The 69,117-nt window shown below is 42.9% G+C and overlaps 1 protein-coding gene across 2 annotated transcripts; it reads right to left on the reverse strand.

Annotated features, from left to right (window-relative positions):
• Positions 1–4,127: 4,127 nt before the first annotated feature.
• ANXA13 (annexin A13) lies at positions 4,128–56,825 on the reverse strand. 2 transcript variants are annotated; one of them, XM_004469463.5, is made up of 12 exons: positions 56,737–56,811; positions 55,435–55,557; positions 35,257–35,332; positions 21,932–22,026; positions 19,642–19,812; positions 17,291–17,324; positions 17,106–17,185; positions 15,501–15,569; positions 14,988–15,089; positions 10,632–10,707; positions 8,456–8,568; positions 4,128–4,767 (listed from the first exon to the last, which is right to left on the reverse strand). In XM_004469463.5, the coding sequence occupies exons 1-12, from the start codon at positions 56,749–56,751 to the stop codon at positions 4,648–4,650; spliced, it is 1,074 nt and encodes a 357-aa protein (XP_004469520.2). In that variant the 5' UTR covers positions 56,752–56,811; the 3' UTR covers positions 4,128–4,647. The 2 variants fall into 2 exon arrangements, with proteins under 2 accessions (XP_004469520.2, XP_004469521.2); XM_004469464.4 differs by lacking the exon at positions 55,435–55,557 and having other exon boundaries at positions 56,737–56,825.
• Between the last annotated feature and the right edge of the window lie 12,292 nt (positions 56,826–69,117).

Consider the following 69,117-nt stretch of genomic DNA (forward strand, 5'->3'; position numbering starts at 1 on the left):
TTTCCATTTATATCAGACTCAGCAAGGGCGCAGGGACTCAAACCTGAGTCATGCCCACTGACATAGTCAAGTTGAAAGCCCTAATCTTAAGACGTAATTGAATCAAAGATACCTTAGCTGAATTTGATGCAACCAAAGGGTATCACATCCAGAAGAATAGATTAGTTTACAAACATAATCTTTTTCTTTTTAGGATTCATAAAATAATCTCATATTGCCACACTAAGGAATTGCTCAAAAAACAAAATGATGGAAGCCCATCAAAGGGACACAAGAACCAACTCAAAGAACTTCCAAGTGCCAAAGCTGAAATAATTTAAGAAACAAAATAAAAAACATAGTATTGGATTATAACCCCAAGTTTAAAAAATGTTTATCAGTCCTTCCTAATATAAACATTATTAAATAAATAAATAAATGGGAGAGAATACACAAACTCCCATACAGAAAAATTCCAATAACTTATGAAGATACTCCCTTTTAAAGGAGGTGGAGCATACAGCCCCATTCCTTAAGTGTGGGCTGCACACAATGACTTCCTTTTAAAAAGGATAGTGTGGAAAGACGGAAAAAAAATAGTAACTTTCCAGTGGAGAAACCTGACAAACACTACTTCAGTCAGGTGATCAAGGTCAAAATCATTAGTGCCAAGTCACGTTAACAGCATGAACCCTTGATATGATGAAATGAGAATGATACTTTACCTCTATGATCTTCCTCTCCCAAACCACTAACCCCAGTCTAACTAGGAGAAAAACACCAGACATGCTCAAATGGAAGGACATTCTACAAAATACCTGATTGGTACTCCTCAAAACTCTCAAGGTCATAAAAAAAAGGAAAGTCTGAGAAGCCATCTGTAGCCAAGAGGAACCTAAGAAGACATGACAACTGAATGTAATGTGGTTTCCTGGAGGGGATTGTGGCACAGAAAAAGGACATTAGGTAAAACTAAGGAAATCTGAATAAAACATGGACTTTAGTTAATAATATATCAATATTGGCTCATTAATTGTAAGAAATATACCAGACAATGTTAACGACAAAGGAAACTGGGATATACGGTAACTTTCTGTAATATTCTTGCAATTCTTCTGTAAATCTAAAATTTACAGAAATAAAATTTATTTTAAAAATACCCCTTCTGTCCTTTCCTTTCTCCTGACTCTACTGAAACTACCCCCCCAACCCACTCAAGGATTGAACCTGGGACCTCATACATGGGAAGCCCATGCTCAGCCACTGAGCTATACCTGCTCCCCTCGTTCCTAACTCTGTATCTCCCAACATGCTGGTCTAGACTCTATACCCTGGTCATACAAGAAATTGCGGTGACACAAAGAGGCAGCTTTGACATCTCTCTATTAGACGATGCAGCTCTTCCTTGTTGGCATGGAAAACTGGATATCATTTCCAATTTTCTGGTGCCCTTAATTCTGTGGCTTATCTAGTTTCTGGGGCTCACCTGAGACATTTTTATCGGTTCTACTATGGCTTGAGACATAGTTTGCTTGCAGTAGGGAGGAATCCTGTGCACTGGTCTCCTGCTGCTGAAGGAGACAAATGGCACATGGCTGGGCAAGGAACACATTGCCCCTGGCTGAGGACTTCTGATGAGAGTTCTTATGGGAGGGAAGGAGTTCTCGTGGGAGGAAGTTCTGGCATGAAGGAGGGCTTTCTTTCTTTCTTTTTTTTTTAAAAAGATTTATTTGTTTATTTATTTCTCTCCCCTTCCCCCCCCACCCCAGTTTTCTGTTCTCTGTGTCTATTTGCTGCGTCTTCCTCTTTGTCCGCTTCTGTTGTCGTTAGCGGCCTGGGAATCTGTGTCTCTTTTTATTGGGTCAGCTTGCTGCATCAGCTCTCCGTGTGTGTGGTGCCGGTTCTCCTTACAGGGCGCACTCCTTGTGCGTGGGGCTCCCCTACGCGGGGGTCACCCCTGCGTGGCATGGCACTCCTTGCGCGCAGCAGCACTGCGCATGGGCCAGCTGCACATGGGTCAAGGAGGCCCGGGGTTTGAACTGCGGATCTCCCATGTGGTAGACGGACGTCCTAACCACTGTGCCAAGTCCGCCGAGGAGGGCTTTCTTGTTGTGAGGGAGGCCCCAGGGTCAAGGGCATGGAAACTGGATTCTCTTTGGAATGTGATGAGAAACATTCAGGAGAAGCCAAGAGGGGCCCTTCCATGACTTGCTCAGCAAATTCTGGACAAAGCACTTGTGGCCTATGAGCTAGTATGGTGAAGAACACAGAGTCAGAAGGAGCTGGGTTTCAATTCTGACCCTAGCTAGCACTTCCTGGTTTGACCCTGGGCAAGTGACTTACTTTCTCAGCTTTAGCTTCAGTTTCCTCATCTGTGAAGTGGCCTATTGTGGAGATTGGGTTATGGCTGTAAATTCTGGGTATAATGTGTGGCACAGAGCAAATGCTCAATAAAAGACAGACATGACTAGATGGATTTTCTTTACCTGAGAAAATATATAGGAAATACCATCTGGTTCTTCTCTATGTGAATTATAGCCATCAACAATCTCAAATCATATCTGTTTTTTGTTTTGTTTTTTGTTTTTAGGAGGTACCAGGGATCGAACCTGGGGAGCAGGTTTGGGAAGCAGGTGCTTGACCATATTTGGGAAGCAGGTGCTCAATCACTTGAGCTACATTCACTTTCCTAAATTATATCTGTTTTAAATATATCTCTTTTCTGTCCTTTTTTTTTTTTTTAATTTCCTTTCTTATTCTTACTACAAGCTCAGATCCCAAGAACCTGTTGTTTTTTATTCTAATTTTAGATGCAAAGACCAGCTTTGGCAACAAATTAGTAAACATGAGGCTATCTTATCTTTGAGATTGCCTCTAGAAAGCTATTTTGTGTGTTTAATGCTCATAATGAAGACAATGACTTAATTTGTCGGTCACTATTTTATAGCTACTAAAAAGAAACACCATGACATCTATCCTTATACTAAGTGTTTGGACTATTTGCTACACATTGATTGCACCACCAAAATGATTTCCCAAGGCCCAAATGTGATCATGTCCATTACTCACTTAAAAATCTCCAGTCACAGCCATTGCCCAAAGCCCATTGTGAATATAATCCATACATACTTTTCAGCAGCCTCATAGCCTACCTTCTAACAATCTCCTTCCTATCACCACATTTATGTCCCGAGAGAAGACATTTCCCTACTTCTGGAACACGTCTTGTCCACTTATGCTTCCAAGCCTCTTCCAGGCCCTTCCTCCTTTGTTTTTCCAGAGAGCTTCTACTCATTCCTCAAAACTCTGCACAAATGCATCTCTCTGAGTGTTTCCCAGTTCCCCCAGGCAGAGCTGTGTGTTCCTTCTTCCTTGTCCAGGGTAGAGCCCTTTTCATTTCTTTATGAATGGACATCTGTCTAATGGAGACATTAGTCTCCATTACTGTCCTGGGGCTGCACTACCTAAAGTGTAGTCAGCATTCCATACACGTCTTTTTATCCCCAGAGCCCAGTGATTAGCAGATAGTAGGGAGTTAAGCAAGCAAATGAATAAAGACCTGTCACCAACTGCCAAGAAACACAGCACAGTTTCGGGAGTCAGTCAGCCCTGTAATGAAATCCCAATTCTATCGCTTGCAAATGAGTTTATCTGGGCTAATTAATGTCTCAGTTTCCTCATCTGATAAATGGGAATAATGTTAACCTCATAGGGTTGTTGGGAGAATTAAATATGAAATTATGCCACTTAGCAGTGCCATGCATAAATAAGCATCCAATGAATGGTAACTATGTATATTGAACCAAGGTGTCCACATTCCCTCTTATGTCTAACCATGCGCGGCTATAAGACGACCATCTTAGAACAGAGATTTCTCTCGGTATGGAGCCAACCCACTTGGAGTTAGACCACTGACCTCGATCTTATTGGCTCTGCACTTAACCCTAATTATATTTGAAATCAGACAGAAGCAGGTCAGATGTGTAGAGAAGCAAGAAAGACCAATTAAACCAGGTAGCAGATTGGTGAATATTATCCCTAGATCCTTTCACAAAGGCATTTCAATTGTTTCCTTGCTGCTAGCCTTGATTACCATCCTTGGGGATTATTAATAAAAGTAGCCGTTTGCATTTCCCAAGTATGTTTGAATTTCACATGCCATATATTTCCAGGCCAGGAGCCAAAACTAATGAACCCAGTCTTTGGAAAAGCAGCTGATAGAGGCATAACCCGCAACTTTAATTAACTTTGAGGCTTTGAAATTGAATCCACAAAAGGAAAATTAGTTAATTGGTTCACTCTTTACCCAAAATATACACACCCCTGGGTGATGCACAATCTTCTAAAAATGTTATTACAACTGAATAGTTTCTTCAAAAATTTCTGATTTCATTTGTGCTTAGGAGACATTCAGTTACCCTGCTAAAGGGGAGCGAAGAGGCAGCCCAGATACCTGCTAAGCAGCATTCCGGGGGACTTGCTCCAGCATATGGCGGCTGCTGCCCTTAGCTTAAACAGCTTAGCCTGGCTGCACTGATCAAACTGCCAAGGGAATAATCCCGGACTCTTGAGGGTCTTTTCGTGCTGGAGTCCCATTTGCAAATCTGGTTTGGCACAGGCTCTTGACAAAGGTGGGTCCTTGCTGGGCTGCTTCTGCTCTGGCTTGGCTCAGTGTAAGAGGGCCACCAGCAGTTTCTGGAAGTCCCCAGAGGTGTCGGAGCGAATCATGTCAGAGAGAGACTTCTGGTACTTCTCTTGAAACTTTACTTTTATCAACTGAAGGTCAATCTATAGGAGAAAGAACAGTAGCAACTGGGCAGGACATCTAGAGTGTTTACCATAAACAGTGGGCACTCTTCTAAGCGTTTTATACTCATTTGCCAATTTATACCTCCAGACAACCCTTTAAGGTAGGAACTATTGTTATTTCTATTTTGCAGGTGAGAAAAAGAAAGCTGAACTCAGGTCCCCAAAGTCCTCCATGCTGTCTTTGTGTGTCTCTAAGTGTGTTCCAGTAAAGTTTATTTATGGACACTGAAACTTGAAGTTCATATAATTTTTATGTGTTATGAAATGTTCTTTAAAAAAAAAATCTTTTCCAACTATTTAAAAATGACCTGTTCCTAGGTAGCAGGACTGTACAAAAGCAGGCAGTAGGCCAGATTTGGCCTGTAGGCCAGTTTGCTGACACCTGGTATAGGGTTAAAAACATTGTCAACAGAGAAATTTAAAGTTAAGCATTTTCTCTTGTACTCTCATCAGGAAGGGTATTAGTGCCAATCAACAAAATTCAAATCAATACCAATTTGTAGGATTTATGTTGAATCTAATTCATTGAAATCTTGAAAAACATAGGTGCTGTTGGTGGGGAGAGAATTCAGGAGGAAAACAAAAAGATTGCTCTGCCCTGCAAAATCTTACAACCTAGTAAGGAAGATAATACTTGTACCAGAAAAGAAAGCATTTCAGTTGAATATAGTGTCACTAAAGGAGCACAGAGCTGTCTTTCAGCATGAGATTTTGGGTTTAGATGCTAAATTACACTCCAGATGCAGAAAATCGGGCTCAGTTACTGACTCTTTTCTTTTGCCCAAATTCAAGGACTAAATAGAGGGAGGAAGGAAGGGAGGGAGAGAGAGAGAAAGAGACAAACAAACAGATAAACAGAGAGGAGAGAGAGAAGAGAAGATGGGGAAGATGGGAGAGCTAAAAGTTGTTAGCAGTAGATGCCCAACAGGAGAGAAACAACGAGAGGGGGATGGTCGGCAGCCCCTGCTCCCCGGTTTTGTGTGCTACACGTGGGAGTCAGGGCACTGGGGCTCTGTTCTAGTACTTACTGTGTGGCTCTGGGGGGTTAGGGGATACTACCAAACTCTATCTGGCGGGGACTGAAGGAAAATGCCCCACATCTGGAGATGACCCAGAGCATGTGGTCAGTGCTGACATGGGACAGAGCGTCTTTCAGTCAAACACTCCATAGCTCACGTTGGGGTGGCGTGAAGCCTCGCAAGGCGCTCTGATTGATCCAGACTCCTGGGGTTTTGAGTCCTTGGTTTGCTCTGCTGCCAGCCTGCCTCCTTTGGGTCCCGCGAGACCTCTCAGTGAGTTTGACTGAGGGTTGAGTTGCTAAGAGTCAAGAGAGAGAGAAACAGCGACCTGGAGAAAGGAAAAAAGAGTGATTCAAGGCAAGGGAGGAGAGAAAGAAGAGAACCAGCAGGAGAGTAGCAGAGAGAATGGAAAGGGAAAGAGGGAGGAGAAAGGAAAAGGGACTATAAGAGAGAAAGAAGAAGATGAGTAGTGGAGGAGGATGAAGAGGGGGAGGAGAACTTCCAGAAATAGAAATGGAAGAATTGTTTGGTTACTAAGCTAATGTCAGGTATTAAGGATTATTTATCAAAAAGCTGTGGATCAGATTTTGGGTTGGTATCTTTACTCCTTTATTTAACAGGTTTTAGAGGGAAGATGTCTGTGGTTTTCAAGTGCCCAGATCCCTTTTGTTCTCTGGTAAAGTGCCATTTTCTCATTATGTTGTAACCCCTCTGACTGTGGCCCTGTGTTCTGAGCATGAGCTGTAAATCTTGACAGCTGCTCCCAATCTTTTAGATACTCATCTCCCTATTCTTTCCTCTTATATTCAAGCATTCTCAACGTGGAGCCCATATTGCCCCCAAGGGGGCAAAAACTGGTTTTGGGTGGACAAAAGTATCCTACTCTTTACCTCTCTCTCTTTGTATTTTTCTCTCTCTCTCTTTATCTATCTAACCATCTATCATCTATCTATCTAGATATATAAAGAAAAAAGTCTAAAAAGACTTGTGGGATTAGTACCAAGTGCCAACTAGTGATGCATTTGGAAAAAGACCTAGACCAAAAGGGGGAAATATTAAATACAAGAGAGTTTTTAATGGCAAAGATATTCCAAAGTGAGTTGGGTGGTCATTCCAGAGGTAAGGCTTATGCACATCTCAGGAGGCTCTCACTGACTGCCACAGTAAACAGTGCCTCAAGCAGAGGTGCTCCTGAGGGCTCTAGAGACATCTAGATACTATCAACAGGGCAGACAACCTCAGGAAATCAGCACCCCATCAACAGGTCTTACCTTGGAACGTATGGTAACCTATCTCCCCAATGTATCAGAGTTAGACTCATTTATAATTTTCCTACATATGGTTCTTCTACTCCTTTTATTTGAACTTATAATTGGCACTATAACCATGAAATATATGTACCAGAGACTTAAATCTTCCAGCTGTTCATATGCTGGTTGAACCCTGAATCTCCACAGAGCTGTTGCCAACACCTACTCTATAGTTCATTGGTCTCGCCCAGGACAACTAACAAAAGGATGATGATGGACAATGCCCATCCCCAAAACAGAGAGTACCTGCAACTCAAGTAAGACAGTTCCATCCATCTGCCCCATGGGCTCTAAGTCCCCTCTCAATCAGAAGGAGAGTGGGCATCACCATCCCCAAATCCTCAAGACTGAGGAACAAACAAACATAAGGGTGGAATGCAACTATGGACTAAAGTAGACCTATAAGCAATGGAAGAACTTGTAACATTGATATAAAGATAGTGGTCACTGGAGGTTCTGAGAGGAGGGGAGGGAAGAATAGGTATAGCATGGGGCATTTTGGGGACGTTGGAATTGTTCTGTGTGACATTGCAATGACAGATACAAGCCATTATACATTTTGTCAAAACCTATAAAATTGTGTGGTGCAAAGTAAAAACCATAATGTAAACTATAGACCATGCTTAGTAGCAATGCTTCAATATGTGTTCATCAGTTGGAACAAATGTACTGGGAATTAAACCCAGGACCTCGTACATGGGAAGAAGGTGCTTGACCACTTGAGCTACATCTGCTCCTGTCCCCTATATATTTTTGATGAAACACTTATGTAAACTAAAGCTCCTTTAAAAATAAAGAAAAATAAGTAAATAAAAAATAAAAAGGCTCCTGGGGGGAGTGGGAGGGCAAAAATGAAAAGAAGGTTGAGAAACACTGCCTTAAACTCAGGTGTTTCTTGCGCAAAATTAGGCTTCTGCGGTGTATTCAATTAAATAGAACCCTAGCTTAGGTGTTGGGAAATCATGTGTTTATTGCCCCTGCTGCTGGGTGACCCCGCAGTCCTTAATCTTTCAGTGTCTGTCCTTTGGCTTCCTTAAAATGGAGCCGAGCACAGGCTTCGCCACCTCTCAGAGGCCCCACAAGGTCCCCCTACACGCCGCCTCCAGCTCTCTGGAGGCACGGATGACAAAAATAGAAGCAATTATCATTATTGTACTTTTATAAAAAGAAACAGATGGAAGCATAGCTCAACGTCTTCTACAAATTCTGGGAAGGCAAGGACCGTCTCAGTTTTACTTTCCTCCCTAAATAGGCCCTTAATAAAAATGCTTTGTTGACGACATCAGTGATGGATAAAAGAGAAGTTCCATCCCACCTCTAGGGACTGGAGTGTCTTACCTCTGCTCTGGTCACGATGATGTCAATTAGCCTCTTCTCATCGGTCCCTGCTCCCTTCATGGACTTGTACAGACGCTCAGCAAAATAGCTCTCGCGGTCCCGGGCACACCTCACTGGGCAGGATGGAAGGAACAGAGAATGTGAGGGTTTTACATTTTATTGAATAGCATGGAGACCCTCAGAAGGAACAGAGGTGATTCAGAGTGTCACCTGGCCGCTCCTGAAGCTACTTACTTGCGTGGCAGATGTTTGGAGGGAGCTGACTTTACCCTATTGTGTAATGGGGTCTGGAAGATTCCCCCCGGGTTAGGGCACTAGAGCTTGACCCCAGAGCCGGGTAAAAGCATTTCAGACAAATAAGAACCTAGCTTGGCCCTGAAGACCCTATGGAGGAGGGGGCTGCAGCCACCCTCAGGCTCTCCCTGCGAAGTTCATGATTCTCACCAGCCGAAATATCTAAGGGAAATCGTGGATGCTTGGAGTCGGGTCCTGAATTGAAATACACATTGGCTGGGCAGCAACTTGCTGCAGTAAAACATCATCTTGAAGATTTACTCTGTTGGACTGTGGCCCATTTTCCTGTGCTAAACAACCTCACTACCCTTCGTTTTTCCTTGTTGGGTTTGTTTTCCGAGCTGCATCTCTGAATCATTTCCAAGTCCCCTGTAATCATTTTAGTTTGTGAGCTGGGATGTGGGCTTGAGGAAAAGTTTGATCCTTTCTACAGATCACCTTCCTAGGCTGCTGACATTTCCTCTTTTCTGGCCTGCCCTGTGCTTGCCAGCTCTGATCTAATCCACCAATGGAGGAAGCCTGGTGCCTATTCATCAACCAGGTGAATGCCCTGGGCATTCATCATTATTCCTCTCCCCTCCATCCAGGAATACTGATCCATCATGACTGACACTTTGAGGGAATGAACCCTGTACTCTTAGGTTGTTGACAGTCCTCCAGAGCACTTAAAATCATTTGAGGTTGGTGGTTAATACCTAATGAATTCAGCATATGGGTGGAAGGTATGTCCTTAATAGTGGAGACCCTTGTAATTTCCTGTGCGGCTGATGCTGGGGAGCAAGGAGGAGGATGGGAGCAGGGCAGCAGAGAGTAGGGGGGATGCCTGGAGCCCTGCAGGCCTCGTGTGTGTCTCCAGTGAGGGGGGGGGGGTAACCCTGGGGATGTGCAGGTCTCCGTACATCTTGGTAGAGGTCCTGCCAATCTGATGCCAAATGAGGAATGGGTGAAAGAAAATGAATTGCTGACATTGTTCTGAAAAAATTGTTTTTTGGCAGCTCGACCACATTTTTTAACTTCCAGGACTGCTTTTTCTGTTCTTCCTCTTCTTCTAGGGATACACCTCTCCATTTCTTGCGCCATTTGGGATGGTGCTCTGGGCTCCTCACAGCAGGAGTGTGGACAATGGACAATGCCTTCATTCCAGGCTTGCACAAAGGAGAAACCAGTCTGCCAAACACAGCCCATTGCCCATCTCTCTGCTATTTCCTGCCTATGGGCAAAACCTGGAGAGAAGCTCCTGGTGTTTGCTTGGTGCGGTCACAATCTCTCTTTCCAAACAGACTTCATTCTTTCCAAATGTTTTAGGGAACCAAACAAGAAAACCCTCAAGCTATCAAGCTATGGAAAAATGCATTCATGGATCCTAAACTTGAGTATTTTGTCAATGTCATATGAACCACATTCTGGACGGTGGTTCTGGTTGTTAATGGATGCTCTCAGGGACCCGTGATCTTAGTGGGACTGTATGGACACTAAGGTGTACGACCCAGATCCCTGACCAAGCACTCATTCCTCTGAGGATCGCCTGCTCACTGCTCATAGCTGAGTCTCTCCAGGAATCACCCTCCTCAGGAGGAAGTTGCCTTGCCCAGAGATACATTTACTCCCTGGGTACAGCCAGAATCCAGTGTCTTGCTGATGTGGGGTAGAACGACCTGCCCCCCTTGCCTTGGCTTTGGACACCCCAGCCTCAGCGCTCCCTGTGAGACAGGCAAAGCTGCAAGTATACTGCATTCAACCTCTCTCTTTCCCAAGGTTGCTTAGACGTGGTACTCTCTAAGACGTGGTACTTTCCCAAAACTTTCTGGATGCAAACCTCTCTTTATGAGTCTGTTTCCAGCCCCCCTATTCTACGACGGAGACTCTCCTAACTTTACTTTACCGAGAGTTAAATAGGCCTTCTGCAGATCTCCCGATGTTTCTTCTTCAATGGACGCTTCGATGTCTTTGCCGATGAGCTAGAGAAGCAACCAAAGTCCAGCTGTTAGCTCAGGTTTTGTTTTTGGCCTTGGTGCTCTTGGGGTTATTTCTTTACAGAAAGCCCCAAGCTCTTCCATATTTAATCCTGTGGCTCTAAGGAATTCCTATCCTTAATGCCTTGTAGGGTTGGGGGTGGTTGTCCCCCAATTAAGAGGGACTTCTCAGCATGGAGAAGTTAGTCCAGATTTGACCCCTAACGGGTCTGACCCCAGGCCATGATACTCTCTTGGCCCCAGTTTCCTCATCTGTAAAATTCAGATAATAAAAAATAATTAACAGTTGCCAGAGCAATAATTCTTTAAATTTATATAGTTTTTTAGTTTCCAACATGTTTTTAAAAGCATAATCTCATTTCATCCTCTCCAGTTCCACTTTTCTAGGAGGTTGTGGTTATTATAATCTTACTTGCACCTCCTTCATCTCCCTTGCCTGGAACTGGGGGACTCAGTTGCCTACAGTTTGGGTGAAACAAGTGAAGGCTGTGAAGTTCATGACAATAACTTGGTCTAACTTTCCTGATCAAATGGTCTGGATGAAGGGGGTGGGGGGAGGGAGGGAGGCCGGAGGCAGGGAGGGCTGACCATATCAAAATGCCACTTTCCTTCACTGTGGATGATGCCAAATGCTCATATGCTCACCACTGGCTCACAGATTGCTCTGTATTGGTGTGACATATTGTGTTCCTTTTAAAATATTTACAGGCACAGAAGTTTAGAGTAAATTGTGACTCTGCTTAACACAAATACTGCTTGGGCCAAGCTCAGGGCAGGCAAATAAAGAGAAAGAGCTCTCTGCTGGGTTTGGAGAAATGTTGTTAAGCATTAGAAATACTGAAACTTTTTTCTTAGAAATCATCTTTTGAGGATATGACATAATTGATTCTATAAATAATTGGGGCCCTTTGAGTACACATCAGTGGAGCTTTATGTAGTTTACTTAGAAAATCCATGTCAACAAAACCTGCTTTGTGCGGGGAGGAGGATCCTGGTTGGGGGATCTCTGAGCCATTGCTTGCCTGTCCAGAGGCTCAGAAGTGTGGGAAGGAGTAGACTGGGGGTGGGGTAGGGGAGGTGTTTCTGTCCTGTGTCTTCCTTAGCTGTCCTCAGCCTATCTTGAGTTTCAGGAGGGAGCTGGTTTTTCAGGAGGGACCAGATTCACTTTTTCATCAACAGGGCTCTTGTTCTGTAGACTGAGATCACATTTCAAGGGGACATCTTGTTCATACAGATCTGCCTTTACTCAAATAGCCTCCTATTAAACCGCTTTCTGTTTCTATTGTTACTGCTGGGCCAGACCATATTTTTTCAGTGTTCTGTCCTCTCAGCCTACAAAACAGATGAAAACAGAGGAGCACAGCTGGTGGTGGGGGTGAGCTCCTGCCCCAGCCCTAGGCATCGACACCATGGCTAGACCTTCTCAGGACCTCTTCATTACACAACTCCAGGGGGCACCATTCATTCCATGCAAAGTGAACCGTGCTTGCTGGAGTTTGGCAAGGAGGTGGTACTGCACCTTTTCTCTACCTACCTCCTGCCCACAGCCCCTTCCTGGTAGCCACCAAAGCACCTCCATGGCCCCAGGGAGCACAATTTGAAAAACAACTGACTGGCCCATGCTCTTGGGACCCTCCATTGAGAATGGCAAGTTTTTCACTTCTGTTACTGGAACACTTAATTCTTAGGGAGTTCTTTGGGCAGAATCAGGTTTTCTGATCACAGTTCCAGAACACACTCCCAGGGTGGATTCCAAACAAGCCCCGAAGGCCTCTGGCTAAACAGGTAACAATGCCTGTAGGGAGGTTATTGGAAGAATAGGGGAGACATTTCTTTATTTGAAAAACAATTTCCCCAGACTGACTGCATGCCCACAGCAGACAGACATATGCATTCTGCCTTTGACAACAGCAGTTAAGGGCTTAGGAAGGGAGCGAAGCATTGAGGAGGGTGTTGGAGTAGCAGTGATGTTGGCTTGTGGGTATATATACCTATGACACATGCTGACCTCTGTTTGGGACCTTAGTTAGGCTTTATAAGGGTAACATATACTTTTATATTTGGTAAAATTTGGGACTAATGTAATAATTTTGCATTATGCAGGAGATTGGGGTCTCTCTGTTACTTGAATTGGGATTGCTGAGAGCATCAGTGGGTAAAACTCAGTCTTAGAGAACAAATAAAGGGTAAAGCATGAGTTCTGGTGCCCCAAATTCAAATTCAATGCTATGCCAGGGCAGCCTATGCCACATAATACACTGCAATGATCTCGCGCTAGCATCCTACTGCTTTTCGTCAGAGACCATCAGAAGACGTATAGAACCAAGAGCAAGGAGAACTCTAAAAGCAATGATAAAAATCAAGATAAATGATGTTAAATCAAGATTATTGGGACAGATGAAAAGGTAATCTTTTAGAGTTGGTTTCATGTAAAGAATAATCAAATCAATAGATTACCTTGTCCATTTGAGATTTAGCTCTGGTTTTGACATTGTTGGTTCACATAGGAAGTCTCCAATAAGAACAGCTGACACTTAATTTAACACCTACTACATGCCAGGTAGTGCCTAAGTGTTTACATCTCTTCATCCAATCCATACAAACATGCTATGAAGTAGGCACCATTAACCCTATTTTACAGGTGGGAAAGTAGTACCAAACCCTTAATAACTTGTTCAAGGTCACACAGTTAGTAGTCCAGAGCAGACTTATTAAACTTTAGTGTGCATCAGAATCACCTGGAAGACTCATTAAAACACAGATTGCAGGACCCCACACCCAGGGAATCTGATACAGTAGGTCTGGGGTGGGGCCTGAGATTTCGCATTTCTAACATTTCTCAAGTGCTGCTGCTACTGCTGTTTCAGTATCAACTCTGAGAACTGTTGGCCTGGAGTACACACACAGACCCACACACTCGCTTGCACATATGTGTGTTTCTATTGTGATCGCCAGTGACAGCCATCCTAGAAGCTCCAGTCATGGCCCCAGTCATGGGAGAAGAGGGTCATGGGGAAGTCCTCTAGCTCAGAGACTGCACAGCTTCAGGCATGGGGACCAGGGGAGTGCAGGGTCCGCTGCCTTTGATCATGATTCTGGGCACGATTTGAAAGTGGAGGGCCCTAAAGGCTTATATACAGTACTGATAACATTCCAAAACATGATTGTCTTTTCATCTGCTGGCAACACATGGGAAACACTCTTCGGAACGAGGAGCGGCCAGCTCCAGCCGAGGTAGGAGCGCGGGCTGGGAGACTTGGAGTCCTCATCCACTCTCTGCTACCGACTTGCTGTGTGGTCCTGATACGTTACAGATGGTTTCTCACTCCTAACATGTTGAGTTTCCTTGTCCAGAAGTTCTGGATCACAATAGCTGTTCATTCTCCATTGGGGTTACAGCCTTGTTGTGAAGGTGAAACGAGATGCAGGGCATAGAAGTGCTTTGAATGGTTAAAAAGCACTCTACAAATATAAAATAGGAGACCCCCCAAAAATCTGATATTCCACTAAAGGCTCCTTGAAATGAAAGGCTGCTTTTCATGGGAGGATTTACCACAGAGTGCCTTGAAATAGCTAAGCCATTTAGTTAGATTAAAAATATCATTAGGTTAAAAATATATATCTGCACATCCTCTCAAGAACATGTCTCTGAAGTACATCACAACCATCTTGAGAGTGAGAGACCCTGTTTGCCCAACTGTAACTAGGGGTAATAAGACTTGCAAACATCTATATGCTGGCCACATGCTTTTCTGAGTTTTTTGTATTTATCTTATTTCACTCTTAAAATAACCCTATGAGGGTGTGATGATGATCGTGTTCCTGTTTCCCAAATGGGGAAACTGAGGCATGGGGCGGGTAGGCCACTTGCCGGTGGTAGAAGCAGGATTTGAACCTGACCCTTGGACCCTTGGACTTCACTCCTAAGCACAAGGCTCCTCGGCCTTCCTAGGCCTGTTGTAAAGCAGGGTTTCTCAGCCTTGGCACTTCATCTGGGGCCACAGCACTCTGCATTTGGGGGCTGCCCTCTGCCTTGTAGGATGTTTAGCAGCATCCCTGACCTCTACCCACTAGATGCCAGAAGCAAACTCCCTGCGGCCGCCCTCCCACGCCTATCAGTTGTGACACTCGAAAATGACTCTGGACATTATGAAATGTTCCCTGAGGGGCAAACTCATGCCCGGGTGAGAGCCAGCATAGCACTGTTGTAAAGGATCCCACCCTTTGCCACAGGTTTCTCTGCTTCCCAGCACTTGCTTACTTACAACTTGATAGGCTTGGAAGGTGGCTCGTAACTGTTTGTAGCTCCTCTTGGCCAGGACTTCACTGAAGGCAAGTTCATCCGTGCCCCAGCGGCCTTCCCCTGCCTCAAGCACCAAATACAAACATTTTGAAAAAGGATTTTGCAAAAAGACTGAATACACAGTGCTGTGAGCATGTCCCACCTGACCTTTCGTAGGAAATTATAAAATATGCTCTGAAGAGAAGTCAAATCAATGCATTAAGAACTTTAAGCGTCTAACCCATGAGTATACTTTTACATATTTATTTGTATTGTTTCTATCCTCCCTTGTTCCAAAATGGATCTGAGGTGGTTAACCCAGAGCATAAGAAAAGAAACAATTCTTTTAGACTGTATACATGAAAAATATTTTAAAGATCTAAATATATTTTCATTTCTTAAAGATTACATTTATTTCCTAAATAGCCCTTGTTCACATGAAATAAAGAAACATGCTAATTAAAATTTTTTTTTTGCTGAGACATCCCACACTTACATCATACAGATCTTTGGCATCCTGACCAGCTAAATCTTTGTCAACATCATCTCCTTCATCACGATTAGCCTAGAAAAATTGATGTATTGTTAATAACTTGAGTTCCTGCTTGACCACCGAAAACCGAAAGAGTCAGTCACTGGGTGATTTCAGAGGGGGGTGGCCTGAAGCCCCATTCAGCCTGGCAAAGTGTCAACGCCTGCTCTTTGCTGCCATCTTTTGGGCATGGCTGATAAACAGAGTAACTCCTGTGGCAACCCTTTTTGTTTTTTTGGTTGTGGCAGAAACCAGGGTCACCGACAAAACCCATCATCCCCTAAGCAGGCTGGAAGCAGCCTCAAGATGTTCCCTAAAGTGAGTCCCTTGGGAAGCAAAGAATCTTTCTTCCAAAATATCACATTTCTCCATTCAGGGTTCCAGGGCTGAAGAACCCTGAGAGCTGGTCGTGAAAGGCTTTCCTGGAGTCTAATCTAAGCCCTTTGTGGTAGGCAGAATTCTAAGATGACCCCCAATGACTCATGTTCTTGGATAATCCCCTCCCCTTGAGTGTGGACAAAGCCTGGGGATATGATGAGCTATTACCCCCATGCTATGTTACATGCAGATGCAATTAAGGTCCCTAGTCAGTTGAGTTCATCAAAAGGGAGAGTATCTTGGGTGGGTCTGACCCAATCAGGTGAGATTTTGAAAGTGGAATCTAGAAGTCAGGAGTGGAAGAAGGCAGAGAGATGCCTTCTGCTGGCCTGGAAGAAAGCAAGCAGTCTGTTGCGAACTGCCTATGGAGGCCACCTGGCAAAGAACTGCGGGTGGCCTCTAGGAGCTGAGAGTGGTCTCTGTCTGACAGTCAGCAAGAAAACAGGGACCTCCGCACTATAACTACAGGGAAATGAGTTTTGCTAACAACCAGTGAGCTTGGAAGAAGGCCTTGAGTCTTAGAAGAGAACTGTAGCCCTGGCTAACAATTTGCTTTCAGCCTGATAAGACCCTGAACAAAGGACCCCTGACCCAGGGAATATGTGTGGCTTGAGTTGCTTAGTTTGAGGAAATTGTTACACAGCAATAGAAAGTTAATGCATCCTTTCTAAAGGCAGCTGAAGCCCATTCTCATTTTTTTCCAGGTTGAGCTGAGTCTATCCACATTGGGAAAAATACAACAGAGGAAGCACACAAAGCTTGTAAAGATGGGTGTGTTTGGTGAGAATACAGATGCTAATTGGGCTGCTCTGCATGCCCTGCTTTCCTAGGCCTAGACTTGGGTGAATCCTGGAAGTAAGTGCAGAGCTGTGTTATGAAAAGGTCAGATGGTCTGGCTCTTGCTCCTGGGCTGTGCTTTACTGGCTGTGTGAACCTGGGAGGGTGACGCACCCTCTCTCGCCTGAGCGTCCTCATTGGCAAAATGAGGCAGCAATGCTTAATGCGATGATTCGTTAACTTAAAGGAATCACAAACTTCAAAGGAGCAGGCTGATGGAGCAGGGGCTCCACATATAAAACATTTTAAAATAAAAGATGCAGGTTCTCTGTACATGGCCATTTTTATCATGGCATCATAGTGCAATGGCTGTTTCCCAAGGTCATAAAATGGGAGAGACCCCTTTCCTCTTACCTGTAACAGGGACACCAGAATTTTCCTTAGGTTTCCACTTGTATCATCTTTGACATCTGATTCAAGGCTCTTGTCAAATACTTTTGAGGAAGGAAAAAGGTGGGAAGAAAGCAGAATATTTATTTTCCTGGAGGTATTTCGAAATGAGCAGTTTTTAACCAGAGTCAGAACAGATGGTCACTTACGCCTTTGGTAGGCCTCTTTAATGGCGACGATTTCCTAGGAAAGTAATAAAAAGAAAATGAGTCAGTGCTCCAAGGAGGGGTCAATCAATAAGAGACACAGAGACCTACAGGGGGAAGGGACAGAGCCTGTCTCTGGACATGGGATGGCTTCACAGCTTCCTCCTAAGGGGCCACCCCACGGGTCAGAGCAAGGGCTTACAGCAAGTCCCTGCAGGGGGAAGGGGCCCTCTCCGTGCGAATATGTCAAACCACCCAAGTGATGATGCAGACATTCTCCTTATTTAAAGCTGGAAATATTGCAGCTAAGCTAATGCCTCCCTTCACCACCTCCTCACCCTGTCTCACTCTCCCATCTCCATCCAGGGAAGCCACCTTTAGAAGCTCGGCATGCATTTTCCCAAGAGTTTTTCTTTGCATTTTTATATGTGTATATAGAATCCTGAAAAGATAGAGAAGTGTTTGTTGTATATGTTATGTGCTAAAATGTGGAATACTGTGGATATCATTCTTAGACTCATGTTTTCACTCAGTAAGTCTTCTTGGAGATCCAGCTGCACTCTTACGGGGATAGCCACCGATTGTCTTTTAAATGGCTACACAGTGTTCCATTTACAACAAGCCACAGTGCATTTGGCCAGCCCCTTCTTAAAGGACACCTAGGTTGTTTTCAGTTTTTTGCTATTTAGAAGCAAGGCTTCATTCAGTAAACAACTGGCTGCATGCAGGAGTGCAAATTTCTCTCTAGGCTGTGTACTGGGAAGAAGAGCGTCACATTTTAATGACTTGAGCCAAGTGCCCACCTCAAGAGCTGCCTCAGTTTACACTTAAACCCACAATGCAGAGGAGCCGGCGTTTCCCCACAGCATTGCACACAATTTGCAAAGCAGGCAGCAAGGGGGAGGGGAGGAAACAGGGAGCCACGGAGGGTGAGCACCCTGGCTGCCATGCTTTGGTGGATGGAGGAAAGTGGGAGGCCGGTGGGAGCTGACTACTTGTAAGTGCAGCTCCCTCCTTCTTCCTCCAACCCCTCCTCTAGGATCTGCTTTCTCTGGTTTTCTTCTTTACCATCAGATCTACTGGGCTGGGGGAAAAAAAAAGCCATGCTTACTGGTGGAGCCCAGGACCTGGAAGAAACTGGGGGAAAAGCTGTGGTCAAATAAGATTTGAAAAATAATGATAACGTGAACCTTGCCAAGGCAGGCAGCTAATCCCTCCTGACGGTGGACAATTCACCACTGGGACTTTTGAGTTTGGAAAGTGGGGTCCCTTGTGTGTTTGCGGGACTGGCCGTGGGTGTCCTGCACGTCCGTTGCTGACCCTCCACTGAGGCTGAATCTCAGTCGGAAACTCTCTGAAATGAGGGCGCTTTTATTATCTTGTGGGAAGGACAGATGTCCAGAGATGACTGGAAGGAGCTTTGCAGCTGCAGCCTGGCTCACGGCGGCCCTTTGGTAAATGAGGCTGAAGAGCAAGTGGGAGCTGAACAGAAGCAGCCAGGTCAGGGGCGTGGGTGCTCCTGGCTGCAATGCCGTGGTAGCGCCGGAGTGCTGCTACTCAGGCTATCCTCACCGTCTGCCCCAACCAATTGCTTGTTTCTCACTGGGGGCCTCAGGAACAGCCCAGAATTTCTGGCATTTTCCTCACTGGGCCTCCCCATTCTGCTGTGATGGATGGTTGTGGAGGAGGGTGGGGTCTCATATTAATGATTTGTGGGCCCTCTTTACTTCTGACAAATTCCTTGACCCACATGGCTTCAAATGTGTTTTTACTGGGGCCTTAAATGTTCTTTCCAGCTCCTGAAATGGTGACATGTGCCCAAGGGACTAGAGGAGAAGTCTGCTGATGGGGGGTGCAGAACCTTCCAGGAGGGGCTGCCCACCTCTGGGGGTGCTTGTGCAGCTCCTCCCTGTACCTCCTACCTCCCCGCCTCATGCTGTCTTCTGTGTACTCGGCGTCAGGTGACGGCCACGGACCAAGCAGCTACCCAGACATGCATGGCCTAACCCAGTGCATCAAGCATGCCAGGTCACCCACAAAGTTGGGCTTGGAGGGGCAAAGGAGGACCTTGCCTCCTGCATTTAAAAACCAAGCCTCGGTTTTAAAAACTCAAAAGCTGGATGGACACGACTCTTCCGGAAAGGACCTCTTCTGCCAAGCTAGGAGCAGCAACGCCAAGACTGACCTCTGCAAAACTTCCAGCAAGGGCCTCCCAAGGTTCTGCCCAGACACCTGCTCACCCCCTGGGTGGGATGCAGGGGGGCTTTCCCTCCTGGCTGCGGCCACCATCTCTGATGGGTCTGTGGTGTGGATGCTTCCCCGGGGCTGGGTCCCGAGGTGTCGCCAGGACTAACCTTATTGGTTCCTGTGCACAGGACCTCGATGAGCACCGCCTCGTCTGTGCCCAGACCCTTCATGGCCTTCTGCAGCTGCCGGGCTGCGTACTCACTGGGGCGGTCCAGGAGGGCCAGTGCTGTCTTCTCAAAGTTTCCGCTCAGCTCACCCTTGAGCACCTCCTCCAGGTCCTGTGGGAACAAGGGGAGAGCGATATGGCGGGGAATCTCACCAGGAGCTATGTAGGCATGAGCGATCTGCCTTGGAGAACAGGCACAGTAACTGTCCATCCAACTGCCCTGCAGGACTGGCAGAGGGGCAGAAAGGTCCTCAGCTCAGGGCCGGATACCTCAACGGTGGGATCACAATAACAACCCGCATTTGTGTAACACCTGAGGCTTCCCGGAGCTTTCTCAGTGGATCCTCAGGACAGCTTTGGGAAGCTGCAGGGAGAGGTGTGTTCACATAATCACCATTTACTGAACCCCTGAAAGAGGAAGGTCTTGCCCCCAAATACTCGGCTTTCAGAAGGGGTTGAAATAAAGGTCTGTGGTTGCTAGAGCAATCAGGTCATGTACCATCCAAATTTGGATGCTTTTTCTTTTTAGGAGGTACTGGGGAATGAACCTGGGACCTCGTACATGGGTAGCAGGTGCACAAACCACTGAGCTACATCTGCTTCCCTCAGATGCTTTTGAGAGCAAAAAGAGGGTGCTATTATTAACAAAATCCTTGTGTGTCTGCATTCTGTATGGGCAGAGAAGCAGGCCCAGGGTACTCGGTGCTGGTCCTGGTTTTTCTGCTAACTAGCAGCATGGTTATTCTGCTAGTTATTCCCTTAGATTTAATTGCCTCATCTCTGACACATCTCTAACATCTTCTGACTTTGTGACTTTGTGATTCCATCTCTCTGGCAATCTCAGCTTTCTGAAACACAACAGAAAACTGGAAAGTGAGCAAACGGCCTCCCCATCGGCAAACAAATGTATACAAATTTCTTGCTCTAGAGCATGCCCACTTTATTTTTAGGCGAGACCTAGGCCCTCACTCTGAACGAGGTGTTCTTATTTTAGACTCCATTTGAAGAGGACTGGCAGCTGACTTTCCACGTTGATAGGGTGGAAGTAAACCTAGGAACTTGGGAGGTTGCTAGAGTTCACACGTCAACCAAGATGAAAATTTAACTTCATTCAGCTCATCAACTGCAGTTGAACTGAGCCGTTCACTTATTACTGTCATCAAAAGTGACATTGACAAGCCTGATAGTGGGGAGAGAGGCAGAAAATCTTTCAGAAGCACAGCCACCTGGGCCAGTTAGTGCACAAGGAAATAGGCCCTGCGGGCATGGGGACCCTGGGCCTGCAGTCAGAAGACGTGTTCAAGTCCTGGATCTTCTTCTTGCAAGTTTTCTGAGCATTATGAGCGTCACTTTTCCCATCTGTAAAATGGAAGCAATCAGACCTATCACGGGCAGTTACAGCTGCCCTTGCTGGTTTATGCTGGTATTAGACCTCGCATTCTCTCAGCAACACAAGAAGGGGGAGTGAGTCTTTATTTTCATTTTAGATGTGAGGAGACCAAGGCCTACAGAGACTGTTACCTGCTCGATGTCAAATAAGCAGGAAATCCATCTCTGTCTCTATATCTGTTTATATATATAGTGAGTGAAACTGCCAAAGCTTTATAAATATGTGCTAGAATACAACATAATAATGATGTTCTTTTTGCTGTGATAATCCTTATGACATTAAGAAAAGGTTAACGTGTGCATGTTATAAGTTAATAAAGAAATAGGAAAGCCTGGTGCATATTTAAAGATTTCTATACATAACAGCATAAATAAAAAGAAGAAAAAGAGAAGAAAGGAGGCTTTGATGCTTAGTGAAATGAAGGAGCCCTAATTTCCTTAAACAGTTGCTTGTGAAGAACATCTCATTCCTGAAGACACTTGAATAAATGAAGAATTCCCGTATATATTAAGACCCACTTGTGGAAATTGATTTTCAAATCACTGGCTTATCTGTAAATTGATGTATGAAATTAGTCCAAATTGAGTGGAAACATTGACTAAGGGCTTAATAGAAAAATGAAGTCAATTTTAAAAAATAACAATTTAAGGAACATTGATTTTTCAAGCTATTAAGTTAAATCAATTTCCATTTTCCTGAAGCCAATTAAAATTTTAAGTGGTTGTTTCGTTATTTCTCCTCAGCTAACTCAATGGGGCTTTAAAGACATTCTTCACTGCTTAGAGAAGACAGAGGGAGCAGAGATGGCATGTGCCTGCTTGCCACGGATCCTTGGATTCACCTTGCCATAAGTTGCCTTGTACTTGTGCTTTATTTTTTGCCTCTCCTCCGATGTCCTGCTTGATAAGATTTCAATGATGGCTGCTTCATCAGTTCCTAAAGTGCAGGAAAAAAAACCAAAGCTACAGTGAACAAGAGAAAAGAAGGAGGTTTCTTTTAGTCAAGTCTGAGGAAGCCGCGGTTCACAGCTACAATGCCAGAGGCTGGGCTGGAAACTTAGATGGACCCTTGGGCTCTAATGCCTTGCGCTGAAAATGGTGTTCTCTTCATGCACTCACAACAGATACCCGTTGAGGCCCAACCCTGCCCAGTCCTAGGTCTTGTGGTCGGAGAAGGATGAATACGGCCCGTTCCTCAATTTCACTCCTGGCTTAGCCCCAGGAGAAATGAAAATACATGTCCACTCACAACCTGTACAGCAATGTGCATGGAAACACAGTTTGCAGGAGCCCAAAGGGAGAAACAGCCCACCTGTCTCCCAGGAGATGAATGGATAAATGAAATGCACCCACCCAGATGATGGAATATTATTCAGCCATAAAAAGGAAAGAAGTTCTGACACATACTGCTACTTGATCGAACCTTGATGACATTATGCTGAATGAAAGAAACCCAGCACAAAACCCACAATTTATAGGATTATTTTCATGGGAAATTCCAGAATAGGGCAATCTATAGAGACAGGAAGAACATCAGTGTTTGCTAGGACTGAGGCCAAGGTGAGCAAAGGAGGATGAAAACAAAAAGGTACAGAGTATCTTTCAGAAGTGATGAAAATGCTCTAAAATTGACTGTAGTGATGTCGTCTCTATCTGTGCATATACTAAAAACCATTGGATTGCACAGTTCAGATGGGTAAATTGCATGGTAAGTGAATTTTATCTCAATAAAGCTGTTTTAAAAACCTTAAAAAAAAAATGTACAGCCTGTTCCTTGACCTCCGAATATTTACAATAGGCCCAAATAGCCCCCAAATCAAGCTCACCCATCAATTTGTTAATCTCGGAAGAGCTGTCCTAACTGGGACCAGGAAGGGTGCTTGTCCTTTTAGACACTGACCATTATAGCTTTGAATTATATTCTTCCTAAAAAGTTTTTTTCCCTGATGCTCAAATTGATACATACCCACTTAGACAATGTGAACAGTACCAAAACCCGCACAGGAATGAATAAGAAAGAAGGGACAATATCCCTTTTTGAACATAGAAGCAAGATTGGGAAGATGACCCAGGTATTGCCAGTGTGGGAATGAGAGACTATTTAACTAGCAAACCCCGAAATGATTGCTCTGCCCCTTACTGACTGCATGATGTTGGGCCAATAGCTTGCTTTGCTAAGTCTCAGTTTTCCCATCTGTAAGATGGGCATAATAATACACAGGGCTGTTGGGAGAACGAAATGAGATGATCCAGGTAGGGCTCTGTGTGGCCCTGAGAATGCACCTCGGAGGCCTTGGACACCAGCCAGTGTGAGTGACCAAGGGCGCCTGATCCTCTGGGGTTTGTGCTGAGGCCACACCCCTCCAGCCTCTGCAGGCTGTTCACCACAATGATTGAGTGCTTCTGGGAGACTGGGTCACAACACTCAGTAATGATGAGACCTGGAAGGGACATCAGATGACATCTAGTCCAAACTCTTATTTACAGTTGAGGAAACCGAGGCTCAACTCAGAAACTTCACAGCTCCCCATATACCTGGCTGCACAGCAGCATTTGAATTGGCTCAGAAAGCCTTCCTTGTTTACTTGTCAGCTTTCCTCCTGTTCCTTCCTTCCACCTGTCCACCTCCTCCCTTTCAGCATTCTCAACTGGCCCTTTAAACTCAGCTTCCAGTTCTCCTTTCTAAAGGCCAGCACTCTTCCTTCCTCTGGGTGATCATCTCCATTTGGCTGATGCCTCCAGCCCTAATCTTGTTTCTGAGTTCAGATCTTATTTCCAGCTGCCTGTGACCACCTTCCCACTGATATCCCAAGGCATTTCAAATTCCAGTAGCTAAAACTGAATTCCTGTGTAGCCTTAGATTCACTCCCCACTCTCGGTACATGACATTACCCAAACTAGAAAGTGCACGTCATCTTTGAGGACCCACCTTCCACCTCTTTTACATTCTAATATCCCATGGTCCATCTATCTCATGAGATGACTCTTCCACCTGGCCCTTCTTCACTCCCACTGCCCCTGTCTAATAGGCAGGCCTCGTTGTTTTCTGTTGCCATGGCACCAGGCTCTGATCTCTTCAGTCCACCCTCACTGCTGCTCTCAGAATCATCCTTTGGAAGCACTCAGGTTCTTTCTTTTCTAATGTAAAAATCTTCAGAGAATCTTCATGACTCATAGAGTTAGGTCAAAACTCCTTAATGTGGTAGTGAGACTTCCTGCAATTTGCTCTCAAACTCTTCTTCTAGGCCTATGTCTCCAAACACACACTCAAGACTTTCCCACCTTAAATTAACTACATTCATCAGCAAGCCAAGTACTTTGATAAACCTTGAAGCTTTAAGTTTCTGCTTCCTCTGTCCTTCCATAGCACTTGGCTTACACAGTTCTAGAATCAAGGCCATAATGATATGAGATAGCCTGTAGGTGATGTTCTGAGCCCAGTACCTGGCACACACTAAATGGAGAAGTTGTGGTGCCTCTTACCACTGTCTTCCATGGGTTAGGGGTGGTGTTGGGTTTCTTGCCCACCAGATCCATGTTTTCTAAGGTATGGTACTACCCACACTGCTGGAGGTATGAAAGATGGTTTGGGGGAAACGGACTTGGCCCAATGGTTAGGGCATCCGTCTACCACATGGGAGGTCCGCGGTTCAAACCCTGGGCCTCCTTGACCCGTGTGGAGCTGGCCCATGCGCAGTGCTGATGCGCGCAAGGAGTGCCCTGCCACGCAGGGGCGTCCCCTGTGTAGGGGAGCCCCACGCGCAAGGAGTGTGCACCCGTAAGGAGAGCCGCCCAGCGCGAAAGAGAGAGCAGCCTGCCCAGGAATGGCGCTGCCCACACTTCCGTGCCGCTGACGACAACAGAAGCGGACAAAGAAACAAGACAACAAGACGCAGCAAAATAGACACAGAGAACAGACAACCGGGGGGGTGGGGGGGGTGGGGGGGGTGAGTGGGTGGGGATTAAATAAATAAATAAATCTTTAAGAAAAAAAAAAGATGGTTTGGGAAGATTCATATATAACCATTTTTAATCTGAATAATGTGTTTACTTTAACATGTATTGAAAAATATATGTATATAATTAATTCATTGAACCCATGATTTTGCTGATGTTTTGTGAAGGAACAATGACTAAGAAAAAGAGTTGATTAAAAGAAAATTGCTAGGTAAGTAATATTCAAATTGGTAAAAGTCATGGAAGGTGGTAGCCCAATGTTAAAGTCTAGAAACCCTATAATAGATTATAAACTTGGCGACAGGGATTGTGTCTTACTTAGCTTTGGATCCCTTGACATAGTGGTCTCGTGGTTTCTCAGTATTTTCTAAATAAATATCGGCTGAATTATCTTGCATGGATTTACTCGAGGAAAGGGGGTATGAAGCTGAGGCCCTGTAACCTCCAGGCCGGGGTTCCTCCCACATAGGCCTCTGCCTCTTTGAGGACGTCTTGGTGCCTTGGGTAGATTGAGAGTTTCCCTATCCTCCAGTGCTGTCCCCACTGTGAGGAGAGGGGGAAAGCACCATGCACTGAGGTGAGGCTGGGCAGCACCAAGGGCCTCAGAGAGTTTCTAAGGAAATCGGGTTTGATTTACCTATAAAGAAGACTGCAGAGCGGCCAGGAGGCAGGCTGAGCGCAGACTGAACATGGCCGGCCCGTTCAGCAGTAGGGAGAAGGCGGAGGGCAGGCTGCTGGAGAATGTCAGAGCTCGCCCATCCCAGGGAGGGGAAGACGGGAGGCTGAAGTTCCTGATTCTTGTATAACAGGGAACTGAGAACTGCTAGGACCTGTGCTAGCTTCCATAGCGTCCCATGCAAGGAGGCCCAACAATAATCCAGCGTTTTCTGTATCAGAGGGCCTCAGGGCTGCAATCCAGTTGGAAGGAGGAGACAGGGAGCTGAGGGGACTTGTTTGGAAGCTGCTCTGTATAACAAGTTGACACCTTCCCCTTGGTTTACATGATTGTTCCAGGGTAGCTTGGTGAGAGGCTGATGGGACTATGAGGGAGCTAAAGAAATCTCCCTAATCCTATCTCGAATATCCAATGTCTCTGGCACCGCTGGGATTAGAATTCAGTGAAAGCAGTGGGTGCTTACGTAGTGGGACTTGGGGTTATTAGGAGAAGCACCTCTCCCAGTCTCCAAGTACTTTCTCTACTGCTCACAGGCCCTGTAGTCCCCACCTCTGGAATCACTCCACCTAAGGCATTATCCCTAGAAGGCACTTTGCAAACGGCTATTATAGTGGGGAACACCTTAACATAAGTGGGGACTAGTTCTTGGAGATCGGCCCTCTCAGGGCGGCTGCCAGGGGTGAGAAGAAGCTGGCATGGCAGGAGTCAGACAGAGCTTGGTTGGAATTCCAGCTCTGCTGTGATGAGCTGAGAGACCCTGGGCTCACTGTGAGCCTCACTGTCTGGTACTGAAGCCACTTGCCACACATGCTGTTGAGCACTTGAGATATGGCTCATCCAAATCAAGATGTGCTGTGAGTGTAAAATACATACTGGATTTTGAAGGCAGTATTTAAAAAGAGCATAAAATAGCTCAATAATTTCTATATTGATTACATGTTTGGCTATAGTGGGTTAAATAAAATATACCAGTGAAATTAATTTCCCCTGTGTCCTTTTATCTTTTAAAAAACGTGGCTTCTAGAAAATCTGAAATTGCATTTGTAGCTCACGTTATATTGCTATTGGACAACCCTGCTCCAGACCCTCTTTCACTGTCTGGTAGTTGGAGGTTATAACAATACTGATCTCACAGGGGCTTTGAAAGGATTTGATACTGGACTCTCCAAACCATATATAGAGGATGGTAACACTGTCCAAATGTAATCGCTTGGTCTACCCTGGGCCCACTGTTCTATATACAAATCCACAGGAACAGGTACACGGGCAGCGTTCCCATCAGATACTTCTCCTGTATCCTGGGGGGCACATGCTATCCTCAATGTCTTAAGCCTTCAAGAAATAAGAAACAACCACAACTTTCTTCATAGACTGAAGTCTGGAGATCTCTGCATTGGCTTATTACTAGCCCCACTCTCAATGTCAGCTGCCTGTGAGTAGCATGTGCAAAGTCGTTTTTTAATGGAACCAAATGTGTTGATGCTAGGAGATGGCTGCCACTCATCTAAGAACTCAGGTTCCTGGAGAAACAAGAGGTGGGACAGATACATTTTGATGGAAGGGTTGGAAAGAGGCAAAGTCTAGGTCATGGGCATGGGGAACGGGTAGAGGGAGGCCTGGTTGGCGATAGGGATGGGGAGAAAGGAATGCTGGCACAGACTTGAGGTGTTTCACCCTGGCTTTGACTCTGGCCCCAGCCCTCGCAGCCCTATCTGGAAAGACAGTGCAAGGGTAGAGAGATAGCTCTGACTCAGGGGCTAGGAGTCCTGTGCTGTGGCCCTGACACTGCCACCAGCTTTGCATCCTTCCACCATTCACATCATCTCCAGGATTATTTCCACCTCTAAAATTTTGAGAAGATTTAGCTGCTTGACTCCAGTTGGAGAAGGAAATTCTAAGAGAAGCTCTCTGGCAGAACCAGTGGGGGTTAATTGGCTGTGCTTCATTTGGGTTCACTTCCGGCCTCGGTATATTTAAGTGTTCCTCTTCATTTCCTGCAGCTTCACCTACACAATGTGTATCTAATTACTTCCTTTGTGACATTTCTTTGTCTTTAACCTCTGAGTGCCAGAAATCTCACCTCAATAAGGATTTCTTTTTCTCATAAATAGATTTTGAGTCAGCCTTTTTCTTTTCACTCTGGCTGCTCCTGACCCGTGTAGGGCCTCCTACTCTTGTGTGGGGCCTTCCATCCCGGCTAGATCCTTGCAGTCGTCATGATGAAGGAGCCTTCCGGCCTCCAGGTGGCCCATTCAGCCAGTCAGAAACCTGAGCTCGTCCTGCTGCTCTCTTTTCCCTCACCCCACATTCAATGAGTCACACACTCCCCTCCCTTCTACCTCCTTCACATCTCTCCTACCCACCCCTCTCCGCATCTGCACTCCACGCCATCTCTCAGCACAAGTGATACAGCCTCACATAGGGCGGTGGGGGGTGGGTGTCCTGCCTTCCTGTCCCCTATTTCCAATCACCATTCCCACTGTAGCGGGAGCGACCTGTCTGACATGCAGATTGGCCTGGTCACTCGGCTTCACACTTTTCAATACAGGCCCCTCCAGATCCAGAAGTCACTGTACGGTAAATCACTTCTTGGTCTGTTAGTAGATCCAGAAGCAGGTCGAAACTCTTTAGTGGGGCGTGAGAGGGCCCTTTGGAGTCCTTCCTACTTGCTTCTCGATGTCTCATCCCTCCCTACTCATCCTTTCCCAACAGAGTCTGTAAATTATTTGCCATTCTTTCCTCACCTCTAGGCCTTGGCATAGGCTGTTCCCTCTCCCTGGAACATGTTTATCTCTGATCCTTATCTTCATTCCCACTCTTCCCTCTTTAAGGAGCCAACTCACTTGACTTTTCCGGAATGAATGAGCCATTCCTCCCTCTGGGCCCCTCATAGGGCCTTGCCTCCTTCCTGTCTCTCCCACTGCATGGCAAGTTCCATGGGGCAGAGAGAGTTTTGATCACTGCTATATCCATGTAGGAGGCTCTTAATATTTATCGGATGACGTGCTGATGAATGGCTGTTTAAAGGCATGCGTAGTGCATGCACGAATGAATGAATGCCGAAATTTGTACACGATTATGGCTGGACCTTGTCTCCACCTTGGCACAAAGCTGCCTGTGATTCTCAGATGGAGCAGGCACCGATAGAAGGTTCTCTCCACCCTGATGTCATAGGCAACCCATATGTGGAGAATTCAGGAAAATCGAGTTAATAGATTTTTTTTTTTTAAGTGTTTTCTAGCCTTTCTTTCCTGGAATGCTGTAGAAAAGAGAGACAAGAGAGCTAAACCTCTGGGATGTCTCCACAACAGGCTTGGAGCTTGGGGGAGGGTGTGACATGAATACTAAGTGTCCCTTATGTCCTTTGGGTTCCGTCTTGGATTTATCCCAGGAGTTGTTTCTACTACCAGACCAAGAAGTGATTTACCGAACAGTGAACTCACTGTACATTTCACAATATGCGTGTCATATAAGCAGTCAGTGCTGCCGAACAATTTCCTGTAAACATTTACAATGGTTTGAGACCTTCAGGCCAGTCCCCTGTGGTTCTGGGAATGATTTTTTAAAAAAAACATGAGTAAAGAAGAAACCTCAATCCTGACTGCACGTTGGACACTGAAGAATAATTACACAGCGGAGGTCAGAACGGGGTGACACTCAGCCTTGCAGATTGCTGGAGGGAGGGCCTCCTTGGTTTTGCTTTCCCAGCAATTTTCTGGGAGGACACTGAGCTGTGCTTGGGCAGGATGGAGGCCACTGAGTTCAAATGGTCCCAAGGGATTCAGGTAAAAGTCAATGCTGTCACTTGTCTGGGATGGTCTGAGCAGCTGGTGGCAGGGCTGAGCTTTCCCTCAGGCTCCCCTCGCCTGGGCCTGCCTTGCTGCACCCAGGGGGCTCCAGCCCCACCTTAGGATCAGGGTGCCTGATGGCTAGTCCCTGCGGCTAACACCCCTGGGTTTCTGCGCCTCTCAGTTTCTCTTTGAAAATGGAGGTCCAGGAAAGAAGGATGAAGGGATTAATGGGGGAGAAGCTTGCTGCCCTGAAAGGGTCACTGCTTTTCACTTGCCATACCAATGACCATAAACTTGATGGCTTAAAAAAAAAAACAAAACAGAAATGTATTCTCCCATGGTTCTGGAGACCAGAAGTCCAAAGTCAAATGTTGGCAGGCTCTGGGGTCAAGAGAGAGCCATCTGTGCTTCTCTCCTAGCTCCTGGAGGCTATTGGCAATCCGTGGCATTCCTGGTCCTGCTCCATCTCCACGTTGCCTTTGCCTCTTCTCTCTGCTCCTCTTTGCCACTTCTAAGGACACTTATCCCTTGATTTAGGGTCCACCTGAGTAATCCAGGATGATCTCTCCTCAAGATCCTTAACTTAACCACATCTGCAAGGACCCTTTTTCCAAATAAGGTCACACTCACAGCTTCTGGGGCAGTGTTGAATTTGGCCAGTCCTGCTTTCCCACTGCCCTTGCCCTCTCTATAAAATCCAGCCAACTCTCTGCTTTCCTAGCCTCTCTCCTCTGCTATGGCAGTCCCGGAATGAAGTCATCTTTGCCTGTTTAACAATGTCCTGTGCAATTTTTTCTTTGACACTGAGTAGGTATATCTTCAGGGGGACCACCATTCAACCCACTGCGCTCTCAGCACTGGAGAACAAAAGCCTCTTGGGGGTGGGCTTATTCACTGCTCATCCTGATCAAGCCAGATGTTGGGTAGATGTTGGATCTGAGCATATTGTTCAGAAGGAAGAGATTAGAAGTAAATTTAGCATTAAACAAATTAAATATCTCCCTGTGGAGAGACATTATTAGCTCTGTTTTGCAGATAAGAAAAGTGAAACCTGGAAAGATTAGGCTGGAAATGTAAAAATCTCAGGCCCCACTCAGACCTACCAAATCAGAATCTGCATATTAGCAAGATCTCTGATGATTGGAATGCATGTTAAGGTTTGAGAAGCCTTGGGTAATCTCCAAGGCAGCTTTACTACTAAAAGCCTATGATTCCGTAATTCTGGGAGGGAGACTAATGAACATCTTTTTACTTCTTGGAGAGAATAACTGGCTTTTGAGGCTCACGCAGTTTCGGGATGAGGGCATTCTGCTCAAAAGGAGGGCAGACCCAGGCAGAGCCTGGCTGGAAGGTGCAAGGAACTGGGTGGGTGCTGAGCCCTGAGAGGAAGGGCTGGCCGAGACCAATCTGTGGTGGGAGAGGATGGCCGACTGTTCCGGTTTACCCAAAATGCAGACCAAGCACGCAGTTAGATGCCAAGAAAAGAGGGCACCAAAACAAATAAGCAAAAACCAATGAGAAAATCCCAAAAGAAGATTTTACTTTCAAAAAACCTGTAAGTTTAATCTTGTTTTGAAAACAAAAATGTGGTATAGTATTCTTAGTGTTTTGAATTGCATAGTTGGGTGACTGCGGTGGGGAGGTGTCCAAAACAATAGCCACCACACACTTGTGGCTATCAAGGACTTGAAATGTGACTGGACCAAGTTGAAATGTTCTAAAAATGTAAAATACACATTGGATTTTGAAGACATAATATGGAATAAAAGAAATGCATAATATTCCATTAATACTTTTTATGTTTTAAATGACGCTTTGATAAAGTATTGGATCAGTTAAAATACATTATTAGAATTCATTTCATCTGCTTTTTAAAAAATTCAGCTTCTCAAAAATGTAAACTTTAAAATTTACAATGCCATATGTGGCTCACATTTGTGGCCATTGGACAGTGTTGGTCTGGACATGTGAATCCAGTCTTCCCTCACATCAGTGGGTTGGGTGCATAGTCTTCCAGGCAAATGTTGCGGTGATACAGTTTTGCTTCTGTTCATGCTTATTAAAAGATGTTGGACTTCTGGATCTCAACCAAATCATAGTTTTCCAAAGAAGAAGGCAGCCCTAGCTTCCAATCCCTCCTTCCTTACTTCATCACTCTATGACTTTAGGCAAAATATCTTACCTCTAATCCTCATCATTCTCATCTGTTAAATGGTTATAATAATGCCAACTCTGAGGGTTGTTGGGAAGATTTATGACTTATGTGCAGCACCCAGTAAAGCACTTGGCACATAGAAGTTTCTCCACAAAACCACCAGCACGATATTAGTCCCACTCAATGGCCACATCCAAAAGGGGGAAGAGACCACTGCATGACTTTGGCATTCAGTAGGTGCTCAATCTATACCAATTGTGCTGAACTTGGATGGTGGTTAAGATTGGAAGGATTTACCATTTAATTGCAGTTGAATCATTCCCATACCCACTTCAGCTTCTGTCTCCATCCCACACCCAGGTGCCAGGACCTTGCAGGAGAAGCAGCAGGGAAACTTTGCCTGGGAAGCACCTGCAGCCTCAGCCACTCAGAAGAATTAAAAAACATAAACATCCTGCCACTTTCAGACAAAACTCATCTCCTGACAGCTGTTGTCCAAATGGAAGATCAGCCAGGTCGGCATATGACAAGGAAGAGTTCCTTTCTGCAGATAGAACCTCCCAGCTTTCCTCTGTTGCCCCCCAACCCAAGCAACATGTCATCTTTCATTTCCAGTTCTGTGTGTCTGTGTGATTTACTCAAGAGCAATTTAATAAAATATCCTGTGGACTCAAATAGCTCTACCCAATGCCATCTACCAGCAGTTAATGGCACTAAGCAATGCCTTCTCAGTCCCATCCCCACCTCATCTATTCCTGCTACTGTGTGACTGAGGTGGCTTAGCTGCATTCTCTCTAAATTATTGACATGTGGAATGAATGACAGACTAAGTCAATCTGAGGGTTCACCACTTACTGGCTTTGTGACTTTGGGCAAATTTACCTAATTTTCTGTGCCTCAGTTTCCTCTTCTTATGAAAATGGATTTTTGTGAGGATATTTTGGTGAGATTTTATGTATAAAGTGTTTAATGTGCCTGGAACATTAAAAATCACTCAATAAATATAAAAAAAATTTTTAAAGAAAAATCCAGAAAATTAATCAAAGTTGTCTCTCTACCTCTCTATCCTTTTATTCCCAGGCTATTGCCTCTTCAATGTCCTCCCTCCCTTATTCTTTGGAGTTCCTGATCAGCAAATACAGGGTCAATCTTAACATCTTTTACTCCTATGCTACCTTCAGACTGAGGTATTTTGCAGGCTGGAGCCACTACAAAATCGTGGTCGCCATACTCAATGGGGCCCTCAGCAGGTATCAGCAATCTTTTACTAGTCATCTCTCCCTTCTTTTCTACTCAAAGGCTATTCCAGATCATCACCCAAGCCCATGTCAAGCCCATGTCTTTAGCAGATAACCTTACCTCCCACCTCACTGAAAAATGTTAAGTCATCAGGCATGAGTACCTTCAACATTTTGTCCCAACAATCCCTACCAATATATTTATTCCTACTCTCAGTCTTTTGCACAAGGTAAGCCTTCTCTCTGTGCTTTGGCTACTACTCTCTTCCAGACTTTCTGGGACTAGAACTATGTTTCAAACTCTCCGTTTCAACTGACTCCCTCTTCACATCTCTAGTCTCCCCTAACTTAAAAACTCTCTTTGATATGAGCATCTCTTCTCTCAGACAAAATAGTCTATAACCACCTCTGTTCTTACCCCAACTCATGGCAGTTAGGCTGCTACTTCCAACTCTCCGCTGGTTTTTCCTTGGTTGCAAAATTCAACTATCTCTTCATCCCTCACCTTACATGGTCTCAGGGTGGGTAGAGTTTTACACTGTTGCCCAAGCCTTTCTTCAGAAAACTCCTCTCTTGGCTACTGAAAAAGACATTTCTCTCCCATTTCCTGTCCTAATCCTTTGGGTGCCATTACTTCCTACTCTTGCTTTTCAGTTTTTTCTTTACATGCTCCTTAAATGCTGGAGTTTCCAGTATTTATTCACTGCATAAAGAGAGGAGCTCTTTACACTTCACCCAGGCTTCCTTGGGGACTTTGTTCATGGCCATACTGTTAACTGCAATCCACATGTTGGTGTCTCCCAAATTTATGGTCCCTGTTCACATCTATATCTCTAGTTCTACTCCCTAGTGAGCTTCTGGATAATTCCATTGGATTTTCTCAAGCACCTGGATTCACTATGTCTAAAATCTAACCTATATTTTCATTATATTATTTTTATTGATGAATGAGTGAAACACCTTCCAATTTCCAAGGCAGGAACCTGGGTGTTCCTTTTGATTTCTCCATTTCCTTACCCCTATGTTCAGTCTGTGGCCAAACCCTGTAGTGTTTACATATTAACATTTCTTGTATATTTTCCTTCTTTTCTGCATCCACTGCCTTCCTCAGCCTCATCATCTGCCTCCTGGTCACCTTCCTCTAATTTGTCTCCCTACCTCCATCCCCACTGCCTTCCAATCAAGTCTCCACGTTACTTTCTAGATTAAAACTTTCCCTTGGATTCACATTGTCTCAGAATAAAGTGCAGTCTCCTTAACATGTCACATGAGACCCTCCAGAGAAGGTGCTTGATAAATGTTGGTTTGTTGAATGAATGAATAGATGAATGAATGACTGCAAGATGTGTTGCAAAAAGCTCTAAAGGTCCAACTTGGAAACAAAAGTTATCCTAAGTTGGGATGGCTAAAGAGCAAGTGTTTAAGAGCAGGGGTTTAATTCCTGCCTGAGTTTAATGTTAGCTTCATCACTTACTAGGTCTGTGACCTGGGGCAAGTCACTTAGCCCATCTAAGTCTCAAGCTAGCCACCTGGAAAAATTAGCATTAAATGAGATTTGCTGTTATTAAGTGAAGTAATGCTTGCAAAATGCAAGGCACAAAGAGTTCAATAAATATTATTTATTATTATTAAGCTGCCTTTTCTATGTGGAATCTGAGAACTTAAGGTATCACTGAAGGCAGGTGGCTTTGTTCTTGCTGTATACTTCTCCTCTTCCTTTTCCTCCTCCTTCTTGTAAGCCCATATTTTTCACTCCTAACTATGACCATGAAAGCACCCGTATGTGGCATTTGGGTTCCATGGCCTCAGTCCCAGATAATGTCTACCACTTTGCAACCTGATTCTGGGTTCACCTGACTCCTGACTTCTTCTTTTGCTCCCATTACTGGCCAGGCATTTACCCTTAGGCTTGTATGTAAAGTTTTGACCCTTGAGTCTTGACCTTGGCCACAGTTTGGCACTCATTGATTTACTTCTAGCTGCATCTCCTAGGTCCCTAGTCCAGTTCTCATGAGCCCTGATTCCCCACTACCTCCCGTGAAAGGGATTAGAGGAGTTTGGACAACATTAGGCATTCATGAGCAAGCTGCACTTCCCGTGAAGCTTTCCTTACCTCTAAGTCAAATTGCCTTTTGTAGCACTCAATTTCTAACTGTTATATTGAATCTTGGAAAGTAATAGTGTCTGATTATAACTTGGGGATCTTTTATAGAAAGATCTTTAGAAATGATCCACTTGGGTTAGCTTGCAATACTGGGAGATCATCTTTCTAAAATCATGGGAAATTCGGAGTTGAGATCAAATTTAATCAATTTCAAATATAAAGTAGCAAACAAAATATCTTTCATACCCATTCCTTTGCAGGCTTTGTGCAGCCTTTTGGCATCTCGATCCGCATCAAAACCCTGATGACTTCGCGTTTTGGTCTGGAGAAAATAATAAAAAATGTGAGTGGGTAATATAGGCATTCTTAAATTATTTCTGACTGAAACTGCTAGTTAACTGAAAGACCAAGTCATCATCCAAACCAGGGTCCAGCTACTACTTTACACGTGGGTACATGTGGAAATCAACTCTGAAACCTCTGGACCCAGAGAGATACTCCATGGGGCAGCTGGCCTTGAATGACCACATGAGAATGGCTCCCTCTGTTCTCAAGGACACTCAGTCCAGCCAGTTCTGGGACAAGCAATTTTCACATTAACCCTTCCTTTGTGTATCTCTCCCTTTAACAGAGACCCTAGTATGTGGGCCAATGTCCGGGAGTGCTGAAGCTCTCCTTTTGCCATGAGACATAAATAATCTAGGGCATCAGTTTTGTCAGACAGAAGCTGAGGATTCCAGGTTCTTACTATAGATCCATTTGGTGGCCTGGGTTAAAGCTTTGCTGGCCACACAATGAGAGACACAATATGTTGTTTGTCAGAGATACCATATGGACCAATAAAAGCACAGCATTTGGTTTTTGTGCTCCTTGGGGAGAGAAATTTCTTGTTCACATGCTAAGTTGTTTCCCAGACTCAGTCATTTGCTTAAAACTCATATGAATTCATCCATAGTTACCCATGTGAATATTATTATTATTCTCTTATTCTTTTTCTTTCAACTTATCTACTTTGTTTTTACTTAAATGAAGTTATTTTTAAAAGGAAACTTTCTAACAGCCCTAAAACGGAAAACCAGTTTCACTTGCATAAATAAAAGGTAACCATAAAAATAAGTGAATAACTAGTAAACATTTTCAAATGTGAGATTACTTGCAGTCGCTCCTTGAATGCACACTGTGTTTTCTCAGTTCTTTGCCTTTCCTCATGAACATTCTCCTTGGTCACCTGTATCCACATGTCAGTGAAGACTGGCTTACGGGCTTCTGCCTACATCACACAGTAACTCTTTCCCTTCTTATTTTCTGCGGTGCCTTTTGGGATTGACCAGTAAACCAGATGAGGCACCGTGGACATGTATTTGTCTGCCTAGCATCCTTCTTTTCTTTGGGGGATTTCCTCTTTCCCGATTTTGGGTAGTCTCATTGGGGGTCAGTCATGAGAATTGAGCCCCACTATCCTGCCCAGTCACCAGTGTGGGCATATACCCCATCACTCTGGCAGTCATGATTGAATTCAAGAGTGGGGATGTAATCCCAGCAGGATCAACTAGGTTTTCCCTTATATACACATTGGGAGTGATGCATGTTTCTCCTTACCGGACTTGCTAAGCCGAGACAGTATGAGTCTAAGGCTGTTGACAGCCTTCTTGCCCTCTTTGCAAAGAGAGTATGAGTTCAGAATGAAGCAAAGCAGGGAAGCGGACTTGGCCCAATGGATAGGGCATCCCCCTACCACATGGGAGGCCTGCGGTTCAAACCCCGGGCCTCTTTGACCCGTGTGGAGCTGGCCCATGCGCAGAGCTGATGCGTGCAAGGAGTGCCCTGTCACACAGGGTGTCCCCCACGTCGGGGAGCCCCACGTGCAAGGAGTGCACCCCATAAGGAGAGCCGCCCAGCGGGAAAGAAAGTGCAGCCTGCCCAGGAATGGCGCCGCCCACACGGAGAGCTGACACAACCAGATGACGCAAGAAAAAGAAACACAGATTTCCGGTGCTGCTGATAAGAATAGAAGCAGTCACAGAAAAACACAGCGAATGGACAGAGAGAGCAGACAACCCGGGTGGGGTGGGGGAATAAATAAATAAATAAATCTTTTAAAAAAAGAAAAAAAAAATAAAGCAAAGCAGAGACAAGAAGAGTTTTATTTCAGAGTGAGGAAGATTCTCAGTTACAGCAGTGCCTGGAAACGGCTCTATCCTTTCCTATCTTTACACATCCTAATTACATAAACTAATAGATTGCCACTTTGTCTCAGCCAGTATGAGCTGGATTTCTGGCCTTGCCAGAAGTGTCCTAATATCCATGTCCTGGAGGAGAGCTGGCTTCTTGCCTTGGTTCATGGAGAGTCTTGGGATCCCAGCGCTGAAGGGATCTTCAAGGCCACCTATTACCACCCTGCTTTTAAGAATGTGCATGTTGTTGTTATGGGGGAAGGAGTGGGGTGAGGGTGGAGGATATATGGGGACCTCATATTTTTTGAATGTAACATTAAAAAAATAAAGACAAAAAGAAAAAGAAGAAGAAGAAAAGAATGTGCATGTATGGCCCATCATGAAGTATCTATTCCTGAAACATATCAATGACTAGAAGGGGCCTGGCATTTGCTAAGCACCCACTATGTGCCAGGCAATTTCCAGACCTTTTTTCATTACTAATAGGAGAGAGTAGGCACTATTATTCCTTCTTTACAGATAAGGAAGTCTGGGTTCAGGCCAGTTCAGGAATTTGGGAATTGCAACCTGTTCTATCTGCCTGCTAAAGCTGATGCTCCGCCCAGTGCTCCATCCTGCCTCACACTCTAAAAGAGACTGGTGCCCCATGTTCAGAGTGGGTAACAGACTGCATTTTCCTCATCCAAACTTTTGCGGGGTGTAAGAAAGCTATCCCGTGCTTCTGATAAGACTCTCAATGAGTGACAAATGGAGACCTGCTGGTAGGACCAGTTACACAATTTGTGGGGCTCAGTGCAAAATGAAAATGCAGGACTCCTTGTACAAAGCAATTGAGAATTTCAAGATGGTGACATCAGATCATTAAACCAACTGTGGGGTCTTTCTGAGCACAGGGCCCTTGAAGTTGGTCCTGCTTTTCAGTCAAATTCTGGAACAGGTGCTTTTCTGAGTGTGGCCAATAGCAATCTCAAAGGAGTAAATGGTGTCCTTGCTTTTCATCAGAAGAGTCTATGGAGGACTCAGGAAGTGAGGTGAAATTGAGCCCAGGCTGCAGAAATCTCCTATTAATAGACTGATTCATAAACTACCCTATATATCATTTTAGCCTCATCATTGCAGGGAATTTGGTGGGACACTTATGATCTGTCTCATTTCACAACTGATAATTTGAAATAGAAACACGGGGTTTCTCCCACTGCCTGAGAAGGCTGTGCTCTGCTGAGGGTGTCGGAGGCTATAATCTAGCTGGGGTTGCCTTTGCCAAGTCCTGACCTGGAGGGCTGCTTCCCCCAGAGAGAAACGTTTCTTTTTTGCACAAAAAAAAAGCTCTGTGGGCTTACAGAGGCCATGTGAAGACTTGTTTAAGATCCCCTGGCTAGGAAATGGCTGAGTGGGAGCTGGCACTAGAACCAGAGCCTTGCAACTCTGCCAGGTATGAAATGATGTTCCTGGCCTCTCATTACCTTTTTCTTTTAGTAAGGTAGTTCCATGATACAAATATCATAGACCTATAGGATCTGATGGGTGGGAAAAGAATTCTCTGATCGCATCCCATTTGTTTATCCAAGGCCAAAAAATTGAATAAATGCATGTTTAGTCCAAACTACTATTGATCTCTGGAGCATGGAATGGGAGAGGATTGGGCCACATGTTAAGAATAAAGATGTAAAGATGGCACGGGGACTTACTTTTTTTTTTTTTTTTGGTGAACGAATGATGCTGGGTAGAACTTTCTAGCAGGGGCATTGCCATTCACAGAGCAGGTTGAAATCACAGCCATGTGGCTCCCTGTAGGAGCCACTGGTAGCCAGGTGGGTAATCTTTCCTTATCCTATTGAGAAAAGAATTCAATCCTGTTCCTTAAAATAGACTATTTGAGGGAATTATATGATATGACTTTTAAAAAAATAAAAAGGAAAAAAACAGTCTGGAACTTTCCCCTTTCTTTGACTGGTACCACCTTGACAATGGACATATTCATTGGTGATGCCCAGTGTTTGTGAAAGGAACATTCTATGACTTGTTCCAATGAGCTGGGTAACTAACTTCTGGAATGTATATGGACCTGACATTCTTCATCCATTGTTTACTGTTTGTGGGACAGGAAGTTGATTTTAGGGCCTCAGACATGTTTTCCAAACAGGACATTTAGTTTTTGAAACTTGGAGGTACTGAGCAGAACTTTGAAGTAAAACAGATTTGCAGGAATGTGAGAAAGACACCAAATAGGTATGAAGTGGGATGGGGACAGCAAAGTGTGAGGGTTGGTGAATATGCATTTATACACAGATAGGACACTTGTTCAACTATAAGGCATCATAGAGGCAGAGCAACAGTACTTCTTTTGTTTTATTTTATTTTTTAATACTGCTTGCACTGATATTCAGGAAACATAAAAAGGATGGTACAAATAAGCAATTGAGAGATGTTAATAAAAAAGATTTCAGGACTTCTGATTGAACAAAATGACAGCCTAAGATGCTCCAGGGTGCCATTCCCCCACAGAAGCTTTAAACAACTATCAAAAACTGACTGAGCCATCTTCCTCAAAACTCTGGAAAACAGTTACAGCATTGCAGTAACTGGGTAAGTGCTGGATCAAGAAAGTCAAAGAAGACCTAAATAAGTGGAAGAATATTCTGTGTTCATGAACTGGAAGAATAAATATTATTAAAATGTCAATTTTATGGGGTCAAAGCGATTTACAAAAGATGGAAGCAACCCAAGTATCCATCAACAGATTAATGGATAAACAAAATGTGGTATATAAATGTGCTGAAATATTATTCAACTGTATAAAGAATTTAGTTCTGATACATGCAACAACATGGATGAACCCTGAAGACATCATGTTGGATGAAATAAGCCAGATGTAAAAGCACAACGATTTAACTGGTATGAAATAATTCGAATAAGCAAATTTGGCATCATAAACTAAAATACAGATTACCAAGGGACATGGGCAGGGTAGGTGTAGCAGTTTGACATTATTTATAAATTCCAAATAGAAATATAGATTATGTTTATAAATTGGTTGGTTCCTTGGGTGTAATAACCCTTTGATTGTATTAGATTCATTTGAGATGTCTGATTTAATTATGTTAAGATTAGGGTTCTGATCTAACCATGTCATTAGAGTACAACTCAGTGTTGAGTCCCAACTCCCTTGGGGATAAAAACAGATGCTCACACAGAAGTAAATGAACAGAGAAGGAGAACACAGAGGAAGAGAGACAGCTCAGCAGACAGAATACTATGGCCCAGGGAAGAGAGATGAGCCTGATAATCTATAGCTGACCTTGTGAAGAGAACAGAGCAGGTGAGCCCAGAAAGAAACAAGTCCTGGGAAGAGAGACGAACCTACAGCTGAGATCAGAAGAAGCTGGGACCACAGAGCCTTAAGAGGAAGGCTGAACCCTTGTAGACATTGTCTACCATCTTGTATCAACACATGACGATAGACTTTGGGTGAGAAAGTACCTCTTAAGTAACCTTGAGTTGGATTCTTTAGAGCCTTGTGACTATAAGCTTCTACTCCAAATAAATACCCTTTATAAAAGTCAACAGATTTCTGGTATTTTTGCCCCAGCACCCCTTTGGCTGATTAATACATAGGGAATGGGGAGTTAATTCTTAATTGATACAGAGTTTCTATTTAGGGTGTTGGAAAAGTTTTAGTAATGGATAGTGGTGATGGTAATTCACCATTGTGAATATAATTAACACAACTGAATTATGTATTTCAATGTGCTTAAAAGGGGAAATTTTATGTTGTATATATTTTACTACAATAAACATTTAAAAAACACAGGACTACAAAACGCAAATGCTGAAACCTAATATAAACCACGGACTATAGTTAATAGTATAATTATAATAATATTGAATAATTAAATTACAATTCATCGGTTGTAACAAAGGCACCAGACTAATGCAAAATGTTAATAATAGGGAAAACTGTGCATGTGTGTGTATGTATGTGTGTGTATGTGTGTGGGGTTACACAGGGGAACTCTTATTTTCTGCATGATTTTTCTGTAAACTTGTAACTTCTCTAATGATAAAAAAGTTATTTCAGAAGTCCAAGCCTTGCTGCTACGTGGACCCAGGCTTGAATGCTGGTTCTGACCTTGGTCACCCATGTGAACTTGGGCCTTTATCTCTAAGGCACCATTTCCTCACCTTTAAACTGGGAGAGTGCCTATCTTGCAAGATTAGAGGCTCACATGAGATAACATTTCAACTGACAGATGCCTAGAGGAGCTACATAAATCCTAATCCTTCCCTTATTCTTTGAGAGATCTCTTGGCCTTTTTTTTGTTTGTCTTGTAATGATATATTGATTTTCAAATCTGCATATTTTAATTTTAAAAGTTTGGGGAATTATGTATGTTCTGCACATGCCCCAAACAACATCATGCTTACAACAAGTAGCCTTTGAGAACCTAACAGTCAAGATTAAGACCTGGTTTCTCACCCGATTTGAATTCCAGCACAACTGCTTATTAACAGTGTGCCTTGGGCAAATTATGTACCCTCTGTGTTGTGGTTTCCTCGTTTGTAAAATGGAGACCATGGTGCCTATCTTATGGGGTGCTGTGAGAATTTTAGTGAAGTAATTCATACTACGCACCTAAAAAAAAGCCTAACAGACAACTTGTGCTTAATAAATGTAAACGAGTAATATTTGCTGGAGATGTATTCTCTATGAGCTCTCCAGAATATTTCACACCCTCTCCTGATAAGGTGTTTTCACCTTGTAAACAGTACAGGAAGGATATTTTGCATAGAAAACCTGCAACTTGGCGTTCACAAGCACATTTCATACAAGGCGGCAGAGTTAAAAGTTCAGGTTGTGGAGACTGAGCAAACGGGGATCAAGTCCCTTTGTAAGTTGTCTCGTGTGACAAGCGTGATAATGCACACCTCCTGGGGTGTGACTGTTCAACAGCACCCAGGCCATGTGCTTAGTGTCATGCCCAGGACCCCAAGCTCAAAAACGGAAGCAAATACTATGAACTCCATGAGAGGCATTTCTTCCTGCTGTCATGTCTACGTGTCACTTCTTGTGTCTCTATGCTCCTTCATCTAAAACTAGGAAATGATCTATTTTTCTTATGGGAGGAGATCTGGAAAATAAATTTAGATCCTATGAGCCTAGCAAGTAGTGTCACCTGGGCAGAGAGAAGGCTGAAAACACCGACTGTGAAATGATTCAGAGATGTCCCTGCTCCAGCGCTTCAACCACCCTGGGGGAAGGTCAGTTCTGGTATCAAGTTGCTGATACCTCCAGCCGGAAGGGTTAGAATGGAAAAACAGACACCAGATCAAATGCCTCCATCCCAGTCCAATTCAAGGAAGTTTTAACTCTTACGATAGAAATGAACATTTTAGGAGACTCTTCCTCCAGGTTGCAGCAAATTCTGGGGAAGGAGTTTGTAAAGGAGTTAGCGGCAGGATGTGGTTTGCAAATTGATTGCTTTCTGCATTACGTAGTAACCAAGGTTTTCCACGGCACAGCCTAAGTATGATCAGTTCTTGGATCCTCATTTTCTATTTGGATAGCATCAAGTCTGGAAACTAAGAATGTACTGTTTCATAAAAAACTTGGAAATTAATTAAAAAGGAGGAGGCTAATTGGACTCTCCTCCGAATAATTCCTCACTCTCCCTTGCCTCTCCTCCTTTCTCTCTTCCTTTCTTTCCTACCTCCCCTTTTCTTCCTTCCACAAACAAGCATTAAGTAGCTGTTCTGTGCTAAGCACTAGTGTAGATAAGGGGACAGAATGATCTAAGGAGCAGTCCTTGTCCCCAGAGAACAAGACATGTGAATAGATAAATGACAATTGCCTGATGATATCCTAAGCACTTTGGTACAAGTAGCTGAGAGGACAAAGAATTTTCATGGAAGAGTTGACCTTTGTGCGAGTTAGGCCAGCAAAGGAAAAAGGGTAGGGATGGGAGTGGGAGTGGGAGTGGGAGAAAGACATTTCAGGGAGAGACTGTGATAGGATGCTTGCTAAGACTGTGATCTAGATATGACCGCGCACTGTGCTGCTGTAATCGAGGGTTAAGAATGAACAAATCATTGTGATTGCTAAAGCATTATATAGATGCCTTTATAGTATAAAATAGCAGAAGGTTAATACCTGACCTTACTGAAGCTTGCTAGAGTGGTCTAACCCCTGTTCACAGTTATTCTAGACTTAGCCTCACACTGTGTATGCTTACCTTTGTGCTGCTAACTCTAGATTGACCTTACCCTGTTTATAGACTAGGTTCTAGACTGAATTAACCCTTGTTTATGGATTAGGTTCCCCCTTGTGTATGCTTACTGTCAGGGTGGTAACCACTCCACCCACCCCTGTTTATATCCCCTGTCCCAAATCTTGTGACTGACCCTGGTTTGGTACCGTACTCATGCCATCCTGTTCAGCCCTTTAATGTTTTTTAATGAATGAACCTGTGTTCAGCTCCACCCAGTTATTAAGAACCCTGATGTTATAAAATATTAGAATTTCTACAGATTCAAGAGGCAGTTTTGGGCCATTAGGCCAATACGCTTCTTTGTGCAACCAAATAAGCTCTTTCTTTGAAACCCCAGTGTCTCAGGAATTGGCTTTAACAACACATCAGGAGAACAGAAACCACTTTTGTTCAGTATCACCACCATGTGGCAAACATCTTATCACTAAACTTGACATAATAAGAAGTGTGGACCCTGGATTCGCATCTACCTGTTCCTTTGCCCCTCCCTAGTTGTATGACCTAGGGCAAGGTGATTACTCTCTTTTAGCTTTAGTTGCCTCTTCTGCAAATTGAGAGCTATGGGTTGAACTGCGCCTCTCACAAAGATATGTTAAAGTCCAAACTCCAGTACCCGTGAATGTGACTTTATTTGGAAATAGGGGCATCATAGATAGAATGAGTTAAGTTAAAATGAGGTCATACTGGAAGTGGATATAGTTAAGTGCCTGCTTCCCACGTACGAAGTTCTGGGTTTGAACCCTAGTACTTCCTAAAAACAAAACAAGCAAACAAATGAAAAAACCAGCTCTCATTGGGGAGTAGGTATAGCTCAGTGGTTGAATGCCTGCTTCCCATGTACAAGATCCTGGGTTCAATCCCTGGTACCTCCTTAAAATAAAAAAAATCAGGTCATACTGGAGGAGGGTGGGCCATTAGTCCAATATGACGGGTGTCCTTCCTAGAAGGGGAGAAGAGACATAGATAGACATAGTGGAGAAAGCCAAGTAAAGATGGAGACAGAGGCTGGAGTTAAGCAGCTAAGAGCCATGGAATGCCAAGGATTGCTAGTCACCACCAGGGAAGAGAAAGAAGGACTTTTCCCTAGAGCCCTGAGAAAAGGTGGCCCTGCTGACCCCTTGATTTCAGACTTTAGTCTTACAGTTCTGTGAAAGAATAAATTTCCGCTGTTTTATGCCACCAAGTTTGTGGTACTTTGCAGCAAACTTGGGACACCAAGACAGAGGGGTGGCACCTATTCAGGTGGTATGTGTCAGGTTAGAGGAACTACTAGGTTGGTGGCAGGTTGGAGGTGATGCACAATGATGTAAGGTTGTAATTACTCTGAAGTTTTATCAAAATGTAGAGGAAGTGGTATTTTGATGCTTTTTATTTCCATTGCAGTTCTCCAGAAATCCTGACTTGCTGTACTCTGCTCAGTAAATATTTGATAGTGGTTGCTTAGTATCCAGGCTCTGATCCAGGAGGGCTCTTCAGAAATGCTGGGGAACAGAGGACAGAGGGCTGTTTGCACACTGATCTAAAGAGGGCTGCCATTGGAGCTGGCATGAGCAGATAAAATCAAGGACCAGGATTAAACCAGGGAGTGGCCTTATTGGCTTATTAAGCAGAAGCAAAATGGAGACAGGTAAAGGTTGTGCAGGAGAGAGCCTTGGACATCCTGAATTGTCCTCAGTCCAGCAATTTCCTTTACCATCATTCATTGTTACCTTGAGCCAAGGTAGATGGTTTTAGCTAAACTTGCCTTGTGTGATTTTAAGGATATCATAGAGTTGGGGAAACTGAGTTTCAGTTTGGTGAAAAAACTTCTTTGAGATCACACAAGGTACGCCCTGATCTTAGATATCTACCCATCAAACATGCCATGATGCTATCTTTCTATACACATCCTTTCCAAGTCTTTGTCTTCCCATCTAACAGATGGTAATAGAACCAAAAAAGCTCTTGGTAAGATGCTTGGCACCTATATTTACATATAATAATTGATTTAATCTTCACAACAATCTAGGTGGTAGATATTGTTACCTTCCCATTGTTTAAGCCAATCCATTGCGTGGCATTTGCTTTATCACTTGGGAAACTAAAACAGTATCTGACCCTTCATCTGGCAACAATATTTATTTTGATTTTATTTACAAAGTCACCTACAATTATGTCATCTGATACTGGTTTCCTATTTTGGTACTAATATAGAGTTTCCTTTAAATATAAGTTTATTTATGTTAAAAAAGATAAGTGGATTTAGAAAATATAAGTAGCTGATAGTACAGGTGGTGGCACATATATATGGCAATCATCATGAATGTCATACTTATAACTCAAGTTTGGGAAATATTGAATATATCCAATCCCCTCATTTAATAGATGTGTGTTAAGTCACCAGCCCATGGTCACCTACTTGATCATGGAAGAATCTGGACTCCTTTCTCTATCGGGGCAATGTTCTTTTACTTCTAACTGGTTGTACTTTGAAGCCAATTAGTATGAATGCAAAGAATTTTACTCTTTAAGTTCATGAATACAGAGCCAGAAATTATCTTGGTGACATTTCACAGACATGACTAGTGGAGATTGATGGGCAATTTGAAACAGAAAAAATAGGGACATTTGCTTATTTAAAATGAGTACTGTGTTTAGTGACATATTGGTTCCATTAAGTTGATTGTTTCTTGGGCTTGGTTTCTTTGGGACAATAAATTTGATTAAAAGTCTTGCTCTTTTTTTTGGTTTTAAACCAAAGTCTACTTAAGTGCTTGTCAGAATGAAAAATAAAAATACTAAATAGAAAAAAAACTTTTTTCAGTGTGCTCTGTTTGGGTATATTTGAGCACAGCTTGAATCTTGCAAGAATATTTGGTGTTTCACCATCAATTATTTCTCCATTTTAATTGGGATTTTCCACATTGACTAATAGCAATGTTGATTCCTCCATTCTCAGATCTCTTTCCCACTTGGACCTTTTTAGAAAACGATTTGCATTCCTTTTGAATCAAGGAGTAGACCAGATAGCTAAGAAAGTGTGTTAGGAAGTCTGATTTCTGCCCAGTCCTAGAGGGGTGCTGGGAACATGGAATTGTTTGCTGCTGTTGATGCATCCTTTTAAAGGATATAGTTTTAAAGTTACAAGAGTGACTATTAAGTGTTTGTCCATCACTCTAAAAGGGCAGGAATATTTGCTTCATTTGGTGAATAAGACTAAAAGTTGGAAAAAATCCACTTGGATCATTTCTGAATATGATTTACTTACATATGCTATTTGTATGTTCTGAAAACTGAGTGAATAATTTTAGATTGAAAAATGACCTTTCTCCTAAACCAGGGTTAATTTATATATATATATATACATATATATATATATTTATTTATATATTTATATTATTTATAAAATATATATATATTTTATATTAGCATTTTAAGAACATCTTTTTGTGAAAATTGGTATTGTTAGGTCATTTTCAAGAAAGACAAGCTGTGAGGTGTTGGTGGCTGGGGGATGATGGGGAGGAGCGCACCTAAGGTATGCCACTTTAGGATATGAATGTGTTCAAGTTGTCATGGGTATTGTTCTAGTAGATAGAGATCCACACAATAACCCAAAGAGTATTGAATTCCCATCCTGGGGAGTCCTGCTACATTCTGTAATAGAGTAGTAAGAATCCCTGGGGTACATGGGCAGTGCCTAGTGAAAGAGGACAGACCAATATGCCAGCCCCTTGATATTGATACTTGTACTTATGAATCTTGTTCACATGAAATGGAAACTTACATAGTACTATACATTGCCTAAGACTACCTCCTGAAAGTCTCCTTGTTGCTCAAAAGTGGCCTCTCTCTAAGTCAAACTCAGCATATAAAAGCACTACCTTTCCCCCAGCATGGGACAGGACTCCCTTGCACCAAGATATTATTACCAAGTGCCAACTAGTGATGCATTTGGAAAAAGACCTTGACCAAAATGGGGAAATATTAAATACAAACAAAGTTTGTTGTTCTTGTTGTTGTTGTTTTTAGGAGGTACAGACGTCGAACATGGGAAGCAGGTGTTCAACCACCAAGCTACACCCACTCCCCACAAATCACTTCTTATGGCTAAGAGATTCCAAAGTGACTTAGGAGGTCATTCCAGAGGTTACGCTTATGCATGTCTCAAGAGGATCTCACTGACTGCCATAGTAAACAGTGCTTCAAGCAGGGGGGCTATAGTATCTAGATACTATAGGCAGGACAGACAACCCCAGGAATTTGGCACCCTGTCAGTGGGCCTTACCTTGGAATATATGATTACCTATCCCCTCATCGTATTGGTGTTAGATCCATTTATAATTTTCCTATACATGGCTCTTATGAGGGTTTTATCTGAACTAAAATGAACACTATTCCTATTTAAAATGTTCAGAAGCAACTCTCAGCAGAGTTGCAACCAATACCTACTTTCCAGTTCATCAGACTTGCCCAGTACAACTAACAAAAGTATGACAGACAATGCCCATGACAAAAAATAGAGTATCTATAACAGCAAGCAAGACAGCTTCATCCATCTGCACCATGGGATCTAAGCCCCCTCTCATTTGGAAGTAGAGTGGGCATCACCATCCCCAAATGCTCAAGGATTGAGGAACAAATAAACATAAGGGGGAATGCAACTATGGGCTAAAGTAGACTTATTATTATTCTAGTAATGGAAGAATTTGTAACACTGATATAAAGATCAGAGGTTCTGAGGGGAGAGGGAAGAATAGCTGTAACATGGGGCATTTTGGGGACATTGGAATTGTTCTGCATGACATTGCAATTATGGATACAGACCATTATACATTTTGTCAAAACCTATAAAATTGTGTGGTATGAAGTATTAACCATAATGTAAACTATAGGCCATGGTCAGCAGCAATCCTTCAATATGTGGTCATCAGTTGTAGCAACGAAAGTACCACACTAATGAAAGATGCTGTTAATGGGTAGAAGTGTGGGAGGGGGAAAGAATGGGGTATACTGAAATCCCCTATATTTTTAATGTAACATTTATGTCATCTAAAGCTTCTTTAAAAAGAAAATAAAATTTAATTTAAAAAAGAAAAGAAAAAGAAAGACAAGCTTTCTCAGGCTTCATTTTCTGGGTTCCACATGCTGATGTTCTCTTTACCTGTCAAGGGTGAGTACGGGGCTGGGTAGGAACAAGGAAATCTATCCTCAATGCTCTACCAACATGTAGCACCCCAAGGTTGTTATACTCAGAGGTGTAAATAAGAGGGAGACCAAAGGGGCAACTCATGATCATTTCAGTCAATGTCTGCCCAGGTGAGCTTTTCTCATCTAGACAGGGAAACCAGCAGCTCAGCAGCCCTGTTGCTGGGTGGCCTTTAGTCAGTCCCTTCCTACTGTGGCTATGAGAAGTTACTAGTGGGCTAGCAGCCTTGTGGGGGAAAGCTGCTGCCTCCCAGCTGCTGCCATTATCAATAGGAGGACAAGGATCTGCCTTCAAGATGAGATGGCTTTTACCACTTGATAAGAGAGGGGGTCAATGTGGGAGTGCCTGGGCCACGGGGGCAGGAATGCACGGTTGCTGGTGGAAAGCCAGCCACATAAGACAGCATCTTCTGTACCTGTCTTATTTAGCCTTGCTTTCTCATCAGAGGTCTGTGCCCAATGCAGTTGTTCTTAAGTGACCTGGGATGATTTTGCCTTCCAGGAGACATTTGACAATGTCTGGAGTTGTTTTTGGTTTGGTAGGGTGTGCTACTGGCATCTAGCAGGCAAGGACGTGGGATGCTGCTTACGTATCCTACAATGCACAGGGCAGCGCACATTGAAACAACAAATGATCTGATCTCAAATGTCCATGGTGCTGAGGTTGAGAAAGCCTGTTATTGTTAAAACAATTCTGCCAACTTGATACTCTAAAAGGTGTTCAGAAAGCTGAAATTCTGGTGATAAATGGTACTCAGGTACCAAATAAAGCAAGGCTTCCAGTCACAAAGAGCAAACTGCCGTGGTTATATAAAAGGTAAGATTAGAAGTGGACCATGATGTCTTTCTTTCTTTAATTTTTTTTTTTTTGCCAAATGGCACAGGTGAAAGATTTGAAAGATGACTACTGAAATAAGGTAACAAGGAGGAAAAGTTTGGTCCAATGAAGTGGGAAACCTGTCACCAACCACCTGCCTCATTATCTGTATCATGATTGTTGTAGGGTATCCCAGCCTAAATCAGCAGGATAACTGGGCTATATAGCATCTCTCAGTCGACTCATTCTTAGGGGCACATTAGTATTATGTTGGACTGGAGAACATAGGGTTCCTAATAGAGTTGGAATAACATTCATTACCTGGCAACAAGATTTTATGTATTGGGAAAAATAACTTTCTGCTTTGAGGTTGTTCACAGATTGTTTTGCGAGTTAAAGACCTCTGAAGGGTATTTAACTTCCGGATATCCAATTGCTGATATATTGCGTTAACAAAAGTGACCTCGAGGACTAAGGTATTGAGGGGAGATGATGGCTATTACTCAACTGTGAAAAGAGTTATGCCTTCAAGAGTTATGAAAAATGAAGCACTTCTTTCATTAGAAAATAATTAACCATTTCCTCTGATATTACCAAAGGCTGCTTTTTGTTTGTTTCCAACTCATTGAGAGTATAAACTTGGGATTAATTACTAGCAGGAAGAAAAGGGTGCTAGTGTCCTCTGGAATTCTCAAGCATCAATGATAAGTGGGCAGACAGAATAGAAAAAAGAAAATATTGGGGACTGAACAGGGCCATCATCTCATCAAATGGTGTTATGTAGTAGGACATAACCAACAGTATGTGAACAAGTTCTGATTTGCTGAAGAGGAAACAAGGTGAAAATAACTAAGTTTGCTTTGAGCAAATTTCTGTCTCAATCAGTATCAAAACAATGAAGGTTATTCTTTCCCCTGGTAGGAGTCTAAATTTGCCTTGGATCCAAATCTATTAATTCTTTCTCTAAAAGTTTTCCTAACATTTTTCTCTGTCATTCCATTTCCACTACAACCGTCCAAATACTTATCACCTGAAGGGTGAATTTATTTTATTGCTTTTCTACCTGGGCTTTAACCCTGTATTCTTTTTCTACTTCAGTTCATCTAGCAGCAGCGGCAGCAGCAACAGTAACTGCTATAAGAAAGCAGTAATGATAAAGCAGTATCTCCTACTCCCAATGGTAGGTAAGGCCAACCTAGGGTACAGTGATGTCCAAAGTTTAGGTACATGACCCAAGCCAATCAGAAATTTCCCTGACATTTTATCTATAGATGCTTAGAAAAGAAGCTCTTTCCCTTGAGGTCTCTACATGGAATGATGTATGGTCGTGGAAGTCTCTGTGGTACCCAAGCTAGCTGTGGCCTTCCCTCCATCTCACCAGCCCCTATTGCTTCCTACTTCAATAAAAGAAAAAATTCATTTTTAGTAGGGGAGATGAAGCCAACACATAGAAAGAATAGACAGAGAAAGAGACAGAGAGCTGAAAACGTAATTTGAGTCCTTCGATTTACCTTTGCTATGTACTTTAGTTGAGTTGGGGTTCTGTCCCTTCCATCTAAAAGAATCATTGTTAAGCCTGTTTTCTTCTCAATTCCCTCTCCCTGAGATATCTTATTAAGTTCTATGATTTTAATCACTTTTGGCAATAGATACCAACTGTAGTCCCCCCCCAGCAGGTGCCCCTTTTTCCTTGCTCAAAGAACTCTGATTTGTCCAGCTCCAGGGATGAATCATGATTCATACCTTTCCTATTCCACTTTGCCAGTAATTCATCTAGGGATGGGCATTTGACCAGGGCTGGCCAATGAGATAGAAAGGCATGTCTTCTTGGACTTCTGAGAAAACTTTTCCTCACCGATAAGGGAGTGGTACATGAAGAGAAAGGCACTCTTTTTCACTCATGAGATGATCAACATGAATGCATGAACATAATCTTGCCCCCTTGACAGGAAACCTTCATGAGGGGAGAATGGAAAGATACCTGACACCAGACCCATTGTTCTCAACTTTGGATAAACATTAGAATCACTTGAGGAGTTTTAAAAAACTCTCGCCCACAAATTGGTCTGTGGATATGACCTGGAAATAGGGATATTAAAAAGAAATGCGCAGTGCTGATGCGCGCAAGGAGTGCCGTGCTACACAGGGGTGTCCCCCGCGTAGGGGAGCCCCACACGCAAGGAGTGCACCCATAAGGAGAGCCGCCCAGCGCGAAGGAGGGAGCAGCCTGCCGAGGAATGGGCCGCCCACACTTCCCGTGCCGCTGACGACAACAGAAGCGGACAAAGAAACAAGACGCAGCAAAAAGACACAGAAAACAGACAACTGGGGGAGGGGAGGGGAATTAAATAAATAAAAATAAATCTTTAAAAAAAAAAAAAAAATATTTTGCTAACACCCAAGCCACAATGTCTCAATGACTTAACATAAAAAAAAATTTCTTGTTTACATAAAAAAAGAAAAAAAATACTGCATTAAAGCAATGGGCTCCAAAATGAGCAAAATACCTGTTTGGATAAGGTTCATTAAGAAAATGTAATGAATTGGTAAATTCATCAAATATTTATGGAGCATTTGCTATGTTCTAGGCATTGAGTTGGTGAGGGGGATGAAAGATGAATAAGACTCAGTCCTACTCCCAGGGAACCAGCAGTCCAGTGTGGGGCAGATGTTCATCTGGTGTTTCTACAACCATGTGGTAGAACAGTGATACACAGACTTACAGGAGCACTGAGGAGATGCATCCAATGCAGGCTGGGGGAGGGAGAGGCTCAGGAGTGATGATGGCCTGTTCAACAGCCTTAGAAATCCTGACAGGGTCTTATAACATGAGCCTTCATTGACTCCAAGGCGTGGTTAAGAACTTCTACCTGAAACCAAATCCATCCTTTACCTCTTACTAGAATGTGTGACCTTGGAAAACTACCCAGTTTCTCTGTGCCTCACTTTCCCCATATTTAAAATGGGAATAATAACAGGATTGTGGGGAGGACTAAACAGCATAATGTAGGTGAAGTTGGTATGGCTCTATCGATGCCAGTTGCTATTCTGATCATTTCGGAAGGTCACCTTTGAGCCCCCTGCGAGCCCCTCTGCCCTGGGAGCGTGGGCCCTTGCTGTGCTGTGGAGCAGGGACACCTGCCTGTGCCTCAGGGATGTCGGCAGTCCTTCCCCTCTGGCTCCTCTGGCTTCAGAATCCTTTTCCTTCTGCAGTGTATTGGTCCTCGCAGCCTTCTTTCCCCCTATTGAAAATGACTGCTGCTTGTCTACTATAGACAAGAAACCCAACAGGCCAGATGGTGTAATTTGGGTCTAAAATGAAGCTAGACTTTAATTAGAGACTGGTCTTTAAATAAAGGTAGCAAATAAAGTGAATGTCGTGTTTTGACATCAGAGGCCCTTTCCGTTCCCTCCCATACTCATGGTGGTGTTCTGATGGGCTTATTTTATGAGATAAAAGATTTTCTGTTAAGGGAGATACAATGGCATGGTCTAAGCAGGCTTCTGTTTAGGGTTCAGTATGGTTCCTTTAGGTTAGGGGATCACAGCTTGATGTACCACCTTGGTTAAAACCATAGCTGCTGTTACCCTGAGTGTCCAGTCCCATTTTTACCTGTCCCCTCACCCCCGAGCCTCCTTTCTCTACTCAGAAGATCAGATGCTATTCTCTACCTATCAAGTAGCAATCCATTATCATCAGAGCTGACCTGGGTTTTATCTACCTGCTACAAGTCCCAAGCTGTTTTCCATTTTAGACAAGATTTATATTGGCTAAATATTGGCACAAGCAAGTCATAAGCTTAATGTTGCTCTTAAACACCATGGCAGATCGCTAAGCAGATGTTCTAACATTTACAAATTAGTTTTCATTTATGGCCACTCAGAATGACACCTGCCTTTGTTGCAGTGTGCGGAAGTGTTCTCGTCAGGATAGTGATGTGTTCCAGGTCAGTTTTTCAAACTGTGCTGCATGATTAGATTCAACTGGGGAGCATTTACCAATCCAGATACCCAGGCCAACCACCAGACCAATGGAATCAAAACCCTTGGGGTGGAACCCAGGCATCCGTGGTTTTCAGAACTTCCCAGGACATTCCAATGGATAGGCAAGTTTGAGAACCTGTACTCGAGTCCAAGAACCTGTGCTCTAGTCCAGTGCCTCTCAAACTTTAATGTGCCTAAGAATCTCTTCAGGGATCTTGTTAAAGTACAGATTCTGATTCAGTAGGTCTGGGTGGGACCTGAGATCCTGCATTTGTAACAATTGTCCATGCAATGCAAATGCTGCTACCATTCAAGGGAACACACTTGAGCAGCAAGGCTGTGGTCCTTTCTAGAGCTTGTTAATCAGCCTTGCAAACAATTTCCCAGAATTCGTGAGTCCTCTTGAGTTTGTGATTATTTCCACACTTATCAATCACTCCTCTAAATCTTGCTCCCTCCCCATCATCCTGTCCACATTCTGCAGCCATACTTTCACAGTAAAGATATTTCAATATTAATGTCTACTCCCCTCTAGGTGGTGATTTCCTTGACAACCATCACAACAATAGTACAAAATAAAGGAGTCATCTACTGAACGTAAGCATATTCTTCTGTGGATCTTATTTTTATTTTGTCTAGCTGCCTGAGGTGCAAAGCTTACTGAACCACAAGAACTTGTCCTCCAGCTAAGTGAACTCTGAACAATATGTGATTTAGAAAATGATGGAACCCAGTATCTCAGTGATTCCTGTGCCAAATAGGTTAGTCACAAACATTAGGTCTTCAGATGGAAAATGTCATTAACGATGGAAAGAGAACTGGGAGAAACACAAGGCAAAAAGTAACTCCATTTTCAGGATTGGCTAGGCTTCTATAGCACTGTACCTTAGAAAATATAATTTCCTGGCTAATATTCTGTTGGCTTTAGAGCAATATTTTTCAAATAATTATCTGTGGGCCCTGGCCTGGGGACATATTCTTGGGAATTCTAGACTTTTCTATGAGGCTTTAAAAATAGTGTCTTTTATGCTGATAATAACCTAAAATATTACTCTAAAGCATACTGGATCATTGCGATGACAGAGTGCTGGCACATGGTTTCAATGGCTGCATTTGTGTTCATATTTCTTTGCGTACGTGCCAAACGGCCATACTTTAATTGCTGTAGGCAAATGATAAAAGAATAGTGGACAGAGGGAGGCACTGAAAATCATGCATTTGAGCCAAGAGAAGCATTACAGGGAGTTGTACAAACAAAAGTAACCTCAGTAGGTTAGTGGGAGTATAAGAAGTCACCCACTGCACCATACTTTAGACATGCTGGAACTAAAAACCAAAGCAAAACAAAAACAAAAAAACAGTATTGTAGCTATCAGGCTATTTTTACATTGAGTGTATTTCTTTAGTCTCAGCAAAATAATATTGTCTATTACACTAAGGCAGTAAAGTTTGAGCATCATTGGCTTTTATTTTTCTTTATTTAACTGATAAGTTTGTTTTGGTTATGTAGTGGCTCTAAAACAATAAGCATCCTACTTTTAAGTTTATACACAAGCAAGCAACTTTCTAATTCAAGTAATTTAAGTCATTAACGAGGACAAGATTTTTTTTGTCTTTTAAAAGGGTTCTGTATTTGCTCAGTTTGAAAGACCGTTTTAGAATGCATTCATTCCTCTTGCACGTTCTAAATTCCACTGCTATTTTCGCAAGTGTCCTGGTGGCTGGGGTGTGGCCTCGTGCCCTCAGTTCTAAGGCTCAGTGACCCGGACACCATTGGGAATGTAAGTGGGGCCCCTAGAAGCTTTTGTTCTTACTTTAGCAGCAAATACTGTAACAAACATTTTCCAGCGAAAGATTTCCCTGCTTGGAAGGAAGGGCTGATGATGAAATGTTCGGATTGGAGAACTGGAGAGGGTCCCCTGTGACAGGTCACTGGTGGGTAACATCAGACAGGGCCCATCACACCCATAATTTGGAGGGAAAGGAAAGTGCTTACGGGCTGTCCGGCCTCTGTGTCTGCGCTCCCTGAGGTATGGCTGAGAGGCTGCACTGCGGCCGAGGGCAGGGGCCTCCCTCTGGGCACCTGCTGACTGCACTCTGGGAGGGAGTAAGACTGGCTCTGAGGATTCAAAAAAGAAAGACGTAAAAAGGCTGGGCGTGGGGGTGATTTTCCAAAGGCCAGATGGTCTCCCTAAGCTGCCAGTGCAGGAAATGACTGTACCCAAGGGCCTTTGCTACCGGCAGAAGTATTTCTAAAGTAGGTTTTAGTTTCTCACAAAGATACCCTGAAGGGATGGCTCATAATCATGAATATTTACAGATGGTTTTTAAAATAATGCCTCTCTAAAGAAAACGGTAAGAAAAAGAAATGTAGGGAAACAAATAATGCTGAAGAAAATATTTGTAGGTTTGCAAACGTCTGAGTTCAGGTTTAACATATAGCAAAGGTAAAACACCAACCAAACCAAACCAACCAAAGCAATAAATAAAAAACCCCACCTTATTACCAAAGGTATAGTTTATAGAAAATTTTGGAGTTTTATTCTCTTTAATCCTAATGTATGCACAAATTGTTCTTGCCATGGGAAGCTATAGTATGTGGAGTGAAACCTACTAAAAATTCTTACTGCAACAGCTTTAAATATATATATTTCAATGAAGTCAAGATTCAATCAACTCTGGTCTGTCTCATGAATAGTTGCTTCCAAACGGTAATGTGTTAATCTACTTTTAGTCATTAACCATTTATAGATATGCTATTCGTAGGAGCCTAGATATTTTGGAAGAAATGTAAAATATTAATTCCATCCTATGGTTATTTCCAAACATCTGGATGTTTGATGCTGTTTAGAAATGACGTTGGAATGTTTCCATTTGACCTCATAGGAGTATTTCAGATCTTGCTCTACTGATAATTTGCAGCATGAACTTATCCTTCCTACGAAACTCTGAATGGGTACAGTCTAAGAAGTTTGCTGTGACTTTGCTATAAACTAACAGTGTAAGTCATACATTCCACATGCACATAATAACCCTCTGCCTCTCTGCAAGGCATTGTTTACGACATTGTTTTAAACATATCTCCGTCATCCCTCCTAAGAGAATTTAGGCTGATGAAGAAAACATACATCAAATGCATTTTAAAAGCATGGTTTGCTGTTGTTAAAACCAATAATAAAAGTAATCATAGCCTTATGGTATAAAATTTTCAAACATGTTTTCATAGTCTAAATTTCTCCATATGCAAACCAAAATTAAAACTTCATTTGCTTGATTTGCAAAGGTAATGAATACTTACATGACGATTGCCCATTTTCGTTTTTCTGAGATAGTTGTCTATATTTCATTAAGAGATCAGTTGTCCTACTGGCATAGCTTATCATGGTTTTCCCAGGGCATAATATCTCCTGAGTTTAATAAGTAACTTTTGGTATGGATTTTGAATACATTGTTGGGGATGGGCAGGGAGTGGCAATAGCTACAAATGAACACACTGCCCAAACTGTGTTGGTAGGCTATTTCGTTAAAATAAAATGTTCATTAATAAATAAAGTTTAGGCTAAATTGGATAACTATTTTACAGCTAAAAGGCTAAACCTGTCACACTTCTGGATTGCTGAGTTTTCTTTTATATGCTGGGTGTTCATTTAAAATTTTATACCTTTTCATAAGAAAACCATTAACCAAATACATTGAACAATCTTACTGTTTACTGACAGTGCTATATTATTAGACAGAATCTTTCCAGAGGCTACATTGCATTATGCCAAAATCGTCATTTTTACAATTTAACCAGTTTTTAAATGAAAAAGGTATTATATGCAAATAGTCAATGTTATTTTCTAATACAAAGTATATCATGAAATGTTAGACTACTGGATATCCCAGTCCTTTCTCCCAGAAGTTTCTTGTGAGTCCTTCCAGAAATGGTCTATGCATATACAAGCATTTCTGTTCGTCTCTCTGCTTTTCTTTCTTTCTGTCTGTCTGTCTGTCTTTCTATCTATCTATCTCTGGCCTATTGGTGCAATGGTGTCTGTTCCATACTTGCATATTACATATACTAAAGAGCCAGATTGGCACATTGGTTTTCAACTCTGAAACAAACCTTATTTAATCAGTCCCCTACCGAAGATCATTTGGGTTGTCTTTTGCGTTTACAAAAATGCTGACACGAATGTCCTCATATACACATCTATAGGTTTGTGTGTTAATCTGTAGAATATAATCTTAGAATATTCCAGAATAGTCCTGGGTCAGAGAGCATGTGCATTTAAAATTCTGATAGCTGTTGTCCAGTTTTCCTTCACAGACATAAAATGCTGGACCACACTCACAGATCAGCTTACCCATGGGATGACTTCCAGAGTTTATGCCTCCTACCTGAATATGCCAGTGTCTGATTCCCCACTACTAGCCAACACTAAGTATCATCAAGGTTTTCAATTTTGCCAATTTCAAAGGTGAAAAATGATTATCTCATTGCTTTAACTTATATTCTTTTCATTTTTAAAAATCAGTAGCCATTTAAAATAATTTTTTTCTTTATTAAATTGTCTTTTTTTGAAAAGATACATAGATCACAAAAAAAATGTTACATTAAAAAATATAAGAAGTTCCCTCATACCTCACACCCCAACCCCCCCACTCCTCCCACATCAACAACCTCTTTCATCATTGTGGCGCATTCATTGCATTTATGTACCGTTCGTGTCTTAAAAAAGCCATTTATATGTATTTTTCTGTCATCTGCTTTTTATTGTCCTTTTTCTTTTGGAGTATTAGTCTTTTCATTATTGATTTGTAAAAACACTTTATTTGTACTAAAATATAGGTCTTTGTGTAATGTAACAATTGTCTTTCCCAATTCATTGTTTGTCTCAGTTGCTATGGTTTGAGTGTGTATATGTGTATAAAGAAGGTGTGAGTTTTTATGCTGTGTTTTCCTTTTTGCCTTACTTAGAAAAATATTTACTGAATTAAGATGATTAAAACTTTTTGTACCATTTCTTTGAATTCTTTTAATGGCTTCATTTTTTAAATGCTTAAATCTTTGATACATTTGGAATTGATTTTGATATAAAGAGCAAGGAAGGAAGAGATTCAGTTTCATGTGTTTCCAAATGGCTATTCAGTCGATGATAGGTAGTTATTAAACAATTCATCTTTTCTTTGCAGGCTTAAAGTGCCACCTTTATTATATACTAAATACTCATATAAATAGAATTAAAATGCTCTATAGGTTTATTAAATCCTGGTTGCATATATTCATTTTTTTGTTCTCTTGACCTTTATCTATTGTATGCCTCAGGTATGCTAGTTGCTGGAGCTGCAATAATGAATAACGAATATGGATTTTCTCTTTCTAGAACTTACTGTCAAGTGGAGGAGTTCTACAAGAAACAAACCAATAAATAAGTACGAATAATCATAAGTGCTATGAAGAAAATAATCAGGATGCTTTCACCTCTGTGTTTCAGTGTGTGTCTAATTTACTTTAAATAGAGATAGGGTTCTTCAAGGAACTAACATTTAAGCTGTGAGCTAAAGGATGAAACAGAGTCCAATATTTGAAAAGGGAAAGTGTTTCTGGTGGAATGTTCTTACCATATGTTAAGAAATATCCCAGAGCTTTTCAAATTGAATATGGAAAGACCGCCAAAGAGACTGAAGACTGTTGTGTGCCTGGTGCAGGGCTGAGCATGGGGGATGCAGTGGTGAACAAAACATCTCTTACCTCCAGGAATTGACAGTGGAATGGAGGAGAAGACCAGAAGACATACGTTAACAATCAACACTTGACCTTTCACTATTGTTTTTCTACTTCCACTGGTTCCTTTTGCCAAGCCCAGACTTCTCAGGCCCAAGCCCTTCCAGTCTCTCCTCTGAGCTGACTTTGGGGCTGAGCTCTGCATCACTAACTCTCCTAGGAACTCATGACCAGTGACATCCCCCTCCCTTCCTCTCCCCCAGGTGTTGAAGCTCAAAGGTTAAGTAAAAGTAGGGCAATTTGATATGCAATACACATTGTGGAGATAAGTTCTGTTCAAGGTACTGTGCGGTTGTCCACAGGAAATACCCAGTTAAAGAAGAGATAAAGTTTATAGATCCAGGGAGATGAAAGATAGAAAGTTTAGGGGTCACAGCTTGGAAATGGGAGGTTGAAACATTTAATTTATATAGTAAGAAGCTGAAACACCTTTTTATTTTTCTAGATCATGGAAAGCACCACTGTAACCAACTCTTGACTAGATTTGACCATAGTCAAGTTTTCCGTTCTATCCTTTATGCCATCTCCTTGCTTTTTTTCCTTTTCCAGCTGGATGGCTTTTAAGGAAAGTTGTATGATAATTCCAAGAAACCACAGCAGTAGAGAAGGAAAGGGAATTTCCTGTGTCCCCAGACAATTCCTGGGTGGACATGGATGGTTGGAGGCCCACAGGGAAGGAGAAGAACTTCTGGGGAAGAAGGATGAGAAGACATTATTTGGGAGAGAGAGGGCACAGAAGGGTTTTATTTTTGTATCATTATAGGTATCTAAGTGATTAAAAATTATACCAGCTGCTGCAAACTGTCTTTCTCTGCTGGGCTAAGGGTATTTAAGCACATCTCTTGGATTTTGGTGATTCTCAAAGCTGTAATGCTGCCCTCCAAGAAGGCTGTTGGCAATATACGGGAGTGTGCTAGTTATTGAAAAGACTACTGGAGGAAGGGAGGGGGGTGCTATTTCATATTTGGAGATTGGAGCCTAGCCCAAGGATAATAAATGTCCCACATTGCACAGGACAGTCCCACACAAGATTTGTCCAATCCTCAAAGCCAATAGTGCCTCCTCCCATTGAGAAGCACCTGTTGAGAGACTCCCTCCCTCTCTCCTCATCCTTCCACGGGCTCTTTCTGAAGGCCAAGAGCTTACACACTTCTGCAGTCCTCCTAGGCTTTTACAAGTTGCCAGTAAAATTGGGCAGTGATTTTACTATGAACTTAATTATGACACCAGAAAGGTATATAAAGTGAGGGATGTGTAAATGGACCAGTAGAACTGTAAGAGACAAACTGTTTAGACCAACTTTAATAATACAGGTTAGAAAACTCAGGTCCAGAGATGCTAAATGACTTACCCAAAGTCAGCCAGCTTGTTAGTAGAGAGGCCAGTGGGATGAGAATGTATAGCATAATTCTCATTTTTCTACTTCCACAGCACTTCCTGAAGTATACAAAATTAGCCTGAGGTCATTAAGACATTTTTTCAGCAATGTCTTTAAATTATTTTCACCCTTGGCTAATCAAAAATGTATTTTTTCCTATTAATAAGCATTCTGCAGAAAATGTGTTATGCCCGGTATTGTGCTAGTTGTTGCCCATAAAACAATGATAAGATGAGTTGATGCTCTCAGGGAGATCCCAGCCTAGAGAAAGAGGACAGACCAATATGCCAGGCCCTTGATACTGATGGTTGTTCTTGTGAACCTTTTCTTGTGAAATTGAAACTTAGCCTAGTAATATATATTGCCTGAGTTATCTCCTGAAAGCCTCCTTGTTGCTCTAATATGGCCTCTCTCTAAGCCAAACTTAGCATATAAACTCATTACCTTCCCCCTGGCATGGGACATGACTCCTGTGGATAAGCCCCCCTGGCATTGAGAGATTATTACCAAGTACCAACTAGAGATGCATTTGGAAACAGACCTTTACCAAAAGGCAGAAATATTAAATACAAATGAGTTTTTATAGCTAAGAGATTTTAAAGTGAGTTGGGAGGTCATTCCAGAAGTTACATTTATACATGTCTCAGGAGCCTCTCACTGACTGCTACAGTAAACAGTGCCTCAAGCAGGAGTGGTCCTGATGACATCTGGATACTGTAGGTGGGGCAGACAACCTCAGGAAATTGGCGCCTCATCAGTGGACCTTACCTTGGAATATATGATAACTTATCTCCCGAGTGTATTGGAGTTAGAGTAATTTATAATTTTCCTGCCCCTTTTATTTGACCCTATAATTAGCACTGTAATACCCAATAAATATATGTCCCAGAGACTTAAATCTTCTGGCTGTTCGCAGGCTGATTGAGCTCCGAATATATATATGTATATATATATATCTTTTAATTTTTAAAAAATTTTTTCTTCCCCTTCCCTTCCCCCACCCTGCTGTTTTTGCTGTCTGTGTCCATTCACTGTGTCATCTTTTGTATCTATTTCTCTTTTTGTCTCCTCTTCTCATTTTTCTCTTCTAGGATTCACTGGGATTCAATCCTGGGGACCTCTGATGGGGAGAGAGTTTCCCTGTCATTGTGCCTCTTCAGTTCCTGGTCTCTGCTATGCTTCACCTTGACTTTCCCCTTCCTCTCTCTTTCATTGTGTCATCATCTTGCTCCATGACTCACTTGCACAGGCACTGGCTCACCGCATAGGCACTTAGCTTGCCACATGGGCACTGGCACAGGCACTCAACTCACCACAGGGGAACTTGCATGGGCACTCAGCTCACCACACAGGCACCCATGCTGTCACTCGGCTTGCCACGTGGGCACTGGCTCACTGCACAGGCATGCTTTTTCTTCAGGAAGCCCCAAGGATTGAACCCGGGTCCTCCCTTTTGCTAGGTGGAGTCCCTATCACTTGAGCCACATAGCTTCCCTATGTATCTTTTAAATAGAGCTGACAGGATTAATTGACAAATTGGGTAGAGGGAGGATGACTCCATGGTTTTTAATCTGAACATCCAGACAAATGGAGTTGCTCTTTACTAAGATGCCATCTGTGTACCTTGTTTTCTGCTTCATATCTTTGCTGATATGCTCTCCTTGGACTGGAATGTCCTTCTCCATGCCTTCTCTGCCAGGCTGACCTCCTTTCATCCATCAAGCTGCAGTACAGGAATATACTCCAGGAAGCATTCCCTAACATTCTCCACCATCCCGCAACACTTACACATATACAAAGGTTTGGTTAAGTGCCCCAGTGCTGTCCTGCTGCAATAACCATGTATGCCATTGCCATTGTGCACTTAACTCATTCATTCGTACAATGAATACATGCCTAACCTTGTTAATATGTTAGGGAATCAATTAACTGTAGTCCCTGCACATCCTTATAGTCTAGAGTTACACTTTCCAATATGGCAGCCACTAGCCCACGTGACTATTGAGCATTTGAAATATGGATAGTCCAAATCAGGATGTGCACTAAGTGGAAAATACATATCACATTTTTTCCTGCTTGCAGTTGTAGGCACTCTTGGTTCCCTAGTGTGGTGGTTGACCATTTTCACTTCCCTGTTAGCTGACCTGGGTAACACCAACGAACCAGAGAGTAGGAGTTGCAACTCTGCTGAGGCTCAAGGTCCAGCTCGCACATGGCTAGTCCAGAGATTCAAGTCTCCTGAGTATACACCAACTCTAGCATCAACCACAGGTTCAGTAAAAGTGATAGAAGAGGCATGTGTAGAAAGGTCATATCTTAGTCCAACTCCATCACACTCAAGAACACAAATTCCAAAGTAGGGCCCACTGACACAGCACTGAACTTCAGACCATCTGCCATGATCATAGAACCTGTGGGTCTCCGGTGCCCTCAGGAGAACCAGTACCTGGGGTTGTATTTACTTTGGCTGTCTCTGGGATCCTGCCTAGGTGTGCATAAGTGCGGCCCCTCCGATGACCTGCCGACTTTTTTTGAAGACTCTTAGCCATATAAACTCATTTGTCTTTGCCATTTCGCCCTTTTACTCAAGATCAAAAAGCAGCTTTTAACACATGATCCTACATGTAGGCTGAGATATTCTGCTGGTCTGAGTTGACCCTTTTTTTCAAGGTCTCTTTCTAGTTGCATCACCAGTTAGTGATTGGTAATAATCCCTTGGCATCAGGGAGGCTCATCCCCGAGAGTCATGTCCCATGCTGGGGGGAAGGTAATGCATTTACAATGCTGAGTTTGACTTAGAGAGTGGCCACATTTGAGCAACATGGAGGCTCTCAGGAGGTAACCCTTAGGCACCCTGCAGCTCTAGGCCTAGTTTATATTTCAGGCACACAAGCTCATAAGCATACTCGTCAGTATCAAAGGCTCATCATTGGACCATCCTTTTTCATTGGTCTTTGCCATTGCACTTGGGGAATTGTTGCTGTTCCATTGGGGAATGTGACAGAGCTCCCCTGGGTGGGAACTCAGCACTCCCTCAGTTGTTGTTTGTAACTGCATTCTAGCATTTTGGTAATTACAAAAGCACTACTCTATTCCCAGTATCAAATTCTGTATTAGTCAGCCAAAGGGGTCCTGATGCAAAATATCAGAAACTGATTGATTTTTATAAAGTGTATTTATTTGGGGTAGGAGCTTACAGATACCAGGCCATAAAGCATGAGTTACTTCCCTCACCAAGGTCTATTTTCATGTGTTGGAACAAGATGGCTGCTGATGTCTACAAGGGTTCAGGCTTCCTGGGTTCCTCCCTTCCAGGGTCTTGTTTCTCTTTCCTCCTTGAGCTTACTTCCTGGGGCTGTGGCTAAAGGCTTCAGCATCAAACTCCAACATCAAAACTCCAACATTGAAAACCCTTAACTCTGTCCTTTGCCATGCCTTTTATCTGTGAGTCCCCACCCACCAAAAGGAGGGAGCTCAACACCCTACTGGCACAAGAGGTTTGCACAATTACTTAGTCAAGTAAACCTATGAATCTGATATGATCTAATATGCCCAGAGGAAAAGATAAGTTTACAAATATAATCCAGTATTTCTTTTTGGAATTCATCAATAATATCACACTGCTTCACTGTGTATTAAAATGTATTTTTGTTTGTTTGTCTTTCTCCCCTTCATTAGCATGGAAGCTCCAGGGGGCAAGGTTGTTTTTTTTTTTTCACTGCTGTGTCCCCAGCACTTAGAATCCTGCTTGGCATTCAATAAGTACTTCATGCAATAATGAACAAGTGACTCCAACAGATTAATGAAATGTTGGGCATGAGGAATATGAGGGTATGTAAGATGGCTTCCAGATTTCTAACTTTAGGTGAGTGTACATTAAATTTATTTTAGAACCAAAACTGATTTTCATTTGGTTCATTTCTATGTTGGGTAAGGAGGGTCAGCAAAGCTCTAATCTCTTTCTAATCATGTGAGTCTTATTAGCAGGTCATAAATCAATCTTGCCAAAAGAGTCTTTCCTGCTCCACTACCACTGTGGTTCAGTTTTTACTACTTCTTAAAAATTGTGACTTATGCCTCTAAAGACAAGAAAAATCTCATAAGTTGCTGTGATTCTTACAGCATATACATTATGCTGTATGATTTGTGTTTAATAAAATTTCTATTTTGAAATTCTTTGGGAGAATGTCATATCATGTGATAATAAGACCATCAGTATTTCATATTGTTTTGCAGTTATACAGTAATCACTAAAATAACAAAAGCATATAGACGGTGATTTTCTAAACATAACATTCAATTAGAACATTTGCCTAAGCTCTTCTTCTGCAGGGAGAATTAATAGCAGTTATTTATTTAGTGTTATTTAGATATAACAAAAATTTTAGTGTTTTTTTTTTTTTACTACTTTTTTCCTACATGAAACAAAGAAAGAAACCTTAGTATTGCTATAATGTTTGTTTACAGTTCTTTTTCCTCCACTATTAGTCAGTTCCCAAGAACAGAGACAGGCCTATTGCTTGGCAAATATCCACAGTGTCTGCATACAGTGGATCCTTAATAAAAACTTGTTGCTTGACTTAGACAGTAACACTGAAGTCTACAGGACGTGATTATAGTTGCTGAAAGCAACTATTTTTCTATACTCCTATACTTTTTCAGTGTACAAATAGCCCAAAGTCACGTATTTCATTTGTAGGCATAAAACTAAAAATCTCATAGAACAAAATGCCCTTTTCAACTCATTGTTTGATTTGAAGTATTTACTGTATATCTGCCATGGGTAAGGCACTGTGCTAGGCTGTGGGGCATATGAAAATTATAGGGCACAGCTCCTCTTCTCCCCACAGTGTTTATGATATAGCTGGGGCAATAAAACACCTATTACAAAATCCTTATAATTTAATGCAGCATTTTGTGGAAGAAAACCTTATACTGGGCAAAGGAAAGCTCTGGGTTTTAGGCTAGCCTTTTCTAGAATTTATACTCTCCAGTTCTTGGGTTTCTAAAATGTAAATCTAGGAATTAGACTTCATTTCTATATTTATTTCCAGACCTAAAATATGATGAACATTTTGGGTAGGAAGGCATATCAGGTGGGACTCTTTGGTTGCAAGGACTGAAACCTGAACTTACAATAACTTAAGCAAACAAGGAATTTTTTGGCTCACATAATAGAAAAATATTTGGTAACTGGCTTCAGGCATAGCTGGATCCAGTTGCTCAAAAAATGTCCTCTGTCTTTCTCCATTTCTCAATCTGTTTTCTCCTGTGTTGGCTTCATTTTTAGGAGATTCTCCCCTCCCAAAGGCAAGATGGACCTAGGTTTCACCCTCACAATTCCACAATGATTGAAAAGAAAATGAGAGCTTTAATCCCCATAGGTTTGAATATTAGTCCTGGCCTGATTCTCTGGCCCAAATTGAGACTCATGTTCATCTCTGAACCAATTGCCAATACTGGGGGAGGTAATAAGGCAATATTTGATCAGGTCGGGGTTACGTGCCCATTTCTAGCACTGAGAGAGGAGTCAGCCTCCCCACCTCCAACCATGTGGACTGACAGTGGGGAAGGAGTGGTCGCTCAGTGAAAATTGGGATCCTTTTAACAAAAGAAGGGTGAATGGACAGTAGGCTGGGCAAAACAAGAGATGTCCATAGCAGAAGGGCAAAAGGAACACTGGAAGAGAAGGCAAGAGAAGGAAAAGGGGAAAGGGATGAAGCAATCAGGAGGAGGGGAGAAGATAGGGGACTAATAGCCCAGAATCTAGATGGGAATGCGTGGACCTGGATAGTGGCAAAGGGGGGGCATCGAAGAGAGTTTCGAGCAGGAGTGACTGGGATTTGGAGCTGGCATCTTCAGCAATGGGGAAATCAGGAAAGGCATCCCTCTAGGAGAGAATCGTAGAAACTGAGGTGCTAGCAGACCCCCCCAAAGGACAGAATCCAATGGGCAGGTGAAGAAAGAGGAGCTGTATGTGAACAAGAAAGAGGGATAAGAGTCAGACGGAGGAGGCAGCCACACGGGGGAGGTCAGGGTCTGGAGAGAGGTGAATGTGCTGCGGCAGAATGTGAAGACGGAGAATAGAAGGCTGAGGGCAACGTCTTGGAAAGCATATTTGGAAAGCGGTAAGAAGAAAGAGGCCTTCAAGGGAGTTCGAAGACTCATCAGAGAAAACAAGATACAACAAAGCAAACAAAGACCTAGCATTGTGGGACGTGGCTGCCTCCCACCAGCTCAGTTCTGACCCACTGGACTGACTTGGTTTGTTTCTCTGGTCAAACACGCTCACCTGGACTAGGTCTTCTTAAGGGCAGCGACTGTGTCCTCTTCACCTTTCTATATACAAAGCAGTGTTTGCAACACGAAATAATGGCAGCAGACTTACAATAGGTCTTTGTTGAATGAGTGACTGAAAGGAATGGAATTCTTTAAAATGTTGTCATAGAGCAGATGTTGTTATGACAAATTCCAAGGGATATAAAAAGTTTTTGTGCAGTTATTTCCTAAAATATTCCTTAAATAAATGGACAATTTGGCTGGAAGAGTATTTTGTGTGTGTGTGCAGGTTTTTCTCATTTTAAACCAAAGCAGGGTAGGGAAGACTAGGAGTCTCACCTACACACCCCGAGGATGAAGGCGTACCCGTGTTTGAGGGTCCCCTTTAGCATTCTTTTAATGGAGGCTCATTAACACCTTCTGAGCCATCACTTATTAGAGTGGCTACGATGAGCCAGGCACTCTGTCAGGTACTGGGGATTTGGTGATGACAAGATAGTCTGTGCCCTCGTGGAGCTTACATTTCTAATGGGAAAACTAAGAAGCACAGGAATACCTAAATGATGCAATTTCAGATGATATGATGGAAATAAACAGTGTAATATGAAGGTGAATAACTGGGGAGGGAAGCAGAGGCCTGTGTGAGGAGGGGCCAAGATACCGAAGGGTGAGCATGATGCTATGAAGAATTGCGGGCAGCCATTCCAGGAAGAGAGAAAAGAAGCCTGGAGGTAGAAAGGTTTTGGTATGTCTGAAAAATGGAAGGCTGTCTGTGCGGCCTGAGGGTGTGAGGAGGTGAAAGGGAGGGCAAAGAGGACGCAGAAGCCCAATCAAGCAGGGTTCAATAGGCTATGGTAAGGGATTTAGAATTGATTTGTAGCAAACTGTAGATGAGAGAGTGGCATGATCTGATTGAATGTTTAAAAGATGGTCCTGGTTGTATATAGGTGTTGGATTACAGTGGGGCAAAGCAGAAGAAAAGGGACACATTAAGAGATTTTTGCAGTAGACCAGGTGAAAGATGCTGGTGACTGGACCTAGAGAGGTGGGGTTTGGAAATGGACAGATGGAGGCAGATTTGGAAGTGGAACCAAGAGGACAGGCTGATGGGTTAGATGTAGGAATGGAGTGAAAAAGAAAATCAAGGAATTCTTTCTCAGATTTGGGGTTCAAGCACTTTTGTGGAATGTGGTGCCATTAATTGAGGCGAGGAAGACTGGGGTGGAGGGAAGAAATTATGGAGCAGGGGATAAAGAGTTTGGCTTTGGTCATTTTAGGCTTGAGGTGTTTATTAGACACCCAAGTGGAGATATTACATGGCAGTTGGGTATGGATGATGGTTGGGCTAGAGGTAGATATTTGGAAACCATCAGAATATGTGTAAGTCTTAAGCCAGGTTGAAGTCACTGATAGAGTAAAGATAGAGAAAGGAAGAGAAGGGAAAGAAAAGGAAAGGAAGGGAAGGGAAGGGAAGAGAAGGAAGGGAAAAGTGGTGGGTCCAGGGCTGAGTCTAAGGCATGACAACACTGACCCGTTGGACAGAGGAAGAGGAGGAGACAGCAAAGGAGATAGAGAAGAAGCAACTGATAAGAACAGAGGAAACTTGGAAGAAGGTGGTGTCTAGAAAGGTACGATAATAGAGTGTTTCAAGAAGGAAAGTAGTTAACTATTTTGAATACACCCTAGAGAAATATGATGAACTCAAAGTGTCCAAAATATATTTTATATTTTAAATGAACCTCACAGCATTTTAGAAACATATGTTACCTGAATAGAAGTAATATTTTCTCAGATAATTGTATTTTAAAATTGTTTTTAAAATTTCATTTAAAGTTGGGTAACTTTAAAGAGATTTGATTAGAATCATTTGGCCTGATTTGGATGAGGTAGAGCAGGTAGCTGCTCACAAGGTTTGAGTCAAGGGACCTATAAGTCTCCTTGGCCACGTGACCCACGAGGTGCTTCACACGTTAACTTCTCGGAAATTAGCTGCATGATTATGACAAGTCACTTCCTTGATATGGGCTTCTGCTTTCATAACTCTGATAGTACAGGGGTAGACCAGAGAGTTTGTAAATCCCCTTCCATCTTAAGAACACTCTGATTCTATGATTTTGAGAAGGAACATTTGTCCCTTCTTATTAGAACTCTTTTTAAAACTTTTCTTTTTCCTTCATTCCAAAAACTTGCCTAAGGTTAGGATTATCTGTGTTAATAAGCAAATGAATATTTTTTTAATACTTAAAAAATTT

Source organism: Dasypus novemcinctus, chromosome 14, assembly GCF_030445035.2.
Source record: "Dasypus novemcinctus isolate mDasNov1 chromosome 14, mDasNov1.1.hap2, whole genome shotgun sequence".
NCBI lineage: Eukaryota > Metazoa > Chordata > Mammalia > Cingulata > Dasypodidae > Dasypus > Dasypus novemcinctus.

What these genes read in the sequence shown, in the direction of transcription:
- ANXA13 (XM_004469463.5), bottom strand. An exon ending in TAAAGAGGCCTACCAAAGGC is followed by an intron (nt 17,186 to 17,290) that starts GTAAGTGACCAT and finishes CTTCCTCAAAAG; the next exon opens with TATTTGACAAGAGCCTTGAA. An exon ending in TCATCGTGACCAGAGCAGAG is followed by an intron (nt 4,768 to 8,455) that starts GTAAGACACTCC and finishes TTTCTCCTATAG; the next exon opens with ATTGACCTTCAGTTGATAAA.